This window comes from Monodelphis domestica, chromosome 6 (genome assembly GCF_027887165.1).
Source record: "Monodelphis domestica isolate mMonDom1 chromosome 6, mMonDom1.pri, whole genome shotgun sequence".
NCBI classification, from domain to species: Eukaryota; Metazoa; Chordata; class Mammalia; order Didelphimorphia; family Didelphidae; genus Monodelphis; species Monodelphis domestica.
The window spans coordinates 93,673,987-93,746,075 of record NC_077232.1 but is presented as its reverse complement, the minus strand read 5'-3'; the positions used below and the strand labels follow the sequence as shown (position 1 = coordinate 93,746,075).

Here is a 72,089-nt window from a genome sequence, read left to right as displayed (position 1 = left end):
ATTACTATTATTATTTAACAGCATTAGAAATGCTGACAACTGAAATGAGAAAAAAGTTAAAAAAAAGTAAATTGAAAAAATTATAATGGGCAAAGAGGTAATAAAACTATCTCTTTTTCAAAATGAAATGACAATGTATCGAAAATTCTAGAGGTTCAACTAAAAAAGTTAATTGAAACTATCAATAATCTTAGCAAAGAAGCAGCATATAAAATAAACCAACATGAAGTCATAAGCATTTCTACATATTATTAACAAAGTCATTCAAGAAGATATAGTAAGAGATAACATACTTAAAATAATCACTGATAGAGTAATATACCTGGGGGTATGCCTGCCAAAACAAATCCAGGAACTACATGAAAATAATTATAAATTAATTTTACATAAAAAATCAGATCTAAATAATTAGAGAAATATTCACTATTCATGGATGGGCAAAGTCAATATAATTAAAATGAAAATCCTACCTAAACTAATCTATGTATTCAAGACCATCCAAAATAAATTACCAAAATTATTTCATTAAATTAGAAAAAATAAAATCCATTTGGAAAAATAAATGATAAAGTATATCAAAACCATCAATAAAAATGGAAAGGAAGAACATTTATCTAACTATACCCAATTTAAAATTGTAAATACAGGGGTAATTATCAAAAAAATCTAGTAATGATTAAGAAAAAGAAAGGTAGATTGGTGGAACAGATCAGTCATACAACAAATAGCAATATAAGATTATAGTAACCTTCCATTTGACAAAAGCATAAATCCATGATTTGGGAGAAGAAACCATAATTTAGTAAAAATTGTTATAAAAACTGGAAAGTAGTTTGACAGAACTGATTATAGACTAAAATCTTACAATTCACTATTCAGTAAGAGAAGATCAAAATGGATATATTAACTAGACATAAAAGGAGATATTTAAGTAAATTAGAAAAACAGTGAACATATTACCTATCAGATTTGTGTAAAAGAGGGGAATTCATGAGTCATCAAGAGATGGAAGATATTGTGAAATAAAAAATGGATAATTTGGGGTATAGTAAATTGAAAAGTTTTTGTATGAATAAAAAAAACTGCCAAGATTAGAAGGATAGCAGAAAATTGGGGGAAAGTTTTCATAGACAGTTTCTCAGATAGCTTTCTCCTACCTAAAATATACAGAGAAATTTGTCAAATTAATAAAAATAAGAATTATCCCCCAATGATAAATGGGCAAAAGATATGAGCAAACGATTTTCAGATGAAGAAATCAAAGACATATATAGGTATTTTTTAAAAAATCTTCTAAATCACTACTAATTAGAAAAATACAAACCAAAACAATTTTGAGATATCACCTCACATCCATCAGAGTGGCTAAACACTGTTTTTGTTCTCTCTGGCTTAATGGGAAAATAGGATTACTAAAATATTGTCAGTGGAACAATGAACTGATCCAACCTTTCCAGAGAGCAATTTGAAACTACACCCAGAGTTATAAATCTGTGTATACCCTCAGAGACAACAATACCATTGGTGAGTCTTTCCCCCAAGGAGATCAGAGAAAAAGGAAAAGAGTTCATATGTTTCAAAATATTTGTTTCAGTTCTCTTTGTGGTAGCAAAGAATTGGAAATCAAAGGGATGCCTATCAATTTGGGAATTTCTAAACAAGTTATGATATATGATTATGATGTGTTACTGCTGTGCCATAAAAAGAGAGGAAAAGGCCAATTAAAAACAAATCTTAAAAAAAACGTCATAGGATAATGAACAGTAAAATGAGTAGAACCAAGAGAACATTATATACAGCTACAGAATCAATACTGGAGAAATAAATTGTGAATATTACCTCTAGAGTTTGAACTGAAAAGTGAAAATATGAAATCTATAATTTGTATGAACTTATTGGTGTCCCAGACAATACTGTCTATGATATAAGGAGAGTAAAAAGCAGCTGGGACACACGTGTATGCAATTTATTATTTTAATGTGAAGAAAAATAAGTTAAACAAGAGAGTTGTGATTTCATTTACATACATTATTATTTTGTAGATGGAAATCCTTCTTTTGTTTGGTTTTGTAAACTTTGGAATAAAATAATAAAAGATTAGAGAAAAAATAAATAATTTGCAAAAAAAAGTACTTTCATTTGGATATTGATTTCATTATCCAAGATCTCTTACATGCCAAACCTGATAGTCATTTTACAACTCAACATTAGTCCTTATATTCAGCTTTTAGTCATTAATTGTGGCAGATCATTCAAGGCAGCATCCTTTGGTCATTCTTTATACCAGTGCACCCTTCTCCCTGGCTCTCTGATATATTCCATGTGGATCATAATTTTGTTAGCTGGATAATAATTGCAGGAGAATGATTCAGGGTGAAATACACTATTGGGTTTCTAAGTCATCATCTTATTTATGCACTTCTAATTGCAATGGTCCAGCTTCTTCTCTCTGGGTTTGATTCTATTGCCTTTTCCCCTTTACTATTAGGAAAGGGGTGGTGCAGGACAAAAAAAATTAGCACGGTCAGAAGGCAAGGTCACAAGGGAGACTCAGCAATAGTAACCAGTTGTCAATAAGACCTGGATATTCTACAAGCAAATATTTGAATGGCTTTCAGGACACCTCACTCTATTATAGAGTATCAAGTTTGTCTCTTCTTTTTATAAGTGTCTTGTTAATGCTTATAACAATAATAATAGTAATAAAATCTCAGGGAGTCAGGCAGCCAAGACATCTTCAGCAGGAACAGAACTGAAAATTATTTCTATTCAACAAGAAGTCACATTTTTAAGACTCTTGTATCCTCAGGAATTCCTTGAATTTTATGCTAGAAAGATTCAAATCTCTATATGAATTTTTTTCCTTTTATTCTAAAATGAAAACTATGTGACACAATGTACTTCTGTTTTTAGCTTAGCCTCCAGAAACTCACTCAGAGTTAAAGATCAGTGTTTGCCTATAGTAACTAGGTCATAGTAGGTGCCTGATACCATCCAATTTTCAATTTAGAAACTTTCATTTTTTTTTCATTAGGATCCACCAGAGTTCTCACCATAGAGGAGAGCAAAAATTAGAACCTGCAATAGATCTTGAAGGGGTTCAGACATAGCAAATCACAGAAATGATTAAGATGAATTCAAAAGCTAATGTCGAAGAGCAAGGAGTTCCTGGGTCAGACGTATATATTTTTAATATTTCACATTAAAAACAATAATTTCATTGAAGAAAATGACAATGGTGAGATATCCTTTCAAACCTTATGGGATGCAACCAAAACAGTACTCAGAGGAAAATTCATATCCCTGCATGCATATATTAACAAAATAGGGAGGGCAGAGGTGAATGAATTGGACATGCAAATCAAAAAACTTGAAAGCAAACAAATGAAAAATCCCCAGAAAAAAACCATATTAGAAATCCTAAAAATTAAGGGAGAAATTAATAAAATTGAAAGTGATAGAACTATTGAACTAATAAATAAGACAAGAAGCTGGTACTTTGAAAAAAAACAAACAAAATAGACAAAGTACTGGTCAATCTAATTAAAAAAAGGAAAGAAGAAAAGCAAATTAAGAGTATCATGGATGAAAAGGGGGATCTTACCTCCAATGAAGAGGAAATTAAGGCAATCATTAAAAACTTTTTTGCCCAATTACATGGCAATAAATATGCCAATCTAGGCGATATGGATGAATATTTACAAAAATATAAATTGCCTAGACTAACAGAAGAAGAAATAGAATTCTTAAATAATCCCATATCAGAAAAAGAAATCCAACAGGCCATCAAAGAACTCCCTACGAAAATATCCCCAAGCCCTGATGGATTCACTAGTGAATTCGAACAAACATTCAAAGAACAGCTAACTCCAAAACTATACAAACTATTTGACATAATAAGCAAAGAGGGAGTTCTACCAAACTCCTTTTATGACACAAATATGGCTGATTCCAAAGCCAGGTAGATCAAAAATGGAGAAAGAAAATTACAGACCAATCTCCCTAATGAACATAGATGAAAAAATCTTTAACAGGATACTAGCAAAAAGTCTTCAGCAACTTCCGGGTAATCATGGCTGCAATATAGATGCCACACGCTTTCTCTCCCCGGAACCAAACGAAATAGACTACATCAAAGGAGCATAAAAATCATTTTTGGTGGAACAGGACTCCCCAGTACCCCACAGAGGGGAAGGTACGTGGGGCTTGAACATTTCCACACTATAATAAGGAGGAAAAGCTTGCACAGAAACGTGAACTGAGCTGCCCTCCCCCCCCACCTCCCCCACCAAACCAGAGTGAGCTACCTGAGCACTCACCGGGACAGTGAGTGAGTGGGGAATGTCTCTGTCTGGGGGGGGGGGGCACTCCAGGTTCCTTGGGATATGGGGATTGCCAGGAAAAAACATCTCAGAGCACTTTCATGGGAGAACCCGGCGCTGAGCAAGTGGGTCCACGGAGCTGTACTTGGGGTGGTTGAGCTGAACATCTGGGTAGAGCTAAATACCAGGGGTGGACCACGTGCTGATTATCTGGGCTCAGCTGAACACCTGGGCAGTTTGGATGTGATCAGGGCCCCAGGGCTCTAAGAAAACTCGGAGGCTGGGAATAACTAGTCTGAGGCAACCTAAATTCACAGAAAAACCGCCCATATCACCCAGACCCCAGACCAAAAAGGAAAGGGGAATAAAACCACTAAAGGGATGGCTCACATGGCCCAAAATCAAGCCTCCAGGAAGAAAGGGAAAAAGATGACTATTGAAAACTTTTATGGTGGAAGTACCCAAGGAAAAGAAGAGAATGAGGAGGAAATAAAAAAAAATCAGAACATGCCTCCCAAAATGGAAACTATCAACAAGCTCTGGAAGATCTCAAACTGGAACTTATGCAAAAGATGGAAAACTGGAAAGAAAAATGGGAGAAAGGGATCAGCAGTCTGACAGATAAGAATACTCAATTGGTAAAAGAGCTCAAAGCTTCCAATAGAAGGGCAGACAAAGCTGAAAAGCAAAACCAGTCCCTAATGACCAGAATTAAGCAACTCAAAGAAAGTGAGATCATAAAACAGCAAGAATCAATAAAGCAAACCCAAAAAATTAGTGAATTAGATGAAAACATAAAATATCTCACTGAGAAGGTCACGGACCTGGAAAACTGAGGGAGAAGAGACTACCTCAGAATTATTGGTCTCCCAGAAAAACAAGAGATAAACAATAAACTCAATATTATTCTACAGGAGATTATAAAAGAAAATTGCCCACAGGTTCTGGAGCAAGGGGGCAAAATAGAAATAGAAAGGGTTCATAGAATACCCTCTATACTAAATCCCCAAAAGACAACCCCTAGGAATGTAATTGCCAAATTCAAGAGCTTCCAAGAAAAGGAGAAAATCCTACAAGAAGCCAAGAAGAGGAGCTTCAGATATAAGGGGGCTCCCATAAGGATCACACATGACCTAGTGGCTAACACACTAAGAGACCGCAAAGCATGGAACACAATATTTAGAAAGGCAAGAGAGCTGGGTCTCCAACCAAGAATCAACTACCCAGCAAAACTGACTATATACTTCCAGGGGAAAGTATGGGCATTCAACAAAATAGAAGATTTCCAAGCATTTGCTAAGAAAAGACCAGAACTTAGTGGAAAATTTGATATCCAAGCACAGAAAGCAAGAGAAACATGAAAAGGTAAATATGAAAGAAAGGGAAAAGGAGATAAATGTTATCTTTTTCTTTAAGTCAAACTCTCTTCTATAAGGACTACATTTACATCAAATTATATATATATTAATATGTGGGGAAAATGTTTTGTGTAACTCTCAAAAATTGTAGCATCATAAGAGTAGTTAGAAGAAACATTCATAGGGAAAGATTGGGGCATCAAGAAGATTTGGGGAAAGTGAGGGCAAAGAAAGGAAAAGGGAGGGGGGGAACCATCAATAATACTAAGATTTACTTCAAGAAATAGGGGGTACTTAATAGAATAATCTTTCCCATATAAAGATACACATGGGAAGGGGAGGGGAAGAACTCTCATATGAGAAGGAGAGGAAGAGAGCGTGAAGTGGAATTACTTAAACCTTACTCTCAGTGAAATCAACTCTGAGAGGGAAGAACATCTAGATCCAGTGGGATCCTGAATTCTATCTCATCCATTAGGGCAAGAAAGAAATGAAAATTAAGGAGGGGGAGGGGGAAGGGAGTATAAAAAGGGAGGGGATAGAAAGGGAAGCATCTCAAGGGAGGGGACTAGGGGGACTGACCTAAAGTAAATCACTGGTTCAAAAGGAGATAGCTAAAGAAGAAGGGTCAGAACTAGGCGAAGATATGAAAATGCCAGCGAATCCACAAATGACAATCATAACTTTGACCATGTATGGGATGAACTCACCCATAAAACGTAGACAAATACAAGATTGGATTAGAACCCAAAACCCTACCATTTGTTGTCTTCAAGAAACACATATGAGGCTGGCTGACACTCACAAGGTTAGAATTAAAGGTTGGAGTAAGACCTTTTGTGCCTCAACTGATAGAAAGAAGGCAGGAATTGCAATCATGATATCTGACAAAGCCAAAGCAAAAATAGACCTGATCAAAAGGGATAGGGAAGGTAAATATATTCTGCTAAAAGGGAGTATAGACAATGAGGAAATATCACTAATCAAAATGTATGCACCAAATGGTATAGCATCCAAATTTTAATAGAGAAACTAGGAGAATTGAAGGAGGAAATAGACAGTAAAACCATATTAGTGGGAGACTTGAACCAACCATTATAAAATTTAGATAAATCAAACCAAAATATAAACAAGAAAGAGGTAAAAGAGGTGAATGAAGTCTTAGAAACATTAGAGTTAATAGACATATGGAGAAAAATAAATAGGGACAAAAAGGAATACACCTTCTTTTCAGCACCACATGGCACATTCACAAAAATAGATCATACACTAGGTCATAGAAACATGGCACTCAAATGCAGAAAAGCAGAAATAATAAATGCAGCCTTTTCAGATCACAAGGCAATAAAAATATTGATCAGCAAGGGTACATGGAGAGCCAAATCAAAAATTAATTGGAAATTAAATAACATGATACTCCAAATTCAGATAGTTAGAGAAGAAATTATAGAAACAATTAATAATTTTGTTGAAGAAAATGACAATGGCGAGACATCCTTTCAAACCTTATGGGATGCAGCCAAGGCAGTACTTAGAGGAAAATTCATATCCCTGAGTGCATATATTAACAAATTAGGGAGGACAGAGATCAAGGAATTGGAAATGCTAATAAAAAAACTTGAGAATGAACAAATTAAAAACCCCCCGAAGAAAACCATACTAGAGATCCTAAAAATTAAGGGAGAAATTAATAACGTTATTTTTATAATTAGACTTGTAAGCGGATATAAAACACTTTTTGAAGTCTCCTTTGTGATATCTGAGAACTCATTTGAAATATTAGATTTTGTTTTATTTTATATTTTGTTTATATATATATTATATTATTTTAAATAAACCCTCTGAGTCAAGGGTCAGAGGGTCAGCTTGGCTTTCTGACTGACTCCACATACTCTATCTGTCTCTGTGTCTTATTTTTTCTATGCATCTTCTGTCTTTACCTTAAACTTCCTACCCATCTTTTTCCCAGTTCTCAGCTTTACTTCTAGGTCATTAGAATGCACCTGGACATTTGTAGGGGCTGGACTTCTGCTGATCTCACTATAAATGAGGGAAAAGATCCCTTGCATGACAAACCTAATTCTCACTGTCCAATTTACCATTATTTCTCATATTCAGTTTTCAGTCATTAATGGTGGAAGCTCATTCAAAGCATTACATTTCTTATAGGATTGTTACTACCATATTCCATGAGTTGTTGTTCACCCTTCCTTCTCAAAGAGAACCAATGGTATCATAAGGTAAATTGGATTTAAATGAAGCAGCTCTATAGAAAATTATCATCCTCACTCTCTTCCAACATAATTGAATTCCAGTGGCTAAACAAAAGTCATGATGTCTCATGATGGTCTGGGATGCAATGGATGACCAAGTTCCAAGTACTTCATATAGCCTGCTTCAGCTGACTTCATGGCCATTGGAACAAATTGTTCTCAAACAACCATTTTTCCAGGGGAAATCTTCACATTCTTGAGGCTGACACATCCTCAAGCTCATTCCATTGCTAGATTTGAAGCCTATCAATTACTCTCAACCCAACTCCTAAGATAGTTTTACCAGGCTATGGCTGCTGTGTGTTATATAGTTTCTTGAAGCCACTGGTGAAAGTTGGGTGACAGGTAGATACAAAAGGTGGATGAGCAGTTCTAGAAAGGGTTCAGCTGGTCTTCATGCCAGAGGTGCTAGTCTTCAATAAACACCCCATAATCCCTCCCATTAAAATTCCAGCACAAATTAATCTGTCTGATGAGTACTGTACCAAGACAAATAACTTTGGCTCAACTATATTCATTATAAGAAGAGAACATTAATGCTTATTTAGATGATTTTTAATTTATTTCTATTTTATATTACATTTACTTAATAAACTAATTCAAAATTATTCCAGGAAGAAATGGGGTATAAATTTTAAATGAAAGGAATTAAATATAGCTTTAATAAACATTTGTTCTTTATTTAAACTGATTACCATTTATTTAGCACCTACTATATGCCATAGTGATATAGATGAAAAAAACAACACATTCCTCAACAAAATTGCATACATAAGTGATAACATAAAAATGTACTGCTTCTCTCAAAGGATTTTCTCTAGATTAAAGGCAAATAACTGCCAATCTCTTTAAAGTTTGTGCCTATAGACAACACCCCAAAGAGTGAAATAAAAGGATTTACAAAGTAATCGTATATAGAAATCTTTAGAATAAATGGGGTGACATAATTTTTTTTCATTTTAAAAAGCAATTTATTAGAATCACTTCATATGTCTTTCTAGAGTTTTTACGTGTCTGTGTGTGGGCTTATGATCATATTATTTGTCATTTCATATGATCCAATAGTGTTCTATAATAAGCATACACCAACTTATTTAGCAATTCTGAATTGAAGGACATCCTTTCAGTTTCCTGTTCTTTGCTATAACATAAAGTGTTGCTATGAATATTTTTTTACAAATAGTTTCTTTTTCTCTACCTTAAATCTCTTTGGAGTACAGTCTAGGCCAGTGATGGTAAACCTATGACACGAGTGCCAAAGACAGCATGCAGAGCCCTCTCTGGGGCATTTGGCCACCCTCTCCCCCTGCCCCCAGGGTTTGTTACTAGAAAAGCAGAGGGATTCACTTCACCCACCCTTTCATTCAGCAGCCCAATAGGAGCATTTCCTCCCTCCCCTGTGTGGGGTAAGGGGAGGGTATATCAGGCACTCATTGTGGGGGAGGGACATGTCACATGGTTTCTGTGGGGGGTAGGCATGGCACTCAGTATGGGGTGGGGTGGGGTGGGGGCAGGGCCCAGCATTCTGTCACCAAAAGGTTCACCATTGCTGTTCTAGGCTCTCTCTTGGGACTTATCCTTGTAACACTGCTACTATTACTAGGGAGGCACAATGGAGACATTTTTAAATGAAGGGGGGAAAAGAAAGTCTATGTAAATGGTCACATTCACACACACATACATATATATGTAAATATATATATATATTTACATATATATGTATCTTTCACACAATTATGCCTCTCATAAGACCTACATTAAGAAATTCATAAATTACAGGGTTTTCACATTCCTATCATACTTGATCCTTTCAAACTTTACCTGGAATTCTACTTTAAAATTTGGCTGTCAAGTTTTAGGAATTATGCTAGAAAGATGGAATATCATATGAGGATTAATTTATATTATTTATGTAATATATATATATATATATATAAGACTTAAGAAGAAAATATAGAGAATGAACTTGATTGCTATCATCAAGCATTAGAAAGGCTGTTGTTTATTTTGTCCTATAGAGTAGAACTAAGAGAAATGTATAGAAGAGTCAAAGTAAAAATTGTATATTTACTTAATATCAGGATGGGAAAACACAACTTCCTGACAAATAGGTAATACCAAAAAGTAGACCTCGCTAGTTATCTTCAAACAAAATCTGGTCAAGTATATTTTAGAGGGTAAAATGTTGAGGATATGGGTTGGAATTGATGACCTTCATTCCATTTCAAAGATTCTGTGATTCTATACTTCAATAACAGTGAAAACTGCATGTGTTGCATCATTGTGAAAAAAGCGATTCAATGTGAAACATGAAATGGCACGGAACTAACTTCAATTCATCAATGTAAGAGGTCTCATCAAGTAAATATATGATAGAAAAATAAATACCCAATATTTGTCAAGAATAAAGAACAACCCTAATGTTGCATTGGTATCCCACATATTCCAAGAGGATATGAAAGAGCTTCAAATGTTCTCTGATAAGAGGGATCAGATAAAAAGCACTCAAAAAATTGATATGTACTTATGAATTTTAATCACTATCAATGTAGGAAATGTCCACATTGAAAAGATCATAGATTAATTGGGATATTAAATATAGGTATCTTCATCTGTCTAATGGAGATAATATTTAACAAGCATTGCCAATTTTATAGAATCATTCTGAAAAAGTAAATTTTTAAATCTTCAAAAGCCATACAGAAAGGGAAAATCAGTTTCACTATACAGAATGAATTGATGTCCTTGCCTTCGTGGAATCTATAGTATCATACAAGGAAAAAATTCACAGTAAATATAATCCAGTTTAGAGTATAATACATATACAAATTTGAGAATGTATGTTATGCAAGTGTTTGAGGGAGAAATTATTTCTAGATTTGGGAAGCTATCAAAGAACAGACTTTGCTTAGTATAATGTGGAAGATAAGTGATTTTACTATAATCTTGTTCTATGGAAAGTGATTCATAAAATAGCACACATGATAACTCAGTTAACCCGAATGCTCAATTAACCAAACAATCCTCTTCCCCTACCCTATCAGATAAGTGAGCTTACTAACATTGAAAGGAGTAAAACAAGGTAGATAATGCCATGTTTTAAAGATAATAAAAAAAAAGATTTCTTTACCAGTTAGAGTCTATTTTCAAATGCTCAATTCTATTCTAATGATAAGCTGTTTCTGATTAGAACCTTTTAATTTTTTAAAAGCATAATTATACCATTAAAGTGCCTATGGTTCAGTGGTCAGAAATCTTAGTTTTTCATGCAATCCAAATACACATATCACAACAAAAAAGAGGGCAAAATGTTCATTCTTTTAGACTTACACTTCCTTTGGTGTTTCAATACAATGAAGATTTAATAAATCTGAAAGTAGTAAAAAGGGACACATAGAAATCATTATTGTTAATGAGCTTTGTTCATTCTCCCTTTACCACAATAACCAAAGGAAAATTCATCATGTGTAAAGTGTCTCACACATTTTCAATTAATCAGTGATTCATCTATAGTTTCCTGGCCAGTGAACAATCAGGTACTTCCTTAAAAAAAATAATAGTATTTTGGCTGTAGTGGGTACTGATATTTTCTTGTTCATTAACCATTCATGAGGATTTCTCTAAAGGTACATTGAATTATTCATAGAGAAATGAATGTTTAAGGACTATGTAACTATGTGTGAACATTTAGTGGGGACTGATCGTGAATTATGTCCTGACAGGTTAGAAATTAAAGTTCATGAAATTTCTTAAAGTATTTTGGGTTTAAATAAGAAACAAAATTTGTAGCAAAAAAGAGGTTGAGAAATTATATCTGTCTCAATGTTAGTCATAGAAAAACTATCGTTTTATTCACAAACATGAATTAAATATGCATGAACAGTTTCCTGAATTTTAATGATAGTTTAATGACATTGGTTCACTAATAGCATAGAATCCTCTATAAACAATTCACCTGCATGTCCAGAACAACATTTAGACCAACCTTTATGAATTGACTGGGTGGAAAGATAGTCAGATTCAACATTAATTTAACACCCATTTATTTAGTGTTTATTACATACTAAGGTCCTGGTGGTTATATAGAAGGAGAAGACATGATCCTTACCTTTATGAAATTTTAATTTAGTAGGGAGTAATGATATACAATTACATACATATTAAAGATCTGCATCAGGCAGGACATATATATGCATCACCTTTGTAGATCACAGTCTATCTCCATTTTTAAAAAATTCACTTTACAAGTAAAATGATTATGTATTTATGTACTCAATTTAGACCAGTCCTTAGCAGAGGTTGGTCATCAGAGAGATTTATAGTCAATCACCAGTATGTATGTGGAACATTTTGTACAGATAAAAGAGTGGTTGACTTAAACTGTGACCTCGGAAATATGGTTTCAAATAAAAAATATAGTGGTCGCCATGGGAAAATTCCCAAATATGAAATACCTAAGTTAGCTGGGTTTATGGAGATTTTAATTAATACAAATTAAGGAATTAATGAAAGGGAGAGAGAGTAAGAGGAAATAATGAGAATAGGGCTAAGCCAGCCTAGGTCTAAGCCTTAAGAGAAAGATCAGTCAGTCTTTTATCAACTCACCACAAGATCCTTCCAAGCAAAATTCTAGTGTTCAGAGACCCAGCTACTCCAACTAGTCCGAGCTCCAACTCAGCTACCAAAGCTGCACTCTTTTCAGCCATTGAGAAAAAGACCAGCTCCAATTCAGCTCCATAACTGAAATACCCTCAGAGGCCTTTCTGACCTCCTTTTAAAGAGAATTTTCTCCTATGTCACCTCGCCTAAGTTTTCACATCTAGCAATCTAGCAGACATTTTTACAGGACTGACCATTCTTATTTCACACCTGAGTGGACTAAACTTTTGAGTAATTCACACATGAGTAGACTAAACTTCACACCTCTTTTGTTAAGCTTGTCCCTTGCAAGTTTGCAAGTTGCCTGACCTTTTAGTGATTAATTGGACCTTCATAGGTACTTAGCACCTTTTTGTATTAGATCTAAAAATAGACTTAGCTTAAGGGCTTTTGCCTTACTATAAGTATGGGTTAAGTACATTTCATTGTTCAATAAGGAGTTTTACAACTTTATCTTCCCCTAAAGTATGCTTAAGTATGAGTGGAGTAATGTTAGAGTTCTCAATACATTCCTGATCAAGTACCTTCATTGTTTAAAATGGGGAATGGTCTTAACCAAATGTTCTAAGGTAGAGTCTGAGAATTTTTAACATTCACAAGTCTGAGAAATTTTAAGATTCACAATTTACAATGTGACTCATCGATGGCCTTCTGTAAGTTGGTCAGAAGAAGCTCATTTAAACTATCAGAAAACTTTTTTGCTTTTTTTCCTGACATTAAAAGTAGTAGCACATAGTACAGTAGATAGTACTGTACATAGAAGTAGAGACCTTTATCTATTTGTCTTATTTTGCCCTCACCATATGACCAGTCCATTTTTTGCTTCCTATCAAACAATTCGTCAATGGCATATTTTATTCCTATGATTTTTAAAAAATATATTTCAAATTCATCATTAGGAATATAATCTACTTATATAACTATAGATTTATTGTCTTCCTCTGAATTGTCCTCTGTGATATCCATTTTTAATCCTTTTAGATACTTTTTTAGTTGTATAGATTCCTTTCAAATGCAGTGAAATCAACAAAACAAGACCATTCTGCATTGGTAGGAGAATGTTCTATAAGTGTTGATTATAATAGATGATTTTTTAAATGGTGTGAAAAGCAGAAGGGTTCAAAGTACAATCAGATTTAAAAAAACAAAATAAATGAGATAAAATATTTTAAATTGGGCTGAGCCTGAGAGCCAGGGGCTAATCATAAGATCATGGATTTAGAGCTAGAATATTCTTTAGAGATCATCAAATACAACTCCCTCATTTAATAGATGAGCAGAATGAAATCCAGAGAATTTAAGTGACTTTTTCAAAGTTGTACAGCTAGAAGTATTTGAGGCCGAATTCAAACCTGTCTCAGATATCTGAATTCCAACTCCAATAACTCTATTAACTCTATCATGCTTTGTCTAAGAATATTCTGGTGATGGGGAGAGCTTATTCTATTCTATGTTCAGGGCTAAGTCTTGGGGGTTTCTAATCATAGTTTTCTATTATTCCTTTTTTCCCAAACTGAATACACCATTTTCAGAGTAGGTTTTCAGAGAAGGAATAATAAGAGGAGAAAATAAAAAAATGTATGATATTTGGAAATGGAAATATGATACACTAAAAGAAAGTAAACAATAAAAGATGACACTTCATTAAATCATTATTGTTCCCTCCCCTCCTCAAAAATTTAACAATATTAATATGCATTCATATATCTCTACTGAATTTGTAAAGCACATTCTCTATGTATTCTATATATTTCTCTATATATTCCATATATATAACATTCTATATAAATAACTTCATAACAACTCTGTGAGGCAGATGACATTATCTTTTTATATATAAGCAAAATGAGGTTAAGTGATTTGCCTATCATCACCCAGTTATTAAGTGTCCTTTAGAAATGAGCCCAGGCATTCCTGACTCTCTTTCCAGAGCATTATCTGCAGTGAAGCATTTCATATCACCTTTCCAGGATTTCACATAAACATTCCCTTGAGGAGCTATCTAATATTGTAGAGAGTTTACTCTTGTTCTTTTCATATCCTAGGAACATGAATGCAGTAGTTGATCTATATATCTCTCATCTCTCATTGTTGTTATACAACTGGACCATTGCTTTCTTCAGTCCATCCATTCTTGATAATGTCTTCCATGCCACTTTATGAACACAAACTCTTGTTGATGACATTCAGATGTCAGCTTACATGCACCATGTATCTGTCCTTCACCTTTTGGGTTATTCATTATTTTATTTTTTTCTGAAATGTTGTTGTTCTAGAATGCACAATCATATAGCTTCAGTCAGAAAATACACTATATATGAAAGCAGATTTAACTGTTTATACCTTTAATAAATGATCTCTTTTCAAAGGCAAAAGAACAGATTTACAATTGGAAGAAACCAACTACATCCATATTGAACACATTTTAGAAAATTGAGAAAAAACCTTATTATAACTGAATGTTTGCTAAAATTCAACTGCTCCCTTTGTGGGACAAAGCAGTTATTTAGAATGTAATTAAACCTTTGGTATAGTTTAATTGAGAGCACTCATAGCAGGCCTTTTCCTAAAGGAACAATATACAGAAGCAGACACAGCTGGGTCTGTCTCACTGACTTTCGACAACAACAGAGGCAGTCTAGTGATGGGCACTCAGTAGAAGAGGAGGCATATAACCAGGAGCAGGCAACTTGGTTTTTGTATCCAATTATTTTGTAATTACATTTTTGGGTGAAAACATATATTCTCAGGAACAATGAACATGTTAGAAAACTAATTATAGAGCCTTATTCTTTCAGAATAATTTAAACTGTACATTTTATTTGTCTGAAGCCAAGTACAATTATTGTTATAATGACTTGTTCAAATTCTATTCCTGACATGGGATTATTTAAGCATTCTATTTTCTCTTCTGTTAATCTAGGCAATTTATATTTTTGTAAATATTCATCTATATCACCTAGATTGCCATATTTGTTGACATATAATTGGAAAAAATAGTTCTTAATAATTACCTTAATTTGCTCTTCATTAAAGATGAAGTCACCTTTTCATATTTGATACAGTGAATTTGTTTTTTTTCTTCTTTCCTTTTTTATTAGATTAACCAATATTTTATCTATTTTATTTGTTTTTTCAAAGTACCAGCATCTAGTCTTATTTATTAATTCAGTAATTCTTTTACTTTCAATTTTATTAACTTCTCCTTTAACTTTTAGAATTTCCAATTTAGTTTTTATTTGGAGATTTTTTATTTGTTCTCTTTCTAGTTTATTTCTTTTTATTTGCATGCCCAGTTCACTGACCTCTTCCCTCTCTGATTTATTGACATAAGCACTTAGGGATATAAATTTTTCCCCTGAGTACTGCTTTGGCTATATCCAATACATTTTGATATGACATCTCCTCATTGTCATTCTCTTCAATTAAATTATTGTTTCTATGATTTGTTCTTTAACCAATCAATTTTGGAGAATCATAGTATTTAATTTCCAATTAATTTTTATTAGACTCTCCATGTGCCTTTACTAAATATTATTTTATTGCATTATGATCTGAAGAATTGCATTTATTATATCTGCCTTTTTGCCATGTTTTTATGCCCTAGTACATGGTCAATCTTTGTGAATGTACCAAGGGCTACTGGAAAAAAGGTGTATTCCATTTTTTCCCTATGTTTTTTTCTCCATATATCCATTAATTCTAATTTTTCTAAGATTTCATTCACATCTTTTAAATCTTTCTTATTTTTTGGTTTAATTTATCTAGATCTGATAAAGGAAAGTTCAGGACTCCCACTAGTATAGTTTTAATATTTATTTCCTCCTTAAGCTCCAATAGTTCCTCCTTTAAAAACCTGGATGCTGTAACATTTGGTGCATATATATATGTTCAGTAGTGATATTTCCTCATTGTCCATGCTGCCTTTTATCAGGATGTAATTACCTTCCCTATCTCTTTTTACTAGATCTATTTTTACTTTGGCTTCATCATATATCATGATTTCAATTCCAACCTTCTTTTTCTCAGTTGATGCCCAACACATCATGCTCCAGCCTCTTAATTTTAACCTGTGTGTGTCTACTTGCCTCATATGTGTTTCTTTTAAGACAACATATGGTAGGATTTTGGTTTCTAATCCATTCTGCTATTTGCCTCCATTTTATGGGTAAGTTCATCCCATTCAAATTCAGAGTTATGATTACCTCATGTGCATTCTCCATCATTTTGATTGCCTCTTTTAGTCCTGCCCTTCTTTCACTATTTCCTTCTACAACAGTATTTTACTTTTTATCAATCTCCTTATCCCCCACTCTTATTTTACTTCCCTTTCCACTACCTCCCTTCTTTTTCCCCCTCTTATTTTTCTTTAAGGTCTATTAAATCCCTTCCCCCTTTTTTCCCTCCCTTTTGGTACTCTCCACCCCACTCCCCATCTTGGTTTTTCCCTCTCAACTTCCCAGTAAGGTAAGATAGAATTCTATACCCCACTTTATCTAGATGCTCTTCACTCTCAGAATTTATTCTATTGAAAGTAAGGTTTAAGTATTATCTATTACCACTCTCTTCTTATTCTTCTAATAACAGTCTACCCCTCCCCCTCCCATGTGCCTCTGCATGTGGTATAGTTTATTTTATTTTTCTTCTTCCTTCAAGTTTCTCTTAATGTCATCTTCTATTCCTCCATTTTTTCACATATCATCTTAAACCATTTAGTACCTCAACCTATGAATAATTCTTCTATCTACTATGATAGTGAAAACAATTTTGACATTTAAAAATATCATTTTTCCATATACAAATATAAACAATTTGACCTTACTAAAGTCCTTAATTTTATTACCTTTCTTGTTTAACTTTTCATGTTTTTTCTTGAATTTTGTATTTGGACATCAAATTTTCCATTTAGTTTTGGTCTTTTCTTCAGGAATACTTCAAAATATTCTATTTGTGTTGAATATCCATATTTTCCCCTGGAAGTATATAGTCAGTTTTGATGATTAAGTGATCCTTGGTTATAGACCCAATTCTCTTTCCTTTCTGAATATCATATTCCAAGGTTTGTGGGCCTTTAGTGTGGAGGCTGCCAAATTCTTTTTAATGCTCAGTGGGGCTCCTTGATATCTGAATTGTCTCTTTCTGGCTTCTTGCAATATTTTCTCCTTCGTTTGGAAGTTCTTGAATTTGGCAATTACATTCCCAGGGGTTGTCTTTTGAGGATTTAATGTAGAGGGTGATTTATGGACTCTTTCAACATATATTTTGCCCTCTTGTTCAAAAATGTCAAGACAGTTTTTTGGATAATTTCTTGTAATATGATGTCAAGGGTTGTTTTTTATCTAGATTTTCAGGTAGACCAATGATGCTAAAATTGCCTCTCCTAGTCCTGTTTTCCATGTCAGTTGTCTTTTCAATGAGAGTCATAAAGATCCTTCTACTCTGGGGCCATCATAGCCTGGAATTTCAGGTATGCATTCTATTAAGCCCATTAGGTATATTTCCACAGTGCCTTCCAGAATGGTTGGATCAATTCACAACCCCACCAAGAATGTTTAGTGTTCAAATTTTGCCACAACCCCTCAAACATTATTTTACTTTATTGTCATATTGGCCAATCTGCTAGGTGTGGGGTGGTACCTCAGAATTGTTTTGATTTGCATTTCTCTAATTATGAGAGATTTAGAGCATTTTTTTCATGTTTATCAATAGTTTTGATTTCTTTATCTGAAAACAGCCTACTAATATTCCTTAACCATTTGTCATTTGGGGATTGGCTTTACTTTTTGTACAATTGTCTTATATCTTCATACATTAGAGAAATTAGACCTTTGTCAGAAGTTTTTTATGAGAAATATTTTTTCTCAAATTGTTGCTTCTCTTCTAATTTTGGTTGCATTGGTTTTATTTAAGCAAAAGCTTTTTAATTTTATATAAATCAAAATTATTCATTTTACATTTTGTAATGTTCTCTATCTTTTCCTTTCTCATAGATCTTGCAGGTACTAATCTATGTTCACGTAATTGACTTATGATTTCACTCTTTATATTTACCCATTTTGAATTTATCTTGACATAGGGTATAAAATATTGATCTAAACCTTATTTATCCAATATTGTTTTCCAATTGTCCCAGCATTTTTTTTTGTCAAATACTGGGTTCTTGTCACAAAAGCTGTGATCTTTCGGTTTATCTAATACTATCTCATTGAAGTCATTTACCCCAAGTCCATTCCGCAGATCCACCCTTTTATCTCTTAGTCAGTACCATAGTGTTTTGATGATCACTGATTTATAGTACGGTTCAAGATTTGGTACTACTAAGCCTCCATCCTTCATATTTTTTTCATTAATTCCCTTGATATTCTTGATCTTTTGTCCTTCCAAATGAACTTTGTTATAATTTTTTTCTAATTCTATGAAAAAAGTTTTTTTGGGGATATTTTGATAGGTATGGCACTGAATAAGTAATTAGTTTTAGGTAAGATTGTCATTTTTATTATGCTAGCTCACAGGACAATTAATTTTTTTTCCAATTGTTTAGATCTAGTTTTATTTGTGTGAAGTGTTTTGTAGTTGTGTTGATATAATTTCTGAGTTCGTCTTGACACATAGATTCCCAAATATTTTATATTAACTAGAGTGATTTTATTTTATTTTATTTTTTAGGTAAAGGGACAATACAATTTATCAAAAAGAATAAATGGAAAAGAATATAAAAAGGGGAAGGGAGGAAGGTTTTGTTACCAACAATCAAATGATCCTATGCATCTGCAATTATCAAAACTATTTAATACTCGAATAATAGGAAAAAAAAGATGAATAGAACTGAATGAATAATCCAAGATGATAGCTAAAGTCATATAAGAGATTTTGGTGTGATTGTTCAATCATTTCCAACTCTTGGTGACTCTATTTGGGGTTTTCTTTTTTCTTTTTTTTTAGCTTTCATTTATTTATTTTTAATTTTTTAAATTTAAATTTTTTATTTTTGGTTACAATACTCACTTTACTTCCCTCCCTCCCCTCCACCCACCCTTCCCACAGTCAACATGCAATTTCATTGGGTATTACTTGTGTCCTTGATCAGAACCTATTTCCATGTTGTTGTTTGCACTAGGATGTTCATTTAGAGTCTACATCCTGAACCATATCCCTTCAACCATGTATTCAAGCAGTTGTTTTTCTTTGGAGTTTTTACTCCCATAGTGTTTCCTCTGAATGTGGATAGTGGTTTTTCTTGTAGATTCCTCCAAGTGGTTCAGGATCACTGTATCGCCACTAATGGAGAAGTCCATAACATTTGATTGTACCACAGTGTAACGGTCTCTGTGTACAATGTTCTCCTGGTTCTGCTCCTCTCACTCGGTATCAATTCCTGGAGGTTGTTCCAGTTCCCATGGAATTCCTCCACTTTATTATTCCTTTGAGCACAATAGTATTCCATCACCAACAGGCACCACAATTTGTTCAGCCATTCCCCAGTTGAAGGACATCCCCTCATTTTCCAATTTTTAGCCACCACAAAGAGCGCAGCTATGAATATTTTTGTACATGTCTTTTTCCTTATTATCTCTTTCAGGTACAAACCCAGCAGTGCTATGGCTGGATCAAAGGGCAGACAGTCTTTTATCACCCTTTGGGCATAGTTCCAAATTGCCCTCCAGAATGGTTGGATCAATTCACAACTCCACCAGCAATGCATTAATATCCCGATTTTGCCACACCCCCTCCAGCATTCATTACTTTCCTTTGCTGTTGTGTTAGTCAATCTGTTAGTTGTGAGGTGATACCTCAGAGTTGTTTTGATTTGCATTTCTCTGATTATTAGAGATTTAGAGCAGTTTTTCATGTGCTTATTAATAGTTTTGATTTCTTTAACTGAAAATTGCCTATTCATGTCAATTGCCCATTTATCAATTAGAGAATGGTTTGATTTTTTGTACAATTGGTTTAGTTCTTATAAATTTGAGTAAATAGACCTTTGTCAGAGGTTTTTGTAATGAAGATTCCATGCCTTTCAGTCCTTCAATGTAGATGCAGCCTGATACTGTGTTATCCTTACTGTGGTTCCGTGGCATCTGAATGAGTTTTTCTTGGCAGCTTGTAATATTTTTTCTTTGGTCTTATAGTTTTTGAATTTGGCTATAATATTCCTGGGTGTTGTCAGTTGGGGATTAAGTACAGGAGGTGATCTGTGGATTCTTTCAATCTCTACTTTTCCCTCTTGTTCTAGGATATTTAGGGACAGTTTTTCTGAATAAATTCCTGTAGTATCATGTCTAGGCTTTTTCTTTTGTCATAGTCTTTTGGTAGCCCAATGATTCTTAAATTGTCTCTTCTCGAACGATTTTCTAAATCGTCTGTTTTCTGAATGAGGTGCTTCATATCTTCCTCAATTTTTTTTCTTTCTTTTCATTTTGTTTTATAGTGTCCTGCTACCTTGTGAGGTCACTTCATTCCAGTTGTTATATTCTGGTTCTTAAAGAGTGGATTTCATCCCTGGCTTTTTGGTCATCTTTCTCCTTCTGGTCTGATTTTCTTTGGAAGTCATCTTTCATCTTCTTTGCCTCATCTTCATCTCCTTTGCCTCATTTTCAAGCTGGGTGATTTTGGTTTTCAAGACACAATTTTCTGTTTCCAGATGACTTATCTTAGTTTTTAAGTTCTTTTCCCAATTGTCTTCAGCCTCTCTTAGTTGTGTTGTGAATTGCATTTTGAGTTCTTCCAAAGCCTGTATCCAATTCACTGAGATTTCTGATTTTTCCTTTGTTGATACCTCCCCCTGTTTTGTTCACTCTTTGCTTGTTACCTGTACAGAAGCTGTCTATTTTAATTTCTTTCTTCTTTTTTTGTTGTTTGCTCATATTTACCCCTTCTCTGCTCCCCATATTTGTCTGTGCTTTTCCTCCTCTCATTTTTTGGGTTTGGGGGTTTCTGTCAGTTTCCCCTCTTGGAGCTTTGACAGAAGGTCTCTCCCTGCAGTCTGTGGGAGAGGGGTGTTGTAGTTTGAGCTTCCCTGTCCTCTGGAAGCTTTTGATTGGATTAAATTAAAGTCCAGAAGTCTGTGAGGGAGAGTTGTTGGAGTTTGGCCTTCCCTGACCTCTAAAGACTTTTGATGGGATTAATCCCATCAAGTTCAGCTGGGTTGGGCTGGATGTGCCCTGAGGCCAAAACCTCCCTGAAGGCTAGAGCAAAATGGAGTGTCTTTGTAGCTCTGTCTAGGCTGCCAGCTCTGTGCTCCCTCTCCAACTCCTTCCCCACCACCTGTGTTTGACACTCTGAGCCTGGCACAGACCTGACCTCAAGATACACCCCCCAGACCAGTGCCTTTGCCTGCCCAGAGGTTCCCACTGCTGCTGGAGGCTTACTGCTCTAGGCAGGAAGAGGGGTCCTGGGACCTTCCTTCTGCCTTCCCCTTAAACCTGAGTGTTCTTGGATTCCAGCTTTTGGGGGCTGTACCTTTTGGATTGAGTCCAGCAGGAGGGTTCCTTGGCTCTGCCTTGTTGTTAGGTTTGATTTTCAGTCTCTTAGGAGCAGTCAGTTTGTGATCAGTAAGGAAGGTTTTTCAGAGGTCTGAACTTCTGCTGCTTCTAAGCCACCATCTTGACTCCCCCTAGAGTGATTTTAAATGAAGTTTATCTTTCTAACTCTTTTTTACAGAACAAGTCTTTACTTTTTAAATTGCTTCACACTGTCAAATGACAGGAACAGAAAATATATTTACCCCCTTCCCTTTATTCCCCCAGGAATAGCGAACAAGTGCTGCCACAACCCAATCTGTACAACAGATAAATAAAGGCTTGATCTAACTTCAATAGTCTGCTTGGAAACAAAAAAAAATAAATAAATAAAGAGAGGAAATAGACCTTACCCAGATCCTTCCAGGACTCATTTTAGTCAGAGGAGGTCTTTAACCTCCTTCTCCCATCCTGAACCCCCAGTGGGATACTTAGATATGACTCAAGGAGTGACAATGGCTGCAATGGGTTGAATGGAAGCTAGGAAGGACTTCACAAATGTTGAAAACAATACACACCAGTAAAGAAATGGAGAAAAAAAATGCTAAATGGAGCCATAACCCAGCTGAAGTTCTTCTCCAGGCAGAGAAGAGTCATGGGAAGAATTGTAAAGATAAAAATGTTCCTTTTTGAGATGTCAGCAGGGCAAGCACCAACCCAGGGCCCCAGGGGAGAGAGGGGGCAGGGCAGGGCAATACCAAACAGAACCCTGCCACATACTGTGGGACCTAACATGCAGCCCACTCTGGCCCTGCCCCCAGAATACTTCTTCTTGGACATCATCACTTGGACATTAAGGAAATGGGTAGGGCTCCCCAACCCCCAGGCAACTTGCAGGGAGGCCTGTGAGCAAGCTATGTTACACCTGGGCCACAGGGCAGCTATGGTCCACCTTGGACAGATGACAGGAGCAGGAGCACCAAGAAGAAGCCCAAAAAGCAGGGCAGCCTCTTCCAAAGCACAGAGCTCCTTGGGGATGAGGATGTGGGTCAGGTCATTGGTAAAGCGTGAGATTTCATGGGTGACACACAGGAAGACAAAGTTGCCAGTGGTGATTTTGAGCACTCAGGGCCTGGGGATGAGCAACAATATGTCCCTGGTGTCTATGGCCAGCCAGATGTGATACTGGCCGATGAAGAGCTCTAATGGGATATTCCCAAACCAAGTGAAGAAGGAGCTGTACACTGAATGGATATAGGCTGGGCTGTTTTTGATGAGGATAAAGGTCAGAATCTGCAAGACAGACACAGCAGGATGGAGGTCATTGCACTCAGCTTTGGTCTTACAGCTGCTGGACCAGTTGTAGTAGGTCAAGAAAGAAACCACAGAAGCAAACAGAAGCACATTGGTCATCCTGCTGGGGAGCAGAGGCTCCCCCTTCCTGTCAGACAACACCTGGTGCTTCAGCAAGACCAGGCAAACAAACGCAAACAGCATCCCATGAAACACAACATAGTGGTCTAATTTCCACCAGAACTACCATTCTTAGACATTTTTGTTCAATGCAAAACACTTAGACAATGGTCAAAGAGAAAAGGTCTTCTAAAACACCCTCTGAGAATAGGTCAGGAAGCAGATACTAAGGAGCAAGGAAGCGAGTCTCACAGGAAGCCCAAGTGCCATAAGCAACTTCCATTTGCTTTTTCAGAGGCTCAAGGCTGTCCAAACATGTTGGAGATATCATTCAAACTCAGGTCTCCCTGACTCTTGGAGCTGCCCATTCAATCACCGATGGCCAGGCTAAGTGCCAGGCCAGAAGCTGGATAGAGTGCAAAGACCCTCTGACCTCTATGACCACCAGGCCTAGTCACTGAACCCCTCTCTCAGCCTCAGTTTTTTTTATCCGTAAAACAAGGGCTGAGAGGAAGCAATGAGATAACCCATGCCAAAGACTTGCCATCGAAATGGTCTCTGCATTTTCAAACAAGTTCAAATGCTTGCCCTAAACCCTTGGCCCACCCTGAGCCCAGAGACCTCCCAAACCAGTGGGCCATGACCATTTTCAACTCCAAGACACAGGATGGCCAGCAAAGTGGTCTGAGAACAGGGAGTCTGTGGGGGTGCTCCAGGGCTACCCCCTTCCCTTCCATGGGCTCCCAGATGCCCTCCTTAAACTGGGCTGAGTGGGGATCTTCAGGGACCTCCTTCTCCTCTGAGCTCTCAAAGGCTCCCTCCCCAGGGGCAGCCCAAAAAGGATGGGGTTTGCCCCCAGAAATAGACAAAGCTGTAGGTTGGAAACTCACAAACAAGGTCCAGGCCAACCAGAATGATTGCACCCATTATATGGAGCCTTGACCAAGGCCCCTTGCACCTGGTGGTCATGCGTCTATTGTCACTGAGAAGGTATTCATAGACAGGATCTGCACATGAAATGAAGCATTTTTAGGGCTCTAAAGCCTTCTTCCCTAGAAAAGAGTCAGGAATGTGTGGGGGACAGAAGTGGGCAAGAGGGTCTAGAAGGGGGATTGAGAGCCTTTCCTTGTCTGGCTCCAGAGGACAGACCAGGGCATATGGGGCAAGAGGAGGCAGGTTTCAGAGGCTTGGCAGAAGAGGCTTCTGAACAGCCAGAGATGGCTCAAAGTAGAAGGGCTCCCTTTCTTTGGGAGTCTACAGGGAGAGTCAGGACCACCTCTTGAGGATATTCCTTTGGTGTGTGGGTTGGACAAGATAATGGCCACTTTCCAAATGTGGGACCCCATGCTCTTCCCATTTAATAAAATGATGCCCCAGAGCCTAAAAAGAAGAGCGGCCCCAAAATGTTTTCTGCCAAAGGACTCCCAATCTCCAGGGTCCCACTTGGACTAGACGGGGAAAAAAAGGGCACTGAGGGGCTTTCTGTCTTCTTCACTCCATGTCAGCCCCTCTTACACAGAGTGACTGGGCTGCCCCATCTGGAGGCCCACATTTCTGGCTTCAGTTACTTGAGGGGGCAAGTTTAACCCAGTGTGCATTTTCATCACACAACATCCTTTTCCATTTAAACTAGATCTGGTAAGAAAAACCTCTGAAAAAGGTCTAATTACTCAAATTTATAAAGAGCTAAATCAATTCTATAAAGAATCAAGTCATTTCCCAATTGATAAACCGGCAAGGGACATGAATAGGCAATTTTCAGACAAAGAAATCAAAACTATTAATAAGCACCTGAAAAGTGTTCTCAATCTCCCATACTTAGAGAAATACAAATGAAAATACCTCTGAGGTATCACCTCACACCTAGCAGATTGGCTAACATGACAGCAAAGGAAAGTTGGAGGGGATGTAGCAAAATTGGGACAATAATACATTGCTGGTGGAGTTGTGAATTGATCCAACCATTCTGGAGGGCAATTTGGAACTATGCCCAAAGGACAGTAAAAGACTGTCTGCCCTTTGATCCAGACATAGCACTGCTGGGTTTGTACCCCAAAGAGATAATAAGGAAAAAATGACTTGTACAAAAATATTTATAACTGCACTCTTTGTGGTGACAAAAAAAATGGAAAATTAGGGAGTGCCCTTCCATTCACGAATGGCTGAACAAATTGTGGTATCTGTTGGTGATGGAATACTATTGTGCTGAAAGGAATAATGAACTGGAGGGATTCTATGGGGACTGGAAGGATCTCCAGGAACTGATGCAGAGTGAAAGGAGCAGAACCAGGAGAACATTGTACACAGAGACTGATACACTGTGGTACAATCAAATGTAACAGACTTCTCTACCAGCAGCAATGCAATGATACAAGACAATTCTGAGGGACTTATGAGAAAGAGTACTATCCACATCCATAGGAAGAACTGTAGGAGGAGAAACACTGAAGAAAAACATATGATTGATCACATGGTTCAATGGCGATATGACTGAGAATGGAGAACCTAAGTGATCACTCTATTGCAAATATTAATCATATGGAAATAGGTCTTGATCAATGACACATGTAAAATCCAGTGGAATTGAGTGTGGGCTATGGGAGGGGCTTGGGGAGAGAGGAGGGAAAGAATATGAGTCTTGTAACCATGAAAAAAATATTCAAAACTAATTAATTAAATAAAAATTTTAAAAATAGGAACAATAATAAATAAATAAACAAACAAACTAGATCTGGGTAAATTAGTCCCTTACCTTGTAAAATCCAATAAACATCACTCATCTTTGCTATTTTCTAAAAAATGGTACAAGAGAAGTGATGTTGGTCTTATAGTAGAGAAAGGCTTCATCACTGCCATTGTGGGTCTTGATGGACCACAAAAATGAGGGCAGCTGCTCACCATGGTGGCTCCTTCTACAACCACATGGGGTTTTCCAGAAGGTTCTTTGGTCCACATTTTGATACACTATTTCATGGGAGCATTGACTTCAGGTGCCACAGGAAATCCGTTTTAAGTGATGCAATTTTGTCTTCGAATAGAATGTTTTCATCCTTATTTCCTTCTTCTCTGAATTGAGAATTAATTATTTTTATGAAAGAATAAAATAACTGACGATTTCTGGAGTCTCCAATGAAGGTGATATGTTTATGAGGCAGTTCTTTGCTTCTCTGACTTTATATTTATGCATCATACAGCTGTGAAGCTGCCAAACCTTCTCTCCAAGAAGTCTGCTGCTCAAAAGAAGCTATTCACAGGAATCATGGCCCTGGTAGTGTCATGGAGCCATGTGGCTGATGGCCAGCAGGAGCACAGAGGCCAGTGCAAGTCCCTTGGCACTGCTCATGCTGGAGTACTAGTTAATTTCACGCTGCTATGGGTGCCTGTACACCAGTGCCACCATCTTGGATCCTCCATGACAACCACTGGTGGAGACAGGAACAGAGCCCTACATCCAGGCCACCAGGCAGGAGTGGCATCTGGGCCCCGCCTTCAGTGGCTCAGCTGTCCATTGGTAGCCACTGCCAGGGCTGCAAACACTGAGATCCACACTGGGAACTCTGCCTCTACCAGGGGTTCTTATCTTTTTAACTCTTGTTGCTGATGTTTTATTGGAAATAAATAGAAATGCTAATGATTTATGTGGATTTGTTTTGTATCCTACAACTTTGCTAAAATTATTCATTATTTTCACCAGCTTTTTAGTTGATTTTATCTGGTTCCCTAAGTATACCATCATATCATCTGCAAAGACTAATAGTTTAGTTCCTTCACTGCCTACTTTAATCCCTTCAGTTTCTTTTTCTTCTCTAATTGCTACAACTAGCATTTTGAATATCAGTATTAAGCATAAATTTACCAAGTAGAAAAGATTTTTAAAGAAATTAAATGGGTTATAGGAGGAAATAGATAATAAAATTATACTAATGGGGAACCTCAGAGTTCCCTTCACAAAACTAGATAAATCTAAATAAAAAGAAATTAAGGTGGTGAAAAAAATATTAGAAAAGTTAAATATGATTAACCCTTGGAGAAAGTTAAGTAGGAAGAGAAAATAATACAATTTTTCTTAAGCAGTCAGTGGCACTTGTATGCACACAAAAAAATGACCATATGTTAGGGCATAAAATGTTCACTATCAAATGTAGAAAAGCAGAAATATTGAATGCATTCTTTTCAGATAATGCAATAAAAGTAACTTAAATAAAGGCTCATGGAAAGAAAGATTAAGAATTAATTATAAACATAATTCTAGTGAGTAATTAGGTCAAAAGATAAATCATAAAAACAATCAACAATTTTATTAAAAATGGCACGATAACATGCCAAAACTTAAGGGATAAAGAATAAAAATAAAATAGAAAAAGCAGATTAACAAATTGCATATGCAACTAAAAAAAAAAACTTCAAAAGAACTAATTAAAAATCTTCAATTAGGGGGCAGCTGGGTGGCTCAGTGGATTGAGTCAGGCCTAGTGATGGGAGGTCCTAGGTTCAAATCTGGACTGACACACTTCCTAACTGTGTGGCCCTGGGCAAGTCACTTAACCCCCATTGCCTAGCCCTTACCATTCTTCTGCCTTGGAGCCAATACACAATATTGACTCCAAGATGGAAGATAAGGGTTTAAAAAAATCTTCAATTAAACACAAAACTGGAAACCCTGTAAATCAAAGCTGAGATTATTAAAATTCAAATAATTTTGCTAATAAATAAAACTAAAAAAACTGCTTTTATGGAAAAAAATAAAATAGATGAGCCACAAGTTAATTTTTTTCTACTATATGCTATATATACTATATGCTATAAGGAAATAATGAGAAGATTGATTTCAGAAAAAAAAAAAACTTGGAAAGACCTACATTAACTGATGCAGAGTGAAGAGGGTGTAATCAGGAGAATGTTGTACAATAAAACAGCCATATTATACTAGAAACATTTATGAACGACTTAGCTATTCTTTTCAATACAGTGGTCCAAGACAATTTTTGAGGACTCATGATGAAAAATGCCATCTAAATCTAGAGAAAGAATGAAAGAAGTCTGAATGCAGTCTGAGACATTCTATAATTTACTTAATTTCTTCATTTTTATTTTGTTTGTTTAAATTCTCTCATAAAATGACTAATGCAGAAAATGTTTTATACTATTATGTATGAAAAATATATATTAGAATACTTGCCTTCTGGGGAGCAGTGGGCAAGAATTTCTCTCAATCTTTAAAAAAAAGTTAATTTTTCTCTATGTAATTGAGGAATAAAATAAATATTATTTGTCTGAAGGAAATTTTTCTCTCTCCTTTCTCACTCACTTGACATCATCTCCTGTTGACCTGGAGGAGTGAATTGAGTTACAAGGATAGAGCAACAGCCTGAAAAAGGCAACTAAGAATCACAAGATAGGAAGCAGAGCTTGGTCCCCTGCACTATCCCCTGGACAGCCCAGGTAAAGTTGAAAACTGTTGTTGGCTCCTGAGACTTCTAGTATGAGACTTAGTGGGCAGATAATAGGCTTGATTAACTGAGGCAACAGTGAATGTTGCTCTCTTCACTTCCATGACCTTGGTTGATGTCTCTCCTCGTTTAGTATGGTTAGTGGCCTCATGGTGGCATGAGGATATCCAGATAAATGAAGTCATAAGGAAGTTTATAAAGTTTCTAAATATATATGTGTGTGTGTATATATATATATACATGTATATATATATATATATATAAACTATTACATTTAAATTGACCAAGAAGAAATGTTATTTTTCCTGATTCTAAGTCCAATTACTTTTAAACTAAATCATACTGCTTACCTACAAAATGGGTCATCCTAACTGGGAATTAGAATATGAAAGTTCAAATCCTGCTTTGGTCACTTTTTAATTTTTGTTTTTTATTCAAGTCAGGCAGTGTTTTTAAGGTTCCAATTTTTCATCTAAAATTAGAATTATAATGCTTTTGTTATCTATATTATAAATGTGCTGTGAAGTCCAATTTAGATTACATATGTAGATATATATTCTTGTATAGTGGTAAATAAATATATGTCATTTTAAGACATAGTGTATTTAATATTCATATTTATTTTCCCCACCCCATCTCTTTACTTATATTACTGATCTCTACTCTTCATGGAATAGCTTATTTCTCTCTCACAATTACACATTTTTCAAGAAAAAGATATGTTGTTTATTCACAGAATATTTTCTTCTCATACTGTTTGTTAGATGACTTTCCTACATTTTTCCATTCTCATTTCACAACTAATTCTTAATGATTTTGTAGGTGAATTCATGGAAAAATTCTCTGTACCCATGCTATATGGAATAAGGCATCATTCCCAATAACCATAAATTAGTTCCACAGATTCCTCTAATACAATAGTAGAGAAGCCTCTTCCTTTCTCTCCTTAATATTTATAAATAAGAGAAGTCCTAAGACCAGGTAACAGATCTACTTAATAACTGATTCAGCTTGCCTGTTTGCTTTGTAACTGCAAACAAAAGAATGTAATGAGAATTAGCATTTTGGGACCTAAGTAGAAGTATCAAAATATCAGTAGCCAGGTGAAGGAATGTAGATGTATCTTACAAGATAATAACATTTCATTTCAAGCCCTTATGTCTATCCTGTTTTTCTTTGCTTAGTATAGCAATCCTTACCACCATCCCTTACATTTCCCAAAATGGAAAGGGGGAGCCTTTTATATAGGGAAGTGAGAAGAATTAAATGAAGATCAATACCAGATAAATCAAGATCAGGGTGGGGATTTTCACTGTCTTCTGGATCATAACTTAAAATGAAGAAATAATTGACCCTTGGTCAGTGATGATATACCTTGTCATATAAATAAAGTCAGATCCAAACAATTAGAAAATATTAATTTTTCAAGGATAAGTTGAGTCAATATAATAAAAATGAAAATACTAAAGTTAATTTAATAAAATTTTAAAAATTATCTTATAGAATCATAAAAAGGATAACAAAATTCATCTTGAAGAACAAAAGTTCAAAAATATCAAGAGAATTAAAGAAAAAATGTGAAATGTTTCTTAATTTTATATATATGGTCTTTTTTTGGTCAAATGATGCTTTCTCTAATAAGGGAAAAAGGGAATTTGTTGGGTATTTTAATGTAGTGTAATATAAGGTCAAGGAGAGAATGGAGTCTCCCTTGCTGGGTCAGGACCAGAGTGAGGTAGGGGTGGAATGGAGTCAGGTATAAAGAGAAAAGGGATAGATTGATTTCCCACTCTTCTCCCTAGCAAATCCCACTCTGACTGCCTTCCAGATCACAAACTTCTGTTCCCTCTCTTAGTTGAAACAATTATGATATTAACAAGCAGCTTCTCCCTCTCTGAGGAGAGAAATGTAACTTTCCTCCCCCCAATCTCCGAAAGCCTCCTTCCTTTCTTAGATACTATGAAGCCAGTCTCTTGCTCTTAAAAACAGCTGTTTATTCTAAGGGAACAAATAAAGAGGTAGAGTAATTGAATTGAAGAATAAGGTAATGGGAAAGCGGAAATGGGAGGTCCCTAAAGTAACAACCCCTTCTCCCCGAAGTCTGTCAGGATCAAACTTTGCTTGTCTGACCCCATGGGGTCAGTTGTGAAGATGTCTTGACTTTTCTAGCTGCCTTGGCTATTATGATAAATTCAAGGACTTTCAGGGTATTCAAAGGAATTCTTCTTACAGTGAACAGCTTCCAGTTGAAGTCCTATTCACTTAGCTTGTTTCCCCTGGAAATTGGGTCAGGGGTCAGAAGAGGAGAGTGCTGGTTCAGAGATCCGCTCAGGTCCTCCTTCCTGTTAGGCTTCCCAGAAAGAAGTCTCCTCTTCAAAGGTCCAGATTCTCTCACTTCCTTCAGAATTCTCTCTCCTTCCTGCCCTTCCCCCATCCAGCTGGTCCTTCAGCCTGCAATCTGCTTCTCTCTTCCTTCTGACAGGTTGAGTTCAATTCCTCTCTTACAGTATCAAACAACCAAAAGAATAAAAGAAATAAAATGAATGAAATTCTGAAGGCAAAAATTATTCTATGGAGGAACATGGAAAGTAACTTAAGGTCATACCTAGGAATTACTTAGTCAACTCAGAATTTTAAGAAATATGATTTGTGTCAGAAATATTAAAGTAAATTGTGTCATGGGTATTATAGTTCAAAATAAGATGAAATTGACTATGAACATTGGATTTTGTTTTTTGGGGGGAATAAATAGATACTAAATTAGTTTTGTTCCCAAGAAAAATATAATTTAAAAATGAAAGACCACTAATCATAGCTCACGGGATGATTATGAAGAATTATTAATAGGAAAAAGGTTGAAATATTCCAGTCTCCAAACCCTATTTTAATTTTGTTATCTTTTCCATGGAGTTATCTTTAAACTCTGCTAGACTAAACAACAACAAAAAGGTCATTAAAGAATAGAAATACAAATTATTTAGAATAAATAAAATTGAAGAATTCAAATATTAGATTAACTAGAAAGCATAGGGAATATGTTGTCCAACAGTTAGGATATTGTAATATATGACCAGAAGGAGGTCACACACTCACACACTGGGGAACTAGATAGAGTGAGAGAACTGAAGAAATGGAGAGAGGTAAGAGATTGTTCTTCCCCTCTCTTCCCTTTGGGGAAGATAGTATTATTTGTCTTTCTGAGGGACAGAATATGTCTCCTCAGAGATTGGGTTTGGGAGGCAAAGGTTAAGAACTGGAGGAGAAGGTATTAGAGAAATGAACCACTGTCCCCCTTCTTGATCTTAGCTGTTTCTGAGAAGCAGGTAAATTTCCTGCCTCTGGATCCTCCCAATATCCCAACTGCCACCTTTCCCTTTGAGACTTAGTTCACTCCTTAGCCCTGGTCTTGAACTATTCTCCCTTTTGGGGAATGGTATGATTCCCCCCCAAATCTTCAGTCTCCTTCTTTGATATTAGAAAGCAGGCAGACCTGATCTAAAGGGTAACACTTTATTCTTTAGGACCTACAGGGAAGGGAGAATGAGGGAGTTTGGTTGAGGAAAGTGGGAGATAGAAATCTCTACAGATTAGCAATTGACCTCCCCCCAAATTCTGAGGGGTTCAGGCTTTCTGCCTGACCTTCCTTTGGTCAGTTGTTGGGTTTGTTCTTCCTCCTAAACTAATCTGGCTATTAGTTGAAGTTCAGTACAATTTGGGGAAAGAGAAATCTTCTCAGTAGACGGCTTTCTATAACGTTCCAGTCTACTTTTGTCTTCAGTTGTAACCAGAGAGATTTAGGAGTTCACTGGAAGGTAGTCAATGTCCAGAGGGATCCTCTGTCTCAGTGGTCCTCCTCTCAGAAACTCCACTCCAGGAGAGAGCTGATCAGAAGTGAATTGACAGTTCTAAATGCTCTCAGCTCCTCTGTTCCTTCCTGGAATCTTGATTCTTCCTTGCCCTTCCTGAGCTTGGACTGTTCCTTTGCCTTGCTGGATCTGATTTTTTTTTTCTTTTGCAATTTCTCTCTTAAAATATGAAAGTGTCTTAATATACTAAAATTATGGGCTAAATAAAATAAAATAAAATGACATTTAAATTAAAAACTGCAAAAAACCCTTCAAAAATATGGCTTGAGGAAGAAGTGACTTAGGAAATAGTTCTTGTGAATTTCTTTTTAATTGACTGCACACTCAAACATTCATAATATTAAAAGGGGAAATTTGAATAAGAAGAAATAGTAGGTGATTTTTCCAGCTTAATCTGCCATAGTCTCACTTAGAGTACTGTTACAGGGAATAGTATTTTCTTATTTTTGGTTCTATCTTTATTATAGATGAATTGAATTAAATGTATATGCATACACTTATTATTTATTATGTAAACATTTATATATTATTCTATTTATATGCCTCTATCTATATATCTAATCTTTCTTTTTCCCATATGACATACTGGAAGTTTTATTACTATGTTCCACCTATGTTTCCTCTTATTTAAAATAAACATTCCCACATTCTTCAGCTTATACTTGCATTTTAAGTATCCATTAAGTATTACAGTTCTTTCAATGCAATTATATCTCTCTTTCTTTTGGGGGGAGGATGGGTGGGTGGGGTTTGCTACATGATACAAACCCTATAGTATAGCAAATTCATCAGTTCTTACTCATATGAGCTGCTTACTAGGGGAAAAATGTTTTATTGCTACAGATTTTTGTTTGAACCCAAGTAGAGAATTTATTTTTATTATCAGAATTAATCTTATAATTTTCAGACCTCTTTTTTCATACTTCTGAGATATTTTAAAGATTCTAGTTCTTTTATCGAATGTGGTAGTTATCTTCCTCATCTGTATTTCAACTCCAAGTAGATTAAGCACATGATCTTTGCCTTCACTTATATCATGGCTGAAGCCCAAGTTTTGTTGCTTTTTTCACCATTAATGTTGTTGTTCTAGATCAGTCGTTTTAAACCTATTCCTTCTTGAAAAACATACAATTTTTATAAACTAAAATGATTATAAAACAGTAGTGGTATAACTTCCTTACACTAAAATGTTTTAGAATTATTTTATGGATTATCAATTTTAGTATTCACATTTTCTAAATGATAACACTGAGTCAAAAAAAAAGTGACCTAAATAAATTGGCATAGGCAGTTACTGGTATAAATCAGCACAAGACTTCATGATTCTGGTTTTCTCATGTTGTGCATTTTCTATATAATAAGACTGTTGCTTCAATAAAAATGCATTTGTTTGTAGTTATAATTATAATTTATTCTTCATTGAGGAATTATTTGGTTAGCAATGTTTTCATTTTTAATTGAAAATTTTAATTAATTAATTTAGAATTTTTTCCATGGTTAATGATTCATGTTCTTTCCCTCTCCTTTTCTACCTCCCTACCCTTCCATAGTCAACGTGCAATTCTACAGGTTCTACTTGTGTCAGGTTAGCAATATTTTCAAGGAATGGAGATCCAAATAATGTATAGTTAACTAATTATATGATTTTTCAGATGAAGTTTCAGATAGAAAAATTTCAGTGCTGAGAAAAGCAAACTTTCTGAATTACAATTGCCTAGAAAATGTAATTGAGAAAAAATTGTATAAGAGGCAGTGTAGTGTAATGAAAAGAATTGCAGTTAGAGTCCAGAGAAGGTACATATACAATGCTGAATGAGTCATTCCTAGCTTCAGCTTCCCAATCTGTAAAATGGGATAAAAAGGATTAAAACTGTACCTAAAGCACAAGATTGTTGTGGGGAAAGCATTTTGTTAATTTTAAAGAGCTATGTAAATATGAGTCATTATTCATTTGAAAATCATCTACAAGTTTCTTGCTTAAGGGGGAAAAAGGCCCATTACTTTGCTGCTAAACCCAGAGGAAAATAGGTTGAATAGATTAATGTCAGAAGAAAACTACAGAAATTCTTTCATCAAAACTCATAATTTCTGTGACTTCTGGGCTGCAAACTCATGGGACATGATCAAATCAGTGATGGAACAAACTAGAAACTGCTCAGAAACTCAAGTTACATAGCTACAAAAAAATAGAATATGGGAATCAAGAAAGAAATAATCATGGTCCATTTTAGGATATTTGTTTTATTTCCAGTAGTTTATTTCCATGAATGGCTTTCTTTTTGATTGACAATTGGCCTCATAATGAGAATATCTTTTAGAACCTTAAAGTTAACATATTTATTTACTTAAATCCTTGCATAAACCTTTCAATGACTCAGGAACAACAGCTAGTCATATAGCCTACATATGAATATTTATATTGATGATGATCTCACCACTTCAGAGGCAGCATAAATCTGAAGATACAGGAATTAGATTCAAATCCTGACTCTGGTTCTTGTAGACTCTGTGACTTTGAACAAATACCATTGATCCTTGTGGATAGTATAGTTGATAAAATGTTAAGATGCCTTTAAACTCAGTTACAGGACTACATTTATGATCTATTCTTAATTTTGGTCTCCAACAGCCCCTCTTTTGTTATTGGACAACTCATTCTCAAATGAATCTTTAACCTATTGTAAATAAAAAATGTACTTCATTGTCATTTCCAATAATGGGGACCCATTCTTCTCTTGAAAGCTATGAAGACTACCAAACATTCTAAGATCAAATATTTCCAATATTAAATAAAATTATTTGAAATAATAGGTAAATAAAGGAGTTTTACCAAATTTGTTTTATGAAGCAGCTATATATTTCTAATACCTAAACCAGGAAGAGTAAAACCAGAGAAAGAAAATTATAGACTAATTCCTTTAATGAGTATAGATGCAAAAATCCTAAATAAAATCCTAGCCAGGAAAACAAAAGAATACATGACATTTAGCATAAACTGTGACCAAATAGGATTTATACCAGGAATGTAGATATGAATTACTATGAAGAAAATTGTGAATGTAATTGTTAACAAAAGTAATAAAACATATGATTAATACCAATAGGTATAGAAAAACAATGTGACAAATACAACATTCATTCTTATCAAAAACACTGGTAAGAATAGGTATAAATTGATTTTTTTTCTTCAAATAATATGAAGCCACTACCTAAAATCATCAGCAAGTATTATTTGTAATGGGGATATGCTAGAAGACTTTCCAATAACTTCAGAAGTGAAACAAGGATCCTCATTATCACAAATATTATTTAACATAGTATTAAAATGCTAAGAATAGTAATAAAAGAATAAAAAGAAATTGAAGGAATGAGAATAGTCAAAAACTACCTTTGTTAGAAGACATGATGGTATATGTAGAAAATCTAGAGATTCAGCTAAAAAGTTAAATAATTTTAGGAAAGCAGCCATATAAAATAAACCACTATAAGTCATTAGCATCTTTATAAGTTAAAAGCAAAGCCCTGGAAACAGAGGTAGAAAGAGATATTCCATTTAAAATAACCATAAGTAGGACAAAATATCTGAGATTGTTCCTGCCAAAACAAATCCAGGTACTATGTGAACATAATTATAAAATGCTTTTTTACACAAATAAAGTAAGATCTAAGTAATTAGAGTACTATTGATTGTTCATGGATAGGCAGCAAAAATATAATTAAAATGACAATACTTGCTAAATCAATATACTCATTCAATGTCATCCCAAATAAATTAAGAAAAAAATATTTTATTGAAATTAAAAAAGACAAAATTCATTTGAAAGAGGAAAACACCAACAATATAAAAATAATGAAAAAATGGAAAGGAAGAGATCAAATAGCAGATTTCAAATTATATTATAAAGCAGTCATTAACTAAACTATCTAGAACTGGATAAGTAAAAGAATGGTAGATCAGTGCAACAGGTAGACCTATAACCACTAGTAGTAACATATTATATTAATCTTTTGTTTGATGAAAGCATAGTTTGATGAATTGAAAATCACTATTTGCTAAAAATTGCTTGGGCAACTGGAAAGAAGTTTGGTAGAAACTGAGTATAGACTAATATCTTATACCATTTGTTAAGATAAGATCAAAATAGATACATGATGTAGACAGGCAAAAGGAGATCTTATATGTAAATTAGAATAATAGGGATAATATTACCTATCATATTTATGGATAGGAGTGAGTAAATAGGAGATGGAGATCATTGTGAGGTGTAAAATGGATTATTTTAAGGACATTAAATTTAAACAGTTTGGGACAAATAAAAAAAATGTTGCCAAATTAGAAGGAAAACAAAAATATTGTGAAAAAAATTTACAGACAGCCTCTTAGAGGTCTCATACCTAAAATGTATAGAAAACTTTGACAAATACAAGCCATCTCCCAATTCACAAATTGTCAAAAGACATGAACAGACAATTTTTGGGTGAAGAAATCAAAACCATATAGTGGTATATAAGGATACTCTAGATAACTAGTGATTAAAGAAAGGCAAAACAAAAGCAATTCTGCTATGTCATCTGACATTCATCAGAGTGGCAAAAATGATGAAAGAGCAAAATGTTAAATGTTGAAGGATATGTAGTAAAACGGGGACACTAATACACTGTTGTTAGAATTATGAACTAATCCAATAATTTTGGAGAACAATTTGGAATTACACCCAGAAAGTTACAAAATTGTCAATAATCTTCAATCTACTGACACCATTGCTGGGTCTGTTTCCCAAGGAGATTGGAAGAAAAGAGGGAAAGAATCCATAAATATTCTAAAATACTTATAGTTCCTTTCTTCATGACAAATTGTGGTATATTGTTTTGGTAGATACTACTGTGCCACAAGAAATGATGAGCAAGCTAAAAAAATTAGAAAGGACTACATGGGATATTGAACAGTGAGATGATTAGAACCAAGAAAATGTTATATATAGCTTTACATCTAATACTTGAAGAACAACTTGTAAATGTCATTAGAGAATGAACTGAAAAATGAAAGATTATATATATGTGTATATATATATATATATACACACACATATCTGTGAGATGATGTCTTCTATGATGAAGAAAGGGGAGGAAAGGACTGTGATGCATAGAAATCAATTTCATTACTAAAAAAGAAAAATATATATGTATCTATTAAACACATGCAGAAGTATTCTATGGATATTTTATGATAGCTACAGTTTTACCCCAAATTTCATCTTCTTTAGACTACATGTTCACACATTATTTAAAGAATCCTTACTTATCATGGTTTCAGATCCCTGAACTGGACATAATCAAAGCTTTTTTTTTTTCCTATTGTTTATCCCTTCCCTTCTGCCTCAATAAAAATGTGGTAGCCAAAACCAAAGTTAAGACTCAATATGTGGTCAGATCAAGAAAGAAGAAAGTATTATCTGTGACTGACTGTAATAATCCATTCACCAACAGAAAAATACTAGTGATACATATTAAATTAAATTCAGTAAAACCTAACTTTCTTTCACATGAAATTCAATTAAATCAGTTTATCTCATCTTTTATTTAATATATCTATTTTCTTTACTTAAGGTAAGAGATTCACATCTCTCCCCATTAAATACTCTCTATTGTGTCTGGGACTATCATTCACCCAGTTAGAACATTTTAAGGTTCTGATTTTGCCACCCATCATAGGTTTACTGATTCCTTTCTTTTAAAACACAGCAAATAAAACACAAACCACACAGTCGGCTCCACAGATACCAAGACAAAGGAATTAGTAAATTACTGTTTGACCAAAAAAGAAAAAAAAGGAAGCCTGCTTACTTTAAATTTAATAAGTTTCTCTTTTATTATTATGAAAAGCATTTTGAGAGATTTGATTCAAGAGTCACAAAGTCCTGGATTCGAGTTCTGTTTGTGATACCTATGAACTATATAAACCTTAACAATTTCCAAAATTTCTCAATGGAGAAACTACACCTTGCAATGAGTAGAGACCTCAGTGTGGAGTCAACAAGTCAAGAAGCATTGGACACCACAGAAGAACAACTATCCTTTCACTGGCTCCAGGTAATTCTCTAAGGTTCTAATTTAGAGAACTCTTGTTATTCTGCATTAGTGTTGGTGTGGGCAGAGTTCTCATTGTGAGTTTCTCATAGTAACAAAAGCATAGGTGCCAAACTCCTCAAAACGGTAGTAGCAACATTACCTCCCATAGTTATTAACCTGACTTCTATTGTTTATATAGTTTTAAACAATGCATCTATTGAGGTTTGAGGGCTGTTTTCTTTCTCTGAATTATTTCATATATCTTCCTATATGTCTTACAATATTAAATTAGCCTCCTATCTTAGTTTTCTATCATCTCTGAATTTCAAAAGCATGCTATGTTTGCCTTCAAACAAGTCATTGATAACAATTTTGAACTGTGTAGAGAGCTTAGTTCATATTCCTGTGATAGCTACCATAAATTTCCCTAAAGTTTGACATCAATGAATTTACCAACAATCTTTTGGTATGTTTACCCAACCAGCTAAAAATGCACTGAACTGTGTATTATTATAAAATCCACATTTCTCCATCTTCTACATAAGATGATATATGTGTCTTATACCAATCAATATGAGATGTTCAAGTACCATGCTGAAATCACAATACTCTGTACATACAGTATTTCTCTCATCTACTTATGTAGGAACACCATTGAAAAAAAGGAATTTCTAGTCATTGAACCTAAATTTGTTTAAATAAATTCACCCTGACTCCTGGGGTTAAGTGTCTCCATTTCTAAGTGTTTATAAAATGTCTGTTTAATAATCTACTCTAGAGTTTGCCTGAGAATATTAAAATTTATTGGTTTATTTTCAGAATCTGTTTTTAAAAATTGGGCCATGTCTTTTCTAGTCTTTTTCCATCATCTCATTCCCTGCAGTTCACCAATGATTACTAATATTAGTTTCCTAAAATGTAATTTATCTTAGATTAGAGATTTGAAATTATTTGAGGAACAGAGTGCTCTTTTATTCTTCTTTTAACTATCTTGCATATTAGTTCTTCCTTAACCATGTTTGTTATACTCTTGGTAAAAGGCAAATTACTTTCTTAATAAAGAATATAGGAAATAAAATAATTGAGTAGCTCTACTTTTTCTTTTACCAATTAATATTATACTATGAATGTCAAGCTATAATTAATCTCTTCTTTATACTTCTCATGTACTTTTCACTCACACAGCTATAAAAAATACTCTTCATATTGTTCTTAGAATGTTCTATATGATCAAGTATTCCTCTATGATCTATTTTCTATTTGTTATACATTATGTATCAGGTTTTACTTCTCTTGAAAATGTATTTTTAGCATGAATTCTTAAATCAACTCCATATTCATACCTGTGTTTATTCAGATAATAGTTTCATAAGATTTCAAAATGGAAAGAACTTTGGAGGTCATCTATTATAACTTCTTTCGAAATGACAAAACTGAAATCCAAAGAAATGCAGTGATTTGACAAAAGTTGTGCATGTATTAAATAGAAAACTAAGTTTTGAACTCACATCTTTTGATTAAAATGCTATGTTTTTTTTAAGACATTTAACTCCTTATTTTTTGTCCTAATTGGAATCATTTTGGATTACATTATCGGAATTTTGCTTTTGAATACTTCCTGTCTCTCTTGAAAGATCTTGTTTAGGGGATTCTCAGATTGTGAGATACTAACCCTTTTCTCAGAACAATCAGATATATTCTGTCTTAAAGCTAAGAATGGATGTCTTCTCATACAGGCTGTGCCCCTCTTGCATGAAATGCACTCCTACCTGACTTCGATATTTGAGAAATCTAAATTTCTACATGGGTCAACTCGAGGGCTACATAGATAGAAATGCTTTCCTGTTCATCCCAACTACAACTATGCCCCCAAATTATGCTTATTATGTATTAATATGTGCATATATACAAACAGATGCATATAATTTTAACAAAACTAATACATATACCAATTCAAATGTCCATACTGATACCTATACTAATACATATATACATATGTATAAACACTCAATAAATATATACTTATAGACATGTTATTTTCCCTCAATAGAAATAAGCTCTTTCGTAACAGATTCTGTTCCATTCTTGTCTTTATATCTTCCTCCATTAAAGAAGAGCCTGAAAACAGTGGAAAGACTTAAGATATTCTTTTCAATTAACTGATAGATTAGAATAGGGATGGTAAACCTTTTAAAGAACAAGTACCCAAATTGCAATTCTAATGCCACATATAAGCCCTCCATCATACCAGACTGGTGAAGTGCTCCCATTGAGCTGCTGGGCAGAGGGGTGGGTCTGAGTGGGTGTGAGAAATGTCTTCAGGCACATGTGGGGAGGGGGAAGGAAGCAGTCCCCTCTGGCACATTTGCCATAATTTTCTTCCTTGAAGACTCTTATAAATTGTTTCTGCTAATACTCAACTCTTTGTGATTCCCATTTGATATTTCCTTGGTATGATTATAGGATTGTTTGCCATTTATTTCTTCTCTAGCTCATTTTATAGAAGAGGAAATAAGGAAAATGGAGATAAGTGCCCAGGATCACACAAATAGTAAGTGCCTGAAGCCATATTTGAACTCAGGAAGATGACACTTCTTGATTTTCAGTAGTGTTACATTTCCTGAGCCACCTAGATAACCAATAAAATTGTAACTTTCTCTTAAAGAATTCTGAGCCTTTGCTAGAAATTACAAGAATGGTCATCTATTGAACTTTTCTGACCAGTTTTTTTTTTAATTTTGTTTTCAATCCTGGGGGCAAGCCTCATGATTTCAAGGCTTCACTTCCACCTATCTAAAATATGTCAACAGAGAAGTTGCTCAATTTTCTTTTGTCATTTGGAATAAGGATTCCACCTAATAGGTTCCAGGCCCTGTCATGTTTTTAGGTTAGTAGCCCACTGAAAAAGACAGGTTATTAGGGTGATGCAGAATGAATTACAAATAAAAGGGGAAAGCAAACAACATTTTTTCTTTCAGATAACACATCTCAAAAGAGAAATTAGTAATCTATAAATGAATTCACTAAGGAAAAGTAACCAGAACCAAATGAATTTGCAAGTGAATTCTACAAAAATTTAAGGAATATATAATCCCAATTGTACATAAATTACTTGAAAAAATTAAGAAGTCCCTCCAAATTCCTTTTCTTACAAAAACATTATACAAAAAAGGAAGAAACTAGAAACAGTTTAAAATATCACTTTATATACCAATATAAGATCAAAATGGGCAAATGATTTAGACATAATGGGTAATATTATAAATAAATTAGAATATCATGGGGCAAAGTACCTATTAGTAAGGGAAGAGTTTATGACCAAATAAGAGCTAGGCATGATTACAAGAAGTGAAACAGATCTTTTGATTACATTAAATTAAATTTTCTCTGATAAAAAACTCATTTTTCAAATATGTAGGAAATGGCATCAAATATTTAAAAAATGAGTTATTTCACACCTTATAAATTTTCAAGGATTAAGAACAGGTAGCTTTCAGAAGATGAAATCAACGTTCTCAATAGTCACATAAAATGCACCAAATCAATATAAATTAGAGAAATGCAAATTTAAAAAATTCTGATATACTATCTAATATTAACCTTTTGGTTCAAATAACAGGTGATGGATGGTAGAAGGAAAAATTAAAACACTAATACACTGATGGAGTTGTGAATTGATTCACAAATTCTGGGAAACAATTTGTAACTATGCCCAAAGGACTACATAACTGAATACTCTTTGTCTTACTAATAATACTACCAGATCTGTACTCCAAAGAGTTTTTAAAAAGGTACTACATGCACAAAAATATTTATAACTTCTTTTTGTAGTGTCAAAGTACTAGAAATTGAGGAGATAACAATTAGTTAGGGAATCGCTGAACACACTGTGGAATATGGTTGTGATGCAATATTATTTTGCTATAATAAATGACAAGCAGGATGGCTTCCAAAAAAACATGGGAAGATTTATATGAACTGATGCAAAATGAAGAGAAAAGGACTAGAAGAACAATGTACATGATACTGGCAACATTCTAATGATGATCAACTATGAGAGCTTTAGCTATTCTAGTGGATACAATGATGCAAGACAACTCCAAGGGACCCATGATGAAGGAGAAAAATGGGAATAGAAAAGATTGCACTTTTGCTATGAAGGGAGCTTGAGAGTGAAGGAAAATGAATTCAGGATTAATTAGGAACATCAATATAAATCAAAAGTGTGTAAAAGAAAGCAAATTAGAGAAATATTATCAGGGACAAATAATGTTTTGAGGGTCATAGTGTATCATTAAAGAGAATAATTTGTTCTAATTTTTTGGAGTTACATGAAACAAAAAAAAATGGCTCAATATAGGGAGGCAGATTTTATCAGTTAGTTTAGAAATAATACCACTCTAGCTATGCATAACATTTTAAAATAGCCAAGATAATCATTTTTATCCCATTTTAATTTTTTTAATAGTATAGTTTTCAACTGTTGAGAAGGGAAGAGATTAAAGACATGAATAGTGTGCATTTATCTAGTTTTTAAGCTTAATAAATCTATCCTAATAGACATTTTATTGATCTCTTCACTTTATAGAATTTACACGTAGTAGCAGATAGATTAAATAATAAAAATCAGGTTTACATAGCTAGTAACAGTACAGCAGAAAGTGCTTTCAGTTTGGAATAAAAAGACATGTACATACATCTTAGCCTTGGCACTAAGAAATTGAGAAATATTGCACAGATGTTGGAACCAAAAAAGAAAAAAAAAGAGGGAGAGAGAGAAAGAAGGAAAGAAGGAGATGAAAAGAAAGATAGAAGAGGCTATAGGAGATGACTTTCTGTTCTTTGCAGCTCTAAACAAACAGTCCTATCCCATGACCTTTTAGTTATATGTGTTAGCTCCAGGACATAAACCCAGGTCTCCAAACATCAAGAACACTTTTTACTAAGTATGGGAGGAAAATCTGCTGATAAACTCTTTCAAAACATGAAAAGGAGTGAAAGAGTGGATATGAATTAGTATGAGGCTACTAAAAGCCTTCTTTTTTAGAACTGCCTGTGAATCATCCATGGATTACACCTAAATAAGAATCCTGAATAATTGCTTATTTGACCTTCACCATAAGATAAAATGGTTAAATGAATGCTCTCAAGAAAAAAAAAATCAAATCATTATCAATGTGATGAATATATAGGCATCATAACTGATGGTATCTTCTTTTTAAAGCATACAGTCCAATAATGAAAAAGGACAGATATTATATAAAAGTGTTGGCAGGAGATATACAGGAAAATACTCTATGCAGGGAAGGAAGACTATTCATGGCCAAATTCAAACTTAAATTCAAAGAACATTTATTGTTAAACACCTGCTATATACAAATGATCAGAAATGCAAAAGGCATGATTTTTTTATGGATAGAGAGTTTTGCAAAACACATCAGAGATAAGCAACATGAAAAATGCTGTCAAATCAACTTTTAATGACAGATTTACTAATCAGGACAGAAACCCCAGAAAACTGACCATTTCAGGTGGATGGAGAGCTTTGGGGGGGGGGTGGAGGGCAAGCATTATTTAGTAAAGCTGACCAAAGCAGTCCACAGTGAAGGAAAGTCTCACCATTCCATATTTTAACTAACTAATTATTCTTACTAATGTGTCACTAAGCTCATTTATTTCCATACTGCTAGAATCAAAGTACCATCTTTGTTGTTGTTTAGAGGTTTTTCAGTCATGTGACTCTTGATGACATCATTTGGAGTTTTCTTGGCAAAAATACTAGAGTAGCTTGTCATTTACCTTTCCAGCTCATTTTAGAGGTGAAGAAACTGAGACAAATAGAATTAAATATCTTTTTCAAAGTTAGTAAGTGTTTGAGGTTAGATATGAATTCAGATCTTCCTGACTCTAGGCTCTACCCCCAACTGCCCTCAGAAGTACTGTCAGTGCCTTTCAAGTATTTTAACCCTAATTTAAAATTCTAGTCTCCCTGGCTTACCTACTGTTCTGCAGAACAAAGTGCTATATTGTAGGTAGGTAGGATTGTACTACTGGAAAAAAAATTAGAAGAGAGACCAAAGATGTTGGGTACTTGTCTCACATCTGCCCTAGTCTCTCTGTGTGACTTTGGTCAAGGCATTTTTCTTCTTTTACCTTCCTTACTTATTATATAGGAAGATTAGATTACAGCCTTTAACATATCCCAATTTTGAAATACTATGATTATGAAACACAAAGATAAATGAGTCATGCTGTCAGAAGCAAATTCCTCTCTCTCTAGTGTCATTTTTTAAATGTCCTCTCTCAGTGACCTGGAGGTCAAAGCCCACTTAGTAAATTCAGGTATAGATGAGCCCTCAGAGAGAGGAAGTTAAGGAACCAAGGAGCCAATGAGACAGGAAGCTGATTCCACAGGCACTGCTTCTGTTCCCCCTCCTACCCTCGCCCACGTGGTCCAGACATATTAAGAAACTATGATTGGTTCCTGAGATGTGATGTGTGAGAGTTAGTGGGTGGAGCAAAGAGTTTATAAGTGGAGACCCTACATGAAGTGAGGGTCTTTGGTGTAGGCTAGGAGAAGAAGAGGGGATCCTTGTCAGGGTTTAGGTAGAGGTACAAATTTTGTCTGCAGATTAGAAAGTCAAGTATCTCTCTACTTCTCTCCTACTTTTCCCTCCCTTTACTACTACTACTACTACTACTACTACTACTACTACTACTACTACTACTACTACTACTACTACTTTTGATTTAATAAATTTATCAAGCTACTACCAGCCTCATAATTTTAAATATTACAAAGGTATCCACATTCATGGGACAAGATTGATGCTACAGAGGATCTCAGAGTTCATATGGCCCAGCATCCTCATTTGTACAGATGTGGAAAATGGGGGCCAAGGGATAAATGACTTGCAAAAGCATCAAACCTCTGGGACAGCCTTTAAATACAGATGACTCTGATGTCTTTATTATAGTAATTGTCCTAGTACCCTGCTATTACTTGAAAGAAGAACCTTGCATTGATCTTCCAAAGGTTACCTCTTTTTAACAAGCTACTACAAAGGATAATTTTGGTGAGTGAGGAGTGTAGTGAGGATAATACTACCACTAAAAATTCTTATATCTAGGCAGTACTCTACACATTCGATTTTTTAAGAGATAGAGATGTAAAAAAACAGAGGATCTCTAGGCATAGCACCTGGGTTGCTACCATCTATTTGTTACTTAATAACTATATGCCTCTTGAAAAATAGCAAAATGCATTTATACCTCAATTTTCTTGCCTACAAAATGGGAATAACAGTATTTGCTCTATCTACTCCCATAAAGAGATCATGAGCAAAGTGCTATGCTAACCTGAAAGAGCAGTATGGAGAAAGAACAGGGGAGCACACCTCTCATTTTCTTCATCTGTAATATGGGTTTTTTTAACAAGATGATCCCTTTCACCTTTAAATCCTATTAACTAATGGGGTGGATAAGTCCTACTTTTCTTTAGTCTAAGGAATAAAATAGAGCTTATTTGTTTGTTTTTAATTTTGGTTATAGAAGGAATTTGTTAAGGAACAAAGAGAAAAGAAAGAAAGAAAGAAAGAAAGAAAGAAAGAAAGAAAGAAAGAAAGAAAGAAAGAAAGAAAGAAAGAAAGAAAGAAAGAAAGAAAGAAAGAAAGAAAGAAAGAAAGAAAGAAAGAAAGAAAGAAAGAAAGAAAGAAAGAAAGAAAGAAAGAAAGAAAGAAAGAAAGAAAGAAAGAAAGAAAGAAAGAAAGAAAGAAAGAAAGAAAGAAAGAAAGAAAGAAAGAAAGAAAGAAAGAAAGAAAGAAAGAAAGAAAGAAAGAAAGAAAGAAAAACATCCCAAAACACAAAGACTTGGCAAACTTACAGAGCACAGAAATCTAAGTCACTACTACGGTAAGGCCAATCTGTTACAGATTGATTGAATTGGCTGCCTCATCTTTAAGGGAAACATAACTATGGTTCCAATTCCTCACCTCAACTATGACTAAAGAACCTTAGTTAAAGTTGAACTCTATTAGATGCAAAACAATTCCCAGCTGTTCATTAGGTAATCCCTTTGTGACATCTATGGGTCTATTTTCTTGTGGTCTCTATATTTTTCTTATCTCCAGAAACCTAGTTAGCCCTTTACAATACAGGCACATTTAAAAACCTGTTAATGTCTGATTCTATCCTAAGTAAAGGTGTTTATTAGCATTCTCAAAACAATAATAGGTGGCATTTCTCCAGTAAACCATGGCTGACAGGATGTTTTACATACCTTATTTCATTTGAGCTTTATAATAGACCCATGAGACATAAAATACAAGTATTACAGAGGGGGAAAGACATCAAGAAATGAAATGATTTTACCTTAGGTCAAATAGTAAAATTCAGATTTTGGATTTGATCCCTTTTCTTTTAATTTCATAAAAAAAGAATTTTGACATTACACTAAAGTTAAAAAAAAGCTTACTTTTTTGTTTGTTTGTTTTTTGCTTCTTATCATAAGTATTATCTGGGTTTAATCTTCCATGAGGACTAACATGACTATTAAGCAGCTGCCTGAACTTATTTTGAGAGTGACTTTTTCCTTCCAGCATCTAGAAACAATTGTCTTATTTTTCCATTTTATATCCTGAGTCCTCTATGGGACCTCCTCCATTATTCCTATTCTGGTGTCAGTTCTCTTGTTCATGGGTGGAATTGATTTGAATGACACCTTTTTAGCCCAATGAACATTTTTTCCTTTCCAGGACCAAGTGATTGATTCCATCTCCTTTCCCAGCTTATCATAATGATTCAACTTCAGATGTCCCTGAGGGAGCATTCTTTCAGAATCTAGCTCACAGTTTTACAGGATCAGAAGTGCTTAAAAAATGTGGTTATAAAATAGTGATTTTCCCATAAGACTTCAAACAGCACTTTTGTTTTCAATCCTTCTAATATACTTACTGTATCATTTTAGAATCACTATGAGTTATCTGTACATTTTGCATCCTCCTGCTAGACTGTATGAAGATAGTAGCTATGTTTTATATAATCTTTTTCTTTCATCAAAGCCAATGCCTTGCATAATCATCTACAAATAGAAGTTGTTTAGCTGGTATTTAAATAATGGATGTCTAAATAAGTATTTTCTAGACTGAAAATTAATTAATATGCTCATTTTACCTAAATGGACAGATCAGAGAATAGAGTACAGTAAATCAAGGCAATTTTCCATCATGTGTCTCATTGGGCACTGGACACAATCTTTTCTTAAAATATATCTGCTATTTTCACATTAACCTACATTGTATTTAAAATCACAGCAGATCATTTGGTAATGGCTAATGGGTGGAAATTGCAAGTTACCTTAAGCTCTTACTCAATAGAATTTAAATGATAAAATCATTATTCTTTCATCTCACTCAACATCAATGCCCAAAACAACTGTCAAATATTCCTGAGTCTTACTCTGATTTCTATCACCAAATCTGGACTCACAACCATCACCTTAGTTTGATTTGTAATCATCTTCTCAATAAAGGAGTTTCAATGTTCAATAGAAACTTCCTTCCCCCTTTTTATCACATGATTATCATCCCACTTCCTGACCCTGGTGAAAATTCTCCTATTTTTATCACACAACTTATCTTTATTTCTTCCTTACATCACTAGTCACTCTATTCCTTCAAGGAACATTTTTCCCCTTTATTCCTTCTTCCAACATCCTCCTCTAAAAGAGAAATTAACTTTATAGATATATAGATCATACATGGTACTACTGTTGGAAAGATAAATATAACATTCTCTGCAAACGACTGCAAATTTTCCCTTGCTTTCCATATTTGCCCCTCCCCCCTTTCCTTTCTCTATCCCTCTTTTTACTCTCTCTTTCCTCTTTCTCTCTCCCTCATAAAACTCTATTTTTGAAAGGTGGAAATGGAACTAGCATTTAATTATATGAATTTAAAGTGAGCAATTATAGTTCTGTTTTCATTTATGAGGCAAGAATTAATTTATTAGCAGACACTGGAAAGTAAGACATAAGCATACAAGAGAGAAAAAATCAAGAGAAAATTATGGTTCCTATTTAACTTATTTCACATGTACATCTGCCATACTTGCCTCTACGACTTTAAATATTAGCCTTAATATACATGTTTTACCCCCACTGAAATGCTATATACAACACACACACACACACACACACACACACACACACACACACACACATACATACCCTCTACCAATGTAGCTACCCTCTCTTCTGTGTTCAGTACAAGATTTCCAATATTCTGCTGAATGTTTCCACCTGAATGCCTTATCTAGGATTCCCCATGGCCAATGTAAAATTTATCATGTTTCCTTAAACTTCCCCTCCCCAATTTCCTCATTTATGTTATAGAAGCCCCCTCTGACACCTGTAAAGATTTAAATTTAGGGGAGATGGGGAGACTGAGGCAGGTAGAAATTAGTTTCTCTCTGCAAGGAGTATTATATTTTTTAGAGGTTTATTAAAGGTTAAAGATAAAAGAATATACAAGTAAGAAACATGTGCCTAGGCCAGAGACCTAGACAAAATAACCTCACATCATGCAAGAGACAGCCTGCTCCAAAACGGAAGTCCAAAAAGAGCCAAGAGACCCTCAAAAGCCTTTGAATCAGCTTATATACCTTCTCGATCTCTGCCCAGGTGAGATTACAAGGCATTCTGGGGAAGTGGAGCAAAGGCTTGTGGGGATTGTAGTCCTGTATTCGAGTCTATTTTTTACACACCCAATTTATCAATTTAAGAATAATTATCATCTCTTCATTCATTCTTAGCCCTTGCAGCTAACCAAATACAAATTTGCTTGTTCCCTCTTTGACAACTCCTATCTTAATCCTATTATTTCTGCTTATGTCATAACCACCCTAGTCCAGGCATTGTCTTGATGTTATTGTCTCTTCATTGTTTTCCCTGAATCTTAACTTCTGTCATCCTGAAATAAATGCGACAAAATTTGTAAAGGACCAAATGGTACCTGACACATAGGAGGCATTTAATTAAAGCTTTTTTTTCATCATTCCTTTCTTTTTTTTTTCAACATTCCTTTAATGAATTTGTACTTACCTATGATTATTCTCTAAGGCGCTATTATGTTTTCTTTCTCTGTACACTAATACCTTTGGAAACCTCATCTGCTTTCATGGATTTAGTTTTCACTTCTATGCAGATGGTTCCAAGACAAATAGACTTACCCCCCCACACACACACATACATACAAAGATCAATTGGGGAGCTGAGTGGAGGACAGGTGGAGAGGAGTTAACAAGACAGAAAAACAATCCAAGGGGCTATGGATTAGATTGTTTCTGAGGTCTCTTCCAACTCTGAAGTTATGTGATTCTGTGGGACTCTATTTATCTGATATGTGCCTATTTATTTGTGTTCTTTGCCTCAATTGTATACATACTCTAAGGACAGGGGCTATTTTTATGCTTTTGATGATTTGTATACTCAGGACTAGGTTGAGAGAGAGTCTGTTCCATACTAAGCATTTAGTAAATGCCTGTAGATTGCTGTCTATTGATTGATAATTGTCATATCTTCCCTGCAGAACATTAGCTCCCTGAGGATGAATACAATTAATTTTTTGTTATTATATTGACTGCTCTTTGCACACATTCTTACACATAGCAGGTGCTTAATAAATGTGATGCTTTCTGTTTTTAAGATGACACATTATCTGGGGCTCTAGATGCCTATTATTTGTAAGGATGAGGAAGGGAAAACAGTTTCCCTCCTTTACTATAGTATTATTTCAGATAGGATTCATGAAATTAAGTGCATTCTGTCCTTAAGGTTTTTAGAGGGCCATAACTTCCAAATAATAAACAATAGAAATGCAAAAATACAACATGGTAATGTAAAGGCAAAATGCAGGTGCCTTGCCATCATGACATGAAGTGTTACCAGCTAAGGATATTTCCCAACAACTGGAAGCTACCCCAATAATAACCATGTCCTATTTCAGAATCAAAGAGAATAGAAAACAATTTGATTTATGTCAAGATATAGGAAGAAAAAGCACAGTTTGGAATGAGTGCATGACATAGAATCCGAGGAGACCTGTCTTAGAATCTCAGTTCTGACAATTACTTGGTGTGTCACAATAGGCAAATTCCTTTTCTTGGAGCTTATTTGCTCATTAGTAAAATGAGGTGAATAATGCTTGTTCTCTACTTCACAAAATAACCGTATGGATATTTCACTGAAAATTTTAAGTATGATAAAAATTGGAACTGTTACTCTATGTGCTATAAATTCAGATAAAGGAAAGTTTGTTGTAGGCAACAGTGATCAGGGAAGAGAAATTTTGCAAGAATGTGATAGTTTTGAATAGGCAAATAGGAAAGACAAACTATGCCATGAGGGGTAGGCAACAGTGAGGAGCAGAATCATAGTTGTGGGAAATCATAAGTAAATTTAGGCAATATGACAATGAATAAAAATCCCTTTCCATTGTCTTCCACTTTCCAGTTGCAAGTAACTTTATAGACATCTCATTTAATGCTCACAAATATCAAGTTAATTTAATAGTACAAGTATTATCATTCCCATTTTACAAAGCAAGAAGCTACAACTTATAAAGTTCAAAGGATTCAACAAGGTCACTTATCTAGTAAGTGACAGAAAGGTGACTCAGACCTAGTCTTCTGACCCCAACTCAGAAACAGTTAAGATGATTTTTAAAAAGTAAACTGTTTCATAGAAGAAAACAACAATGTATTTGAAAAAGGCATGAGTTCAAACCCTGCTTTATATAATATTCACCTAAACCTAAATGAGACAGTTATTCTCTCCAAATCTCACTTTTGTTATCTATAAAATAGAGATATTGGGTCTTTGACACATTATGATCAGGAAAAATAGGACAATGTCTATAAAGTACTACACATTTAAGTGTCAGCTCCTGTCTCCCAAGGATGATCCCTTCAAGTAAGAGCATAGCATAAAATAAGTTTGGAAAAAAAAGTCAGGGTCAGAGAGTATATTGAAAGATTTTGATTATGGCCTGATGATTTATTTAAAAGCTGTTCAGTTGCCCTACTCATGAACAACACATGTTCTAATTATGAGAAAACATTAGAAAATAAATATATGAATTCCCATTTATGATCTCAACCAAAGGATATCAATGAGAAAGAACTGAAACCTTGTTAACTCATTAACTCATTAACAACACCTTACATTTATCCACTACTTATTCCATGGAGACCAAAAAAACTCATCAAGTTCTTTTCCATAACAACTTTTCTACCTGCCTTCTCTCCTCTTGTCCACAGTTCCAGTATTCTACCTCCCAACAAAAGATGCTCAGTATTGAAATAAGACCAGCCATATTGGCAAGTAGGTGGTACAGCAGATAAAGTACTGCTTTTGGAGCAAGGAATACCTGAGTTCACAAACTGCCTTATGGATTTACTAGCTGTTTGGCCATGGGCAAGTCATTTCACCTTTTTCAGACCCAGTTTCCATATGTGGAAAATGAGATGCCTAACTTCAATAATGTTGAAGGTCTTTTTTACTTTAAATCCATGTTATAATCTCTATTTTTCCACATCACCCTTTCAGAATCATGGTACTCTCACACTTCCTCAACTTTTGAAGCCATTAAACTCCTTATGAAGCAGTGAGTTCTATCCATACTTGTTACAAGAGGGTCACTAGTGACCACAGAGAAATTGTACAACATGATGTAGGAGGGATATGCCAGGATCGTGAAGAAAATGATTTATATTAAATATTACTTGTACTTAATATCCATCATTTAAAAAATAATTTGACTTCTTTGGGCCACAGTTTTCCTAATCTATAAAATGAAGGGATTGGGATAGATGATCTCTAAATTCCTTCCCCTCTAAGGTTCCTAGATCCTGGGAAAGGAAGCTTGAGTTTGAATGAAAGGATAAAGAGAGAGATTTTTCTTTTGGTCAGAGACTAGAAAAAATAAGAGGGTCTTTATGAGAAAGTAGGGAAGTCTAGAGGAGGAGCTGGTTTAAGAAGGGAAATAGGCAGCTTTATTTTCATATTTTAACCAACTCTCAAGATTGATAAAATCAAGGATGAAGTTCAATATGAAGTTGAATATTCAATGAACCAAGAAGTCCCTTGATTACAGGGATTTTTTTCATTCTATCCATGTTTTAGAGTAAGGTAATATACACATTGACTTGTGTAGTATAACTCCAGAAAATTGAGTGCAACAAGACAAAAACTAAAACATCAGGAAAGCTAATCATATTTGATTGTCACCAATATTTGTTACTACTGAAATTAATACTGATTTTCCTAATATTGAGCTAATCATTATTATTTAATCTTATGAAAGACAAATAGAGAGGTCCAAACTTATACAAACTCATTTAAACCAATATTGTTGAATGTATATATTGGTATTTTTCTTCTCAATTTAATCTAATAGGAATTTGTATGTTATATACTGTATAATCAATAGAGTCCTAGATGTAGTTATTATACTAGAGAATTCTCTTGTATAAGGTATAATTCACTGCTCTTGAAAACCTTAAAGCTCCATAGAATTTAAGGCTGTAAAAGACCTTATAAATCACCTAATGGAATTATCATTATACAGATGAGGAAAGTGGGTTTGAAAGATGGGAAATGACTTAACAAACTACAAAGTTTTAGGATCAGAAATTAGAGCCAAGAATGGCCTTTCTTGTTGTTATTAAGCCATTTCAATTGTGTCTAAATCTTTGTAACCCTATTTGTGTTTTATTGACAAAGATACTATTTGCCATTTCATTTTCTAGCTCAATTTACCAATGAGGAAACTGAAGCAAATAGGGTTAAGTGACTTGCTTAGGGTTGGACAGCTATTAAGTTTCTGAGGACAGGAACTTCTTGAACTCAGGTCTTCCTGACTCCCAGACCAGTGCTCTATCTTTAACTGATAGACCTTCTAGAAAGGACCTCAGGGGCCATTTAATCAACTTTCTTCATATAGATACTGAGGCCCAGCAAAGTGAGCAGCTTATAGTATTTCAAATAATAAAAGCCAAATTGTCATAAAAATCTACTACCTTCTGGCTTCAATCTTTTATATATATTTTTATTTAATTCTCTATGTACATACAAACTCCCCTCTCCCCAAATCGTCCCCCAACAACACCCAACACCATCATCTAGAGAGTATTTTCTTGAGTATACTGACTTCCTTTAACCTCTATGGGATAACTGGAGGCAGTTTAGTGATTCAGTGGATAAAATGTTGGGCCTAGAATCAGAAAGATCTGAATTCATATCCTGTCTCAGAAACCTCCTAGAGGTATAAAAATAGGCAATTCATTTAATCTCTATTTCTCTTCATCCACTGGAGAAGGAACTAGCCAACTACTCCAACATCCTTGTCAACAGCATATTTAAGCCTCAAAGCATGTTGTGTCCCATTGTTTCATTATAATCTTCTTTAATAAAATTAGTGATATTAATATGATCTTTAAATCATTAGATTTATGCAGCTAAGTAAGTTGAAACAATATACATGTCTTGATACATGAAATGCCCAAGGTTACATACATTGAATTTGTCGTCGAAATTATTTTAAACGAGCTGAAAAATATTATCTAAGGGCTCTTGTTTCATCAATTAAATACTTTGATAAATTCAAAAAGAGAATCAAAGAATTTTTTAATCAAAACTATTTGATTCTTTGCATGATGCAGGATTTGACATTTGGAATTTGAAATGAAATGATGAAAAATGCTTAAGAAAAAGATGTGGGTCAGTTGTGCAGGGCAGTAAGAGATAAAAGATGGATAGTCTCAGCACTACATTGGTATTCACAAAGTATAAACAGGCCCAGAATAAGACATTCTCTAGCATACTGAGTTATTTCTTTTTGGCACATACATGAGTAGGCAGATAATGGAGAAAATCAAAAAGGCAAAAATACTTAGATCCATTATGAGTCACATTAATAAAAGAAATCGGCACATTAGCAATATCACAGATTTGTTGAAATCAAAGTATTTAAATTTATCCATTTAATAATTAATGTTGGTTAATTATTTAATTGAATTTAAATTTGAAAATAATCATAATAATAATTTAAAATTAAAATAATTATTGGAAAAAAATTTAAATCCAGAGTGCCTATTTACTATCTTTTCTCATCATTTTTTGAATTTATTTCTTTCTCTGGAGCTTGAAATAAAGATAGTAATTTAAAATGAAATAAATTATATATTAATTACCTATTATATAGAGAGTACTATGCTAAGAATGACAAGATTTACAAAATTTAGATGAGAAGCAGTTGTTCCTCTCATGTTATTTACTATTTAGTAGAGGATATGATACATACTCAAATATTCTAGTACATAAGTGGTTAAATCTGTAAACCCATCTCTGTGAGTATTGTCAACAAAAATGTATATTACAATATCACTTTCCCATCCTTTAGGACACTCATGAACATTCTCTTTCATAAGTTTTCTGCCAGGAAACTATCCTGTGTTGGGACCTTCCTCATATTCTCCTGACATTATAATGATGCCATTATAAACAATGAAAAAAAAAATCAGTTATAATTAGCGACAATAATTCCTTACAAGTGCATAAGAATAGTAAAAAAAGTATTATGTGCTATCAAGTGGGACAATGACTATGATCAACTGTAAGAAAGAGGGAATATTTCCAAGAGGCAGTGATTTTTGAGTTGTTTTGAGTTTAAAGAAATTAAAATAGAAAATAAAAAGAGTAGTTGGTATCAAGATGGCCGCTTAGAAGCAGCAAAAGTCTAGACCTCTGTGAAAACTATTCCACATCAATCAAAGAGAAAGTGCATCTAGGGGACAGAAAATCAAATCTAACAACAGGACAGAGCCATAGAATTCAACTTAAAATGTATGCAGAGAAGGCTGTATTCTTGGGTTTAAGGAAAAGGAAGAAGGGATATCCCAGGACCCCTCCCCCACCTACTATTCTGAGTCTCCAGAGGTTACTGGAATCTCAGAGGAAGGGCTCTGACCTGGAGGGAGTGCCTTACTGCCACACCTATGCCAGGCTCAATGCTCTAACCACAGCTGGCAGGAAGGCAGCTGGAGGAAAGACTCAGATGGGATATCAGCCTTGTAGCAGCCATCACTCTCCATCTTGAGTCTCTATTTCTCGAGGTATTGGCCTCAGGGCACATCTGTCTGGATTAATCTAGTCTATTAATAGGGTAGATAAGAAGCCTTCAGAGGGCAGGGATGCAAAATTTCCAACACTCTGCCCCCATGGATTGCAAATCATGTTGATTCAGATCCCAGGGAGAAGGCTGCAACCATTACAGACTACCTTAATAATAGGCTGGGAACCACAGCTCTGTTTAGCATCCACACCTTCACCTACACCTTGAGTTTCTATTTCCAGCTGGGGAAGATCTGATCTCATGACTCATTAATACTCCATCAGCCTAATCTAGTCAATCAATCAACAGAGCAGAGAAGAAGCCTCTTCAGGAAAGAATAACCCAAACAGATCTAGCAAATAATCAGAGAATCAAGATTATAGCCAATGACAGGGGGCAAAAAAGAAAATAAAATATGAGTAAACAACAGAAAAAGAAAAATGAAATTACATTCAACAACTTCTATCCAGGTGATGAACAAAGAGCAAATGGAACAGAGGAGGATGAAGGAACACCAAGAAAAAACTCCAGCGAATTGGACTCAGACTTTGGAAGAACTCAAAAAACAGTTCAAAATCAATTAAGAGAGGCTGGAGACAATTGGGAAAAGAACTTGCAAAGCAAAATAAGTCATCTAGAAACAAAGACACATGAACTAAAACAAGAATATTAATGTCTTGAAAGTCAGAATTGGCCAGCTTGAAAATGAGGCAAAGAAAATAAAAGATGACCTACAAAGTAAAACAAACCAGAAGGAGAAGGATGACCAAAACCCAGGTATGAAATTCAGTCTAAAAATTAGAATACAACAACTAGCAGCAAATAACTTCACAAGGAAGCAAGATTCAAGTAGACAAAATCAAAAGAATAAAAAAAAATTGAGGAAAATATAAAACACCTCATTGATAAGACTACAGACCTAGAAAATAGATCAAGAAGAGACAATTTAAGAACCTTTGGATTACCAGAAAGTATTGGACTACAAGAAAATGCCTAGATATCATTCTACAGGAAATTATCCAAGAAAACTGCCCCGAAATTCGTGAACAACAGACGAAAGTGGAGATTGAAAGAATCCATAGATCACCTCCTACACTTAAATCCCAATTAGAAAAAAAGATACTAAATCTTCTAAGAAGAAACCATTCAGATATTATGGAACCACCATATGGATAACCCAGGACTTGTCTGGATCAACCCTGAAGGACCAGAAGGCATGGAATGTGATATTACATAAAGAAGGGGACTGGGTCTACAACTAAAAATCAACTATCCAGAGAAATTTACTATATTCTGTCAGGGGAAAGTATGGTCATTTAATAAAATAGAAGACTTCTAAGCATTCCTAAAGAAATAACCTGACTTAAACAGAAAATGTGTTGCCCAAACACAGAACTGAAAAGAATCACCAAAAGATAATTAAGAAAAGTAAAAAAACAAACAAGAAAAACAACAACTTTTTTGAAAGGACCCAATAAGTTCAAATGATTTTTATTCTTATAAGAAAAGATGATATTAGTAACTCTTAAAAATTATTATCATCTTGGTAGCTAAAAGAAGTGTACCTAGAGGAAACATGTATAGGATGTAGAGGAAAAATGTATAGGATGAAATGTCAATATCTATCTATCTATCTATATCTATATCTCTCTCTATGTTTAAATATATACATATATAAACTAGGGGTAAAAAAGAGGAAAATAATAAAAGAAATGGGTAAAGAAATAAAATTGGGTAATTTTATATTTCATAAGAAGCGTATGGGGGGAGGGAGGGAGAAGATGGAGAAGATCAATACAATGGAAGGGTGAAAGGGGTTGGAGCTCTTTCATGGAGCTCCATGAAAATTTTAATCATTTCAGTGGGAAGGGTCAAAAAGGTTCAAATGGAAGGAAAACCTCCAACTCCAAGTTCAGTCATCATCATCATCATCAACAACAACATCATCAACATTGTCAACATCAACATCTAACTATCCATCTTTTCCTAGCCCAGGAAATATTTTTGCTAGGTGACTTAACCTAATATGAGTCTGTGCAGAGCATTAAATGACAGCCAAAAGACTTAAACTATAAACTTTAGTGCTACTATGAATTCTTTGGGGATAAAAAGAAAGCTTTCTTTTTCCTGGATTCAGTTTACTTATTTATGTATGAGTGAAGTAAACCTGGACTCTGCATTAATTTAATTGATTTAATCAAATAATAAATCAGGTGTAAACAAACAAACAAAAAAGAACATAAATTTTTTGATGGAACAAAAATAAAAGGAAAAAAAAAACATTAAGTCCATGCCATGTAAGGATCATTTGAACTATGCAGGATTATTTGTTCTTGAGAATACCATTGAATATCAGAAGGTCCAAAGATTTCTACCTTTCAGGCATCCATCATTTTTATTTGCTATTTTATTATAAGCTTTTTCTTCTTATCTTTAAACAAATAAATAAGAACACTAAAAAAAAATAAATTAAATAGGTTTTAGCCATATCCTGATAGAGATGAAAATGACTATATATCAGAATGATACATACATTTTTAGGACATGGTTCTTATGGAAATTTCTTTTGCTCGATTTTACACACACACACACACACACACACACACACACACACACACACACATATATATTTGTTAAAAAGTTATGCTGTTTTGTTTTCCATTTGGGAGGAGAAAATGGGAGGGAGAAAAAACAAATAATTGCTACTGGAAAAAATTAAAGAAAGAAACTTCTACTTGAAAAAGAATGAATTAACTTCTACAAGTCAGAGGTAAGACATCTCAAAGCAGGTATTTCCTCAATTTTCATTTAAAGTCATAAGGATGTTTTATGAATAAAAATGACATCTATATAAGAAGTCATTCTTTAAAAAACAAAAGCCTCTCATGCCATGCAATGGGAACACTTCTTGTATAAGAGTCAATATAATCCTAGTACTAAGATTAATTAAATTAGCAATACAGTTTTGATCAAGTTGCTTAAATTTTCTTGTCCTCAGTTTTCGAATCTTTAAAATGATAGTGATAGACTAGGATTATAGATTTGGAGTTAGAATGGACCTGAATGATTATAATAAAAATCTTTTTAAATAAATTAATCTAGGTCAACTTTCCACCTCCCGTTTTGTAAATGAGGAATCTGAAAATATTGATTTGTGCCAAAGATCACACATGAGGACTTCCAGGTAAGCAAGGTGGCAATCTAAACTTGGCTTACTTACTCTCCCTAGCAAACACTGACAAGAACGACCACAAAAGAACTTAGGAATCATTTTCAGAGGTGTGGAGGACCTATAAAGTGGGGCATAGCACTGAAGGTGTGTGGGATTGGGGTTTTTCCAGTCTATAAGAGGGTGAAAGGGCTTCCCGCCAAATGTGAGCTGATCAACCCTCCCCCACCCCCACCTACAGAGCCAGAGTTAGAGCACACCAAGATAAACAAGAATAGGGGGCTTCTGGAGTGAGTAGGGGGCACCTCTGGGTCCTTGGGAGCTGACTAGTACTTCAGGAGACCCATCCATGAAGGCAGCTAGGTGGAAAATCCCAGTGTGTGAGAGAGTGCAGACCTTAGGTATCCAGAGCCAGAGTGCCTACTGGAGCCTGGGAGTGAGGGAAGAGTGCTTCTGGAGCGAGCATGGGGCACTTCTGGGTCTTTGGAAGCTGACTAGGACACCAGAGGGACTAACCCCTGAAAGCAGCTAGACCAGAAAGCCATGCGGGCAGGAGAGCACAGACTCTGAGTGCCCCTGGGAGGGTGGCACCGAGAAGAACTGCAAAGGACTTCAGAGAATAGAGAGCCTGCCCCAGGCAAAATCCTTGCTCTTTAACTCCATACACAGAGAACCTGCCCAGCTGACTCAGATTTCTGTCTAAAGATGGAAGGGAAAACATCCAGAAAAACGACGAATCATACACAGGAACCTCAAAATCCTTCCAAAAAAATCTAAAAACAAGGCTGTGACCCTCATGAATTTTTATGGAGGAAAAACCTAGGCTATAGAGGAAATATTGGATGAAACTCAAACAAAGGCAAATCAAAAAATAAAACAAAGCAAAACAGAAATGGTCCACAAGACCTGGAAGACTATCAAATGGAACTTATCAAAAAGATGGAAGCCTTCTGGAAAGGGAAGTGGGAAATTATTTTTAAAAAATGAGGAAATCATAGCTGAATACCAAAAGGTTAAAGCAGAAAACCAAAAGATTATAATAGAAAACCAAGCCTTAAGGGCCAAAATTGAGCAACCAGAAACCAATGATCTTGCAAAAAAGCAAGAATTAATAAAGCAAAGTCAAATGACTGACAAGATAGAAGAAAGCATAAAATATTTCACAGACAAGGTGACAGATCAGGAAAACAGAGGAAGGAGAGACAATTTGAGAATCATTGGTCTACCTGAAAATCCAGAAACAAATAGAAACCTTGACAGCATACTACAAGAGATCATCCAAGAAAACTGCCCTGAAGTTCTGGGACAAGGAGGAAAAATAGACATTGAAAGAGTTCATAGAACATCTTCTACACTAAACCCCCCATGAACAACTCCCAGAAATGTAATTGCCAAATTCCAGAGCTTTCAAGCTAAGGAGAGAATTCTGCAAGAAGCCCAAAAGAAACAATTCAGATACAAAGGAGCACCAATCAGGGTCACACAAAACTTGGCAGCTTCAACACTAAAAGATCATAAGGCTTGGAACACGATATTCAGAAAGGCAAGAGAACTAGGTCACCAACCAAGAATCACATATCCATCAAAACTGACTATATGCTTCCAGGGGAAAGTATGGACATTCAACAAAATAGAAGATTTCCAAGTATTTGTAAGGAAAAGACCAGAACTAAGTGGAAAGTTTGATATCCAAACACAAAATTCAAGAGAAACTTGCAAAGGTAAATATGAAAGAGAGGGAAAAGGAGAAAAATGTTTCTTTTTCCTTTTTTTAATTCAAACTCTCTTCTTTGAAGGCTACAATTAGATAAAATTATATATATGTATATATATAGATATATATATACATATATATATAAATATATGGGGAAAATTTTATCTGTAACTCTCAAAAATGTTTTCATTATTATAGTAAATAGAATAATCATTCATAGGAAAATATTGGGGCATTAAAGGATATAAAATGATATGAAAAAAGGGTGAGGAGGAATTGGTGATGGTACTAAGAGATACTTGAAGAAATAAACATAATAAGCAAAGAGGGAGTTCTACCAAATTTATTTAAAGACACAAATATGTTACTGATCCCAAAGCCAGGCAGGCCAAAAATAGAGAAAGAAAACTACAGACCAATCTCCTTACTGAACATAGATGCAAAAATCTTAAACAGGATACTAGCAAAAAGTCTCCAGCAAGTCATCACAAGGGTTATTAACTTTGATCAGGTGGGATTTATACCAGGAATGCAAGGATGGTTTAATATCAGGAAAACCATCCACATAATTGACCATATCAACAAGCAAACCAACAAAAATCACATGACTATCTCAATAGATGCAGAAAAATCCTTTGACAAAATGCAACACCCATTCCTATTGAAAACACTAGAAAGTATAGGAATAGAAGGATCTTTCCTAAAAATAATAAACAGTATCTATCTAAAACCATCAGCCAACATCATCTGCAATGGGCATAAATTAGATGCATTCCCAATAAGATCAGGAATGAAACAAGGATGGCCCTTATCACCTTTATTATTCAGTATTGTACTAGAAACACTAGCAGTAGCAATTAGAGAAGAAAAATAAATTAAGGGTATTAAAATTGGCAATGAGGAGAACAAGTTATCACTCTTTGTAGATGACATGATGGTCTACTTGATGCATCCTAGAAAATCAAATAAAAAGCTAATGGAAATAATCAACAACTTCAGCAAAGTTGCAGGATACAAAATAAACCCACATAAGTCATCAGCACTTTTATATATCTCCAACACATCTCAGCAGCAGGAATTAGAAAGAGAAATTCCATTCAAAATCACCTTAGACAAAATAAAATACTTAAGAATCTATCTGCCAAGTCTAACGCAGGAACTATATGAACACAACTACAAAACACTTTCCACACAACTAAAACTAGATTTGAGCAATTGGAAAAAGCATTCACTGATCATGGGTAGTATGAGTTAATATAATAAAAATGACCATCCTATCCAAACTTATCTATCTCTTTAGTGCTATACCCATTGAAATTCCAAAACTTTTTTTACTGAACTAGAAAAAAAACAACATAACAAAGTTCATTTGGGAAGAATAAAAAATCAAGGATATATCAAAAGATCCAGGGAAATAATGAAAAATACAAAGGAGAGTAGTCCCACAGTCCCAGATCTCAAACTATATTATAAAGCATTGGTCATCAAAATAATTTGGTACTGGCTAAGAGACAGAAAGGATGATCAGTGGAATAGACTTGGGGTAAGTGACTTCAGCAAGACAGTCTATGACAAACCCAAAGACCCCAGCTTTTGGGGCAAAAATCCAGTATTTGATAAAAACTGCTGGGAAAATTGGAAGACAGTGTGGGAGAGATTAGGTTTGGATCAACACCTCACAACCTACACCAAGATAAACTCAGAATGGGTGAATGACTTGAACATAAGCAAGGAAACCATAAGCAAACTAGGTGAACACAGAATAGTATACATGTCAGACCTGTGGTAAGGGAAAGATTTTAAAACCAAGCATGACTTAGAGTCGCAAAATGTAAAATAAATAATTTTGACTACATCAAACTAAAAAGTTTTTGTACAAACAAAACCAATGTAATTAAAATCAGAAGGGAAGCAACAAATTTGGAAACAATTTTCATAACAAAAACCACAGACAAAGGTTTATTACTCAAATTTACAAAGAACTAAATCAATTGTACAAAAAATCAAGCCATTCTCCAATTGATAAATGGACAAGGGACATGAATAGTCAGTTTCAGTTAAAGAAATCAAAACTATTAATAAGCACATGAAAAAGTGTTCTAAATCTCTGATAATCAGAGAGATGCAAATCAAAACAACTCTGAAGTTCTACCTCACACCTAGCAGATTGGCTAACATGACAGCTATGGAAAGTAATGAAGGCTGAGGGGATGTGGCAAAGTGGGACATTCATTGCTGATGGAGTTGTGAATTGATCCAACCATTCTGGAGGACAATTTGGAACTATGCCCAAAGGGCACTAAAAGACTGCCTACCTTTTGACCCAGCTATAGCACTGCTGGGTTTGTACCCTAAAGAGATAATAAGGAAAAAGACTCGTACAAAAATATTCATAGCTGTACTCTTTGTCTTTGCAAAAAACTGGAAAATGAGGGGATGGCCTTCAATTGGGGGATGGCTGAACAAATTGTGGTATATGTTGGTGATGGAATACTATTGTGCTCAAAGGAATAATAAAATGTGAAGGAATTCCATGGGGACTGGAACAACCTCCAGGAATTGATGCAGAGTGAAAGGATCAGAACAAGGCAAACATTGTACACAGAGACTGATACACTGTGGTACAATTGAACGTAATGGACTTCCCCATTAGTGTCAATGCAATGTCCCTGAACAACCTGCAGAGATCTATGAGTAAAAAACACTATCCATAAGCAGAGGACAAACAGTGGGAACAAAAACATTGAAGAAAGACAATTGCTTGACTACAGGGGCCAAGGGGATATGACTGGGGATGTAGACTCTAAATCAATATCCTAGCACAAATACCAACATAATGGAAATGGGTTCAGATCAAGGACACATATGATTCCCAGTGGAATTGTGCATTGGCTATAGTAGAGGTAGCGGGAGGGGAGGGAGGAAAAGAAAATGATTTTTGTATTCAATGATTAATGTATGAAATTGACCAAATAAAATAATGTTTAAAATAAGAAAAAAAAATGTCATTTATAAAGTATTTTGTTAACCTTAAAGATCTAAATAAATGTTACTTATAATCAAAAATGAAAAGATCACACATGAAGCAAACATTAAAAATAACATTTGAACCCAGTTCCCCTGACTTCAGATCTAACACATGTTCAACTACATCACACACTTCTTTAAGTCCTTTACATTCAAAAAGAAAAAAAATATATAATTATTTTAATGCTATGTCATATTCCCTCCTGATTTAACTCTTAACTACCCTCTCAACTTGTCAGAGATGGTTTTGGTGCCACTTAATTTTAAACACATTTGTTTCAGTTACTTGATCAGAGCTTTCAGAGATTGACAAACAGATTGTAAACGTAAGATTTTTCATTTGTCAAGTTCCTTTAGAAGGATTATTACCATGATTTTACATTGTCCTCCATACTTTCCCTACCCTGGCTACAGTAACTAGGAACAAAAAGATTAATCAGATTTAATTTCTTCTATCTTTCAATAAAGAGGTGACAAGTAAAGAATTTGCAATCAGAGTATCACCTAGTCACTACTACCTCTCATTATTGTAAAAATGGAGATTTTGAACCCTAGACTTCAATCCCCAGAAGTCCTTGGTATTTCCCAGAATTCCCTATAATCTCACCTGGATGAGATCACAATTAGTATTTAACTGGCAGTAATGCCTACCTCTCTCTATTCCATTGCAATGATGTAGTAAGTAAGCTAATTGCGTGGATTGTGAATGGTCTAATCAGCCATGGGCACAAATGTGGTTTTATTTTGTGTCATTGATTTCTAATAATCCTTAATAAACCTCATAAAATATGATACTTTATTATTAGAAATACTAATTTAATTTTTACAGTTGGCAACCAAAAGGGAAGAGAGAAAAACTCTCAATTATTTTTTAAACCCTTACCTTCCATCTTGGAATAAATACTGTGTATTGGCTCCAAGGCAGAAGAGTGGTAAGGGCTAGGCAATGGGGGTCAAGTGACTTGCCCAGGGTCACACAGCTGCAAAATGTCTGAGGTCAGATTTGAACCTAGGACCTCCCATCTCTAGGCCTGGCTCTCAATCCACTGAGCAACCCAGCTGCCCCCCTCATTTTTTTAAGATAGCCTAGATAATTATTTTTAGCCACGTTTCTCTTGCCAAAGGTTTTCGCCCCATCTACCCACTCCTCCTGGCCTTCTTGACCAAGATTTGCCCACATGGCTCTTGCCTCCTGCTATCCACAATTGCCTCCAGTCTTCCACTCCGGACCTGTTTGACCCAGATCACTTTCCTCATCCCTCCCCTCCCCGGCCCAGCCCCAGATGATCTCCAGCCTCTGAGCCAGATTGCCCCAGGTCAGTCCCAGGACCCAGGCTGCTGGTAGCTGCTCCTGTGTCTTCTGAATCATAAACCAACTGGTAAAAACTGAAGTGTTCTTTCCTTAGGCTACAATTATCCTCCACATGGCAGGGGACCATGGGGGTTGGGAGGGGAAACAGGGAGAAGGAAGAGACTTTTCCAAATAGGAAGTATGGAGTATTCTATGAGAGAGAAGTGCTTTGCCTATTTAAAAGGATATTTTTGAGTGCACTGATCCTTTTATTTATCTCACCTGAGATTCAGGAGAGATATTCATATCCCTGCAACTCTTTGCCATTTGAGCTTGCCCAATTTGAGATTCCAAAAACCCACCCTTACTGTGGGAGATTCCACAGTACTGCTAACAAAAGGGATCTCAATGGATAAAAACAAGAAAAAACAAAAGCAAACTTTAATGAGACTGGAGGTTTTATTTTAAGGCTTTTCAGACTCCAATGTTTTATAAAAATCTGTATTTTATTGAATTTTCCTTATTGTTTTGTTTAAGATTTAATTTTGTTGGTTTTAAGTACATATATCAATGTATTCAATACTATTCTGCTACACTGAATAATTTTAATATACTGGGTTTTAACTACTGTTATATTCTGTTGCTTTTTCCCCTATAACTATACTGAACAAATATTATTGAATAAGCTCATATATAAAAACAGCTTTTTTTTTCTATTTTGACTTTGTAAATTGCCACATAGAGGATGAATGGACTTCATCAGAATTGGTTACAATTGTATAACAACCTTTGGAAAATTTAATGAGCTAAATATATATCTCAAATTGATTTTAATTGATTAATGATTTTTAGATTGTATTCAACAGCTCTGATCATTTTGCCTGCCTCTAACAGGAAGTAAGGTCCATTTTAGTAGCTGAAGTGAAGTACAATTATAATCCCCATCTCCCACATTTATGAAAATGTAAATGGATGAGACATCACAATCTCATACTAAAGGAGCTAGGAAGTCAATCCCAGGGCATTGTACCCCTGGATGGCTCCCAAAAGAGGAGCATCTCTCATTTATAACTCTTCAGCTCACTTTACCCAACATCAACAGTACAGAGGTTTTATTTTTTCTTAGGGTCCTGCCACATTTTTGTAATGATATCTCTATTTCCTGATGATATTCTAGACCCAAATAAGTTTTACTTTGTTTAAAAATGTATTTACCAAGGTTGAAAGATTTGCTATGTCTGTAAAAATTGTGACAAATATCCATCAGTTTATAGGTTCTTTATATGCCATACAGCAGACTCATATTAAATATGATAGTGGGTTTTTTTGCTATTACTATTGTTATTACCTGCGCTATTGTGAATTTTGAGGATTTTGATACTTTTGAATTTGTATTACCTGTTGTATTACTGTTCTTCATAAAAAACTGTTACTTTGTGAAATCTATTTGCTTGTACTCCCAGAGGATCATGGTCATGTATGAAGAGGAAATGGATCACATTTTTGGTGAGAAACCTTGTATTCTATAATTCCTTAGCTGATACAGTGTGTCAATGTTTATAAGCTATATTTTTGAATTTTTCAAACTTTTATTATTATATTTTTTCTTGCATGTGCAATATATGGTTTTCCTTTTTTTTCTCTCCTTTTTATATTTGAAGCACATATCACCAGTATTAAAATTTTCTTTAACTTTTTTGATTCTTCCATAAGATAAGTTTAAAATATATTTGCTATAATGTCAATGCATACCCCAAAGCTTGAGACTATAAAAATGATGCCACTGATTATTTAAAAAATAATTTTGGGAGGACTTTGCTTAATGATTCTGTCTGATTCCAGGACAAGAGAATACAAAAAGAGCCATCACACAGCACAGTGCCAAAGACACACAACACTAAACTGCATAATGCCAATTGAGCACAAGGTCAAAGAGACCAACCAATCCCAGTGAGATTGATGTAAATTTGAGCCAGGACAAAGAGGACTTGAACTTGTTTGGGGTTCAAGGTTGCAGCTGTTTAACATGTGTTAAAGGCAGGTTTTCCTTGTTCCACTTTCTAACAAGTATCTCAAATTTGGCTCCTACATGGCTCCTATAATCAAGTCCCTTGTCTGTCTTTCATAATGTGGCAACTTTCTGTAGTACTAGCTACTGATTGGGTAAATGCTTAATTGCTTATATCATTTTAATTGGGCCCTGATTCAAGGACCTGTTATGGATTTATTTTTCCTAAACTTAGAATTTTTACACATAAGACTTTGATAGTCTATATCTCATTCAGAAATTATCTCTTTATTTGGATTTTTTTGGTGTTTTTGATTTCGCTTCCAATTGATTCATATACTTCATAACTCAATCATGCATCCCTGAGTTATACCTGTGTTTTTCAATGACCTTCTTTGGGGTGGGGGGGAGGGATGTATAAAATATTATTATTTTAAATTACAAAGTTTAAGTAATTTTAGGTTAAGAAACATGCTACCTCTCCAAATCCAAACCCAGAAAGTGAACTGTTTGGAGAATACACCATGAAGATCCTACACAGACCATACACTGCACCAGAAGATCCAGAGTAAACTTTGGGATGTGGTGATTTGAACTGTGTGGGGTTTGAATACTTTGTTTTGTATGTATACTCTTATGCCAAAGGGGACTGCCCCCTAACTGGCTTTTTCTCAATGTGCCTAGCAATTATTGATTTTGTTCTCTTTTCCTCTTATCCTCAAATTATTGTAATTTCCTAACTGGTATGTTTACAAGACCCATCAGAGAGACTAGACTTCCCCGTGTCTCAGGGGGAAATGTAAAAATGAAGATATTGAACCCTAGACTTCAATCCTCAGAAGTCCTTGGTATTTCCCAGAATTCCCTATAATCTCATCTGAGTCTCCACCTGGATGAGATCACAATTAGTATTTAACTGGCAGTAACGTCTACCTCTCTCTCTTCCATTGCAATGATGTAGTAAGTAAGCTAATCACAGGGATTATGAATGGGCTAATCAGCCATGGGCACAAATATGGTTTTATTTTGTATCCTTGATTTCTAATAATCCTTAATAAACCTTATAAAATATAATATTTTATTGGTAGAGATACTAATTTAACTTTTCCAGTATCTAATTATCTTAGAAATTATCTTTCATCATATTTTGGTGATTTGATATATCTGTGATATTATCAATGAAGATATTAAGTATAAAGAGGAGAGAGGCTACTAAATATAATTTTTTTCAATAGAAAGAATACTAGATTTACCTTGAGGTTCAATTATACCTATTGGGAACCTCCCTCAAGTAACTAAAAGTCCCTTCCCCTCAATTTCCTTATCTGTAAGATGAGAGGATTGATCTGAGGTCCTTTTGAGCTCTAGATCAATAATTCTATACTATGTGATCATTTTATTGCTTCACCTCAATCTTTTTTTTTTTCCAATTCATCATCTGTTTTGCTCACTTTTGCAATTAGATCCACCCATAATCAAGGCAGTATGAAATTTTTAAATGTAAGATATTTTCATATTCTTTATTTAATTGAATTTATCTCTTTATCTAGAGAAGTGTTGGTGCATAACTGCCCACTATCATCAATCATAGTGGTCATATTGCTTATAATAATCATGAGCCCTGAAAGGGAAGGTAAAAAGGTAATCCTATGAAATGAGATAGTTGTTTTTTGTTTTTTTTTGCATTTGTGCTCCTAATTAAACATATTCTTTTTTCACCTTTTCAATGGAAATCTGTGTGACATCCTCCCATTTAGGTGCAACTGCTTTATTTCTTCTGGCTTCTCTAAGACATATGTTAATACTGATATGGTTTGGTTCCTCAAATAATGGTTCAATCTACAGATAATTGGACAAGAGATATACATTTAGTAAAGCAATGTAAATAATTTTGTAGATAACCAGGTATTATAACTAAGTATTACTTTCCTACATCATTACCATTTTAAAAATCTCCAAATTGTTCAAAACTGAAATTGTTTATTTTATCTAAAATCTAATAGAACTAATTAGAGTATATAATATTAATTGTATTAGGATCAGGGAATCTGAATGCTAGACTCTGCTATCTCATTAACTAGCTGTATGACTAAAACCAGGCAATTCTTTAGTCTATCTGGGATTCAGTTTTCTAGTATCAAAAATGAAGATCAGTTGAGTTAGACATTACATTAATCCACCAAGAATTGTATTCTCTTTTGTTTGTTTGTTTGTTTTGTTTTTATCATTAATCCCTCCCAATTCTAACATAAATAATATTTATCATTTTGAGGTTACTTCATGGACAAATTTTCTGTTTTAAATACTTCTTTCCTGGTCTAACATCCTTTTATCTGTGATATGATCTAATCATAGTTATTATCCAACTTTTAAGGGAAAACCAAAGATTTCTGGGAAAAATTAAATTATACCATCTACCTTTCTTAACTTTGAGAAAGTTAGAAATAGTTTTCAACTAGTTTCCTTAGCCACTGTTTTCTGCCTTCCTTCATCACTGCTTCCTGCCTATTTTTTTTTTTCTTTTAAGCAAAAGACTGAAATAATGGGTTGGTTGCATTATTCAGCCTACAGAATCTTTTCCCTTCACACAGCTGGTCTGGCAACAGATAAATTTTCCATAAACATGTATCCACCCACATGGGCACATTGAAAACAGAAAAGGAAAAACTGCAAGAGAAACATCTAAATGTCAATTCTGTGTCGATTTTTTGCAATATGAACCTAGACACTTTGTCTCTGATGCCTGATTCTCCTTTTCAATTTGTGACAGTAGACTCATAGATCTAGAACTGAAAAGATTGTTTTAGGCTATCTAGTCCAATGTCCTCATTTTGAAGATGATGAAACTAAAACAAATAAATAAATACACTGATTTACCAGAGGGAATCTCATAAATTCCTACTCTGGTGCTTCATAATATGTGGATGGCCACTTTAAGTTGTCAAAGGTCATGGCAGTGTAGTATTACTTTTGGTAGGTCTAAATATTTAAGAAGGTTTTCAGGCAGGTTTACTTTTAGAGCTCTAGCCTAACTGTGGACAGACTAAACATAATATAGGCTAGCCACTTGGTGATGAATTATTGAGCCATGATAATCCATGAACAAAAGAAATTTACAAAATAGATAGCTTAGTCTTTTGGGACCATGCCCCAAAGTGGATTCTTCAGAGTGGTAGAAAAAGAGGGGACATTAGGTCCTAAGAATTCAATATATTTTAGACCATCACAAAGTATTTATTTAGCTGTTGGCATTCTAATTGTGAGATATTTTTCCAAAGATCAAGATAAGTGAGCATATTACTGGAAGAACAAAATTGCATTACTTTGGATCTTCTCACTGTAAATTAATTAAACTGGAAAACTAAATAAAACATACAATTAAAAAGAAGCATGGCTCAGAGTTTCTCCATGGAAAAATAAATCAGGGAATTTGGTTTCATTGTGTAACCAAGTCCAATGGAGGGAATATAGAGGAGACAAGAAAGTGACCACAGCAGGGGTCTCTTATTTTATTCATTTAATTATTTTAAAAGATTTTGTCCATGTTTACATGATTCATTTTCTTTCCCTTCCTTCTTTGTTTCATCCTCCCAGAGCCAATAAGCCATTCCACTGGATTGTACAAATGTTGTTACATGATACCTATTTCCATATTATTCATTTTTGCTATTGAGTGATTTTTCAAAGTCTAAACCCCAAATCACATATATATGTGATTCACTTTCACTCTGCTCTGTTCACTCTGTTCACTGAGGGTCTCCCAGTTCATGTTGAAATTCTCCAAATAATCAATCCTTACATCACAAAATTATTCCATCATCATCATATTGCACAACTTGTTCAGCCATTCCCCAATTTATGGGCACCCCTTCATTTTCCAATTTTTTGCCACCACAAAAATCACATCTATGAAAACTTTTGTAAATATATTTTTATTATCTCTTTGGGGTACAAACCCAGCAGTGGTATGGCTAGATCAAAGGATATGCATTCTTTTAATGTCCTTTGTGCATAATTCCAAATTACTTTCCAGAATGGCTGTATTAATTCACAACTCCACCAGCAACACATTAGTGTTCCAATTTTGACATATCCCCTCCAACATTCATTACTTTCCTTTGCTGTCATGTTAGCCAATCTGCTAGGTGTGAGGTAATACCTTAGAGTTGTTTTGATTTGCATTTCTCTAATCATGAGAGATTTAAAATACTTTTCATGTGCTTATTGATAGTTTTGATTTCTTTATCTGAAAATTGCCCATTCATGTCTGTGAATTTTAAGACTATTCCACCTTAATCAGACCATTCTTTAGAAGATTTGATTTAGATATTTCCTGATCAGTAACAATAGAGATACTTGGAATAATAGAATCAGGTCTTGGGAAGTTCATATTTCTCCACCCTACTCAGCTTAACAAGGTCAGTATGCCTACACCATACTCAAGATTAAGTATCTGGGAAAAAAGGCAACAAAAATGTGCAGAAAACAGCTGACAGACTCATGGGCTGTCCTAAGTCAAGCTAAGCTATCATTGGTACAGATGAGACACAGAAAAGTGATATAAAAACATCTATATAAGACACATCACTTCCTGTCTCTTCCTCTTTCCGCAGAGAGACAATTCTGGCTGGCAGCGTGCTAAGCATTCTGACATCTCGGCATGGTGGCAGTTATTGTCTGGGTTGGTGGTGAGTTTTTCCCTGGAGCTGATTTCAGGTTCTGACATCTTGGCTTAGCCTTTTCCCTTTCTTGGAGTTCAAGCCTGACTCCTTCCTCCTTCATACTCCAAATCCTTATCTCCTAATCTCCCCCTTCACACTAGCCAGGGGGATGGGGGGAGAAAA

The 72,089-nt window shown here is 34.7% G+C and overlaps 1 pseudogene; it reads right to left on the bottom strand.

Annotated features, from left to right (window-relative positions):
• Positions 1 to 23,011: 23,011 nt before the first annotated feature.
• Positions 23,012 to 56,299, bottom strand: LOC100619556 (N-acetylneuraminate 9-O-acetyltransferase-like; annotated as a pseudogene).
• Positions 56,300 to 72,089: the final 15,790 nt, after the last annotated feature.